This window comes from Triticum aestivum, chromosome 1A (assembly GCF_018294505.1).
Source record: "Triticum aestivum cultivar Chinese Spring chromosome 1A, IWGSC CS RefSeq v2.1, whole genome shotgun sequence".
Taxonomy (NCBI): Eukaryota; Viridiplantae; Streptophyta; class Magnoliopsida; order Poales; family Poaceae; genus Triticum; species Triticum aestivum.
In genome coordinates, this window is record NC_057794.1 from 348,479,864 (window position 1) to 348,551,952 (window position 72,089).

Genomic DNA, 72,089 nt, shown 5'->3' on the forward strand with positions numbered 1-72,089 from the left:
ATGGGGTATCATATTGATTCACTTGATATAGGTTTTGGCACTCAACTCATGGATTCCCGAGGTGACATTGGGGTAATCTATGCATAGGGTTGATGCACGTTCTTGTCTTTGTTTCTTCGGTAGAAATCTTGGGGCACTATTTCAAGTTCTTTGTGTTGGATTGAATATTATGAATCTGAATTTGCTTTGGTCTTATTTTAGTACGAACTCTTGGTTAGATCGATCGGAAAGAATAGCTTCATGTTATTTTAGTACGAACTCTAGGATAGATTGATCGAAAAGAATAGATTTGAGGTGGTTTCGTACCCTACAAACAATTCTGTCTTATGTTCTCCACTAGATAGGAACTTTGGAGTGATTCTTCGTTGCACGTTGAGGGATGGTTATATGATCCAATTATATTAGCATTATTGAGAGGTTGCACTAGTGAAAGTATGGACCCTAGGCCTCATTTTCAAGCATTGCAATACCTTTTTTGTGCCCGTTTACTATTTTCTACCTTGCTGTTTTTATTTATTCAGATTATAAAAATATATTTCTACCAACAATACTATACTTTTATCACCATCTCTTTGCCGAACTAGTGCACCTATACAATTTGCCATTGTATTGGGTGCGTCGGGGACACAAGAGATTTCTTGCATTTGCTTGCAGGTTGTTTGAGAGAGACCATCTTCATCCTACACCTCCCACGGATTGATAAACCTTAGGTCATCCACTTGAGGGAAAATTGATACTATCCTACAAAACTCTATGCTTGGAGGCCCAACTCGTGTCTACAAGAATAAAGTTGCGTAGTAGACATCACTTGTTCAGATCCTATACCAGGAATCCCACCATTGTCTGTAATTAGTTCATACTTGCAATTAAGACTATATTATCTTAGTTCTAGCCGATTATTTGTTGCTTGGAGGAACTCGATCTTGTTATTCAGGTTGATTTTATGCATACCACAAGATCATCGACCATCAGATATTGGTCTAGTAACGATTGTCGGTTTGTATCACTGGTTACAATATAGCTGCATCTTCAACGTCAAAGTCCACCAAATCAATATGTATCCCCACTCTCTCCCTTTCGGACACTCCACTCTCTTCGACACAAACAGTCTTTCGAACACGCATATGCTCCTCTCTTGTTAGGTATCGCTCCCCATCACACAAATATTCTCTCTATATCTATCTCTCGCAATAATACATGCATAGCCTAAATTCAAACCAAATAGAAAAATGAGCTCCAATTAGAAAAATCAAATCCACTCCCCAAAATAATATGAAAATAGGGTGAAATCATGCATACAAATATTTGTTGCATGCATGAATGTCAATGATATGGATGTACTACTCGCACATCCACACAGACTCATTTCACACAAATTACATTAAACCCTTTTGAAAATCTGGTGCACATGTGATGTTTGTTGTACTACTCCTACCAGCCTTCCTCCGACATGTTCCAACATATTGTGCTACTTGAGATTCTATCTTCCTCCTCAGACCATGTGAAACCACGAAATGGTACCCGGCCCACTGTTATTGTAGCTTGAAGCTCCCATACGGACACAACACCCATAGGAGCACGCAGCCGTTACCGAAGTGGATGACGCCGCGGCCTGGGAAGATGATAGAGTCTCTGACATTACCGAGGTGGAGCACACCCACGACGGCGGCAAGTAGTGTGTGCTGACTGGCCACATGGAGGACAGTGTGATCTAGCGGCTTGCCCTCGTCAGCCATGAGGGGTAGCTGTGCTCCAACAACACGCCCTGGTCAGTCCTGACGAGGTGCATCGCGTCATCGCCGCTGACAATCTGGACGAGCACGTTCTTAGCAGCATGCCTGCGAGCATCGCATCCTCGCCGCTCTCGCCCGCGAACATCGCATCGTCGCCGCTCCCGACGTGGACTAGCGCGTGCTCCGGTAGCACGCCTGTGAACATCGCATCCTCGCTACTCAGGGGCACGAGCGTGTGCTCCAACAGCACGGCCGCGAGCATGGCATGCTCACGGTTCATGAGGTGGTTGAGTGCGTTCTCCAGACAGTATCCCAGGAGTCGGGCCGCGGGCACCGCAACCTCGGCTATGAGGAGTATTGCACGGTACCCATCGCAGTTTACGAAAATCCCACAACTCCGCCACTCAGGAGAGCGACCTCCACTGGCCGCTCGAGGAGTCCCATGCCAATATGCGGGTGGCGGTGGATGTGCAAGATTATCCTTCGAGCTCTCCTCCTGCTACGAAGATGCCTCCACCGCCCTCGTCGTACGTCCTCTCCTCGGCTCCGACAGACCTTTGGAGTTTAGTTGTATGGAACATTAATATTTGGATTAATCACACCTCTACCAAAATGTGAAGGATCAAGACCAATGCAAAAAAACCTATGACTAACAGGCATGAATAGATGATGTGGCGGCATTGCATGCTGGAGAGTAACGCAAGTATATTGTAATTTATGGATTGCATGCATGAATAGCTTATGTGGCATGGTTGCATGCTAGGAAAGGCTAGAGAAAAATAAATTGATAATGTGTTTAGAGTGTACTCCACTAAATGGGAGCATGTAAATATCTTTAGAGTGCACTCGGCTCCACTTTTTTTCAAACGCTAAGGTCCACCGAACCTCGTGCCATGCTACAAAATGTTAGAAAAAATTATGCTCCAATGTTTTAAAAATCTATTATTATCTTGAAACCAGCCACACCCGTCCCTCACCTCATCAAAATAGCCCAAGGAATATTTCTTGAGTGAAGCATGTTTTTTTACTGATATATGTACATGAAAACTAGAGTGTTTATATTTCAAGTTTGGGAACAAGTATTATTCTACTACTTTGGATCCATTGCAACGCACGAGCCGACACATTGGTAGTAGTCTCTACTCTATAAAAGACTCAGTGTGTGATGATGGTGTGTCTGCCATCCGTCATTTCCAACCATCACATCTGCATCTAACGGTTGTGAGTTCAGTTGTAGCATTTTTGCAACAATACCCCATTTCTCTGCTCTAATTTGCAGAAAACCCCTTAGTATCTTGAAACCAACCACACATCCCTCCCTCACCTCATCAAAATAGCCCGAGGAATATTTTTTGAGTGAAACATAATATTTTTTAGTGATACATATACACCAAAACTAGAGTGTTTTTCTAAGTTTGTGAACATCTATTATTCTACTTTGGATCCGTTGCAAACGCACGAGCACATTGCTAGTATGTAACACCCCGATGTACTGATGCTACAGTAACCCCTGGGGTTAAGTTAATCATTTGTCTAAACAAATGTTTGATCATCATTGTCTCCTCTCTCTTTCTAATTCCAGTTGAATTCAATTTCAAATTATGTGTGAATTTCAAAAATGCTCAAACATGAAAACTAAAATGTTCATCATGTGGAAAACATTCTCCTGGTAATATTGGTGGTGAACCAACATTTTTGCAAAATGCCTAAGTGGCCTAAAATATCTAAAACAAATAATCTTTAAAAGGAAAAAAGAAAAAAAAGAAAAAGCAAGGAGAAAAAGAAGAAGAGGAAGCCCATGCCTCTCCTAGGCCTTGGGCCATCCGGACCAGCCGGCCCATCCAAGGCGGCCCACCTCCCCCGGTCGGTCTCTTCCTCCCCTGTTCAACCGACCAGGGGCATGGCCGAGCGCGCCCCTCCGTACCAGCTCGCCGGCGTTGAGGGGATAAGACCCCGACGCCTCGGGCTCCCCTCTCCCCTCCTCACTTGCCTCCCCGCCTCCTCGATCTCCGCCTCCACGCGCTCCTCCCCCTCTCTGTCTCGCTCGCCCGCCTCACCCGAGCGCCATCGCCGCCGTCCCACCTCACATCATCGCGGCGACCGCAACCCTTGTGCTCCTCCGACGTAACCAGCCACGCTCCGCTACATCGACTACGGCCACGAACGCGAGCCAACAAGCCCCACTGCCCGGATCTGTGCCTTCTTCTTCCTCCTTAGGTCACCGGCGATCTCCTTCAACTCCGGCCACCCCCTGCGCTTCTAGCCCTCAACTAGCCACCTTGTGCTCCTCGGTGAGCACCACCCGCTTCCCCTCTGTTTTCCCCCTTCATTCGCTGCTCGTGTTATGCCCCGCCGCCGTAGTCGTGGCTCACCGCCGCCCTGCTGCATCACCGTCGTGGCCACCGCTACCATGGCCCCCGTCCGAGCCCTCTGTCGTGCTCCTGGTGTTCCCAGGAGCCTGGTGAGCCCTTCCTCTCATCCTCTCGTGCCCCCTAGCCCATTCCGACGTGACCCCAAACGCCGCCGCCGCCCATGCTTGCCGTCGATGGTTATTCCGGCCGTCCCCGGGCGAGCCACCACCACCACCCGACAGAACGCCGTGCGCGTGTTCGAACGGTGCCAATCGCACGCGAAACGGCCGCCCCTAGCACGTTTCTGGCGAGGCCCGAGCGGCTCCGTCGTGTTCTAGCGTCGCTGGCGGCGAGACGCCGGCTGCCGCCGACGTGGCTGGGCGGGCCCCACCCCTGGCTCACTGCCAGTGGGCTTTAGGGGCCCCATTGACTGGGTTGACCAAGTCAACACGCTGACATGGCAGCACAGTGCCACTGACGAGCCGGGCCCACCACTTAAATAACTAATTAAAATGGTTTTATAATTAAAAGTAATTAGTTTAGCTAATCAGCCACTAACATGTGGGGCCTAGCAGCTAATTAACCTCAGTTTAGTTTAAAATAAGCTCTGTTAGGTAACAGAGGCTGGCAGGTGGGACCCACTGGTTAGGTTTGACCTGGTCAGCCGTCCTATTGACTGCTGACGTCACAGTGATGTCATGCTGACATAGTAATTCCTTTCTGTTAATAATAGTAAATCCAGAAAATACTTTAATCTTTGAAAATTCATAGAAATTAAATCGTAACTCGGATGAAAATGTTTTCTACATGAAAATTGCTCAGAAAAATCCAATGAATCCGAATACACGGTCATTTCATCTGTCACATGCTCCTAGCATGCTGAACATGGAACCGTCCCCTCTCTTTCGTTTGTCCGGAAAAAGCCAGACGCCGGGAAAACCCCTCCGGATGTTTTCCCTCTCCGTCTGCAACGTGTAGTACTGCGTTAGAGCACTCCTAGCGTAGCTTAATGCGTTGTCGTGCTTTCTGTTGCATTTGTATGCTTGCTATTTATTGTTTCTTCCTCCTCTTCTCTCCGGTAGACCCCGAGAACGATGCTGATGCCCTTGTGATCGACTATGTCGACGGCGACCCCTCCTTGCCAGAGTAATCAGGCAAGCAAACCCCCCTTGAGCATTCCGATATCGCCCATTTCTTTCCCTCTCATGCTTGCATTAGAACTGCTACTGCTTTATGTATGATCCTACTCTGATGCATGGCCTGTTTTTGTTACCTGCTTATTGTTACCTTACCTACTTATCCTAAACTGCTTAGTATAGGTTGGTTAGCGATCCATCAGCGACCCCCACCTTGTCCCAGTTGCCCCGCTTTATGTTCGATGACTCAATCAACGTCTAGGTCCCGACACCGCACATCACCCCCTAGTTGTACGACTCTACAGAGTTACCGTCGAGTGTCGAGGGTGGAACCTCTTACATCACTCCTGATGAGATCTCCGTAGTGTAGCTATACGGTCGAGGTCATCGAGGGTGATTTCCTCCTTAACCACTTCTGTTACGGCTCCATTGTGCAACCCCTCAAGTGTGAACCACGAGGGTGGATCCTCTTACGTTCACCTTTATGATAACATCGAGTGGAATTCACCGGGGGTGATTCCTTGGGATTTCCCCTTGGTGTTAGACACCCAGTTAGTATGATTACCATGACTTTACACTGAACCATGTTACTAAAGACGGGTCGGCCCCGAGGGGTACCCGCGCGAGCTTAATAGCGAGTGATGTGGAGTCGGGTTGACCTGGAAGGTGCCCGCGAGATACTTACGAGGCGTGGCCGGGCATTCTTAGCCCTTGCCGCAACTACTCGAGGCGGGGCGACGAGGTCACATCTTTCGTGAGTCTCTGCTCGTGACCGCACTACCAACAGTAATGGTTTGGATATTTGATCTGAGGGGCCTCTGGCCTGATAGCACTAACCATCACGTGGGCATAGTATGGGCGTTCTGCGTCGTATACATCAGCCAAAGCTTATTAGATGTCAGCGACTGAGTGGCGCGCGCCGGGTTGGACTGGTAACTAGGTCTGCTCACCGGCCGCGCACGCAACATGTAGGAGTTCCCGGGGTGATGGCCCAAGACCCCTGGGGGCATAGGTTTAGTCCGGCGTGCTGACCTCTCTATTAAGCCTAGGTCGGGTTGCAGTGTATTGTTTGGCCGAGGCCGGGCATGACCCAGGAAAGTGTGTCCGGCCGGAGTTAATCGAGCGTGGTGGGTAAGTTGGAGCACTCCTGCAGGGAAGAAAACATCTATCGATAGCCTGTCCTACGGTAACGGACACTTGGAGTTGTATCCCGATCGATACAACTAGAACTGTATACTTGAGATGAGACATGGTTATGAGAAATGGATAGTATGGCTCTGGGATTGCTTTCTCGCAGGGAGTCGAGAAAGGATCTCTGGCCGAGGTTGGTAACACTACTACTACTTAACATTATGTTGATCTGTACTCTTATATATGTTGCAAGATGCTTGAAGAGGATAGTCTTCGATAGGCTTGGCTTTCCCCTTCTCTTCTGGCATTCTGCAGTTTAGTCCACAGATACAACCCATTCGTTTGATACAGATGCATACTTAGTTTAGATCTGATGTAAGTCTGGCGAGTACTTTGGATGAGTACTCACGGTTGCTTTGCTACCTCTTTTCCCCCATACCCGATTGTTGCGACTAGATGATGGATCCCAGGAGCCAGACGACACCACTGATGATTACTACTACTCCGAGGGTGCCTACTACAATGTGACGGCCGCTGACGACTTGGAGTATTTAGGAGGCTCCTAGGTAGGAGGCCTTTCCTGTTCGATCGTTGTTGCTTTTGTGCTAGCCTTATTAAGGCAAACTTGTTTAACTTATGTGTGTACTCACATATTGTTGCTTCCGCTGACTCTCGTGCATTCGAGCTTATGTATTTGAGCCCTCGAGGCCCCTGGTTTGTAATATAAAGCTTGTATTATTTTAATTTGTGTCTAGAGTTGCCCGTGAGTCCTTGATCTTGATCGTACACATTTGTGTGTATGATTAGTGTATGATTGAATCGAGGGCATCACATAGTATTTTGATTTTGGCTCGAGTTCGTATAGCGGGAGTACCACAAGGCCTGGCGCGGGAGTTATATCTCCCTCTCAGGGCCCACAAGACTGAGCTTCAATGGCTTACTGCACCTATCTTTGAGTTAATGGCATGTGGACCCTATAGGTGGCTGGCCCACATGTCATTCTAACAAAAGCAGAGGGGCGGCGGGACCGAGAGGGGTGAGGCGCAGGTCAGGGGACGTGTGGTGTCATGGGTTCGAGCGGCATTGTGGGAATCGCGTGTGGCTGTGGTATAAACTTGATGGTCGTCGCAGTTCAGCTGGCGCACATGTCATGCACACATAGGCAGAGGGGCGGTAGGGCTGAGAGGGGTGAAGCGCACGTCTAGGGATGTGGTGCTGTGGGTTGGATTAGCATCATGGGAATCGTGTGTGGCAGTGGTAGAAATGTGATGGTCACCGTAGTTCAACTTCCATGGACAAGTTGTCATGTCTACTAACACCTGCATTGCATACCGATCACTACAAGGAGTAATAGAGAAAACTAGGCAGATAAATAGTTCATTACAGTTGATACATCTCCAAAGAGGAACGGATGATGCATTGATACATCTCCAACGTATCTATAATTTTTTATTGTTCCATGATGTTATATTATCAATCTTGGATGTCTTATAATCATTTTATAGTAATTTTATATCATTTTTTGGTACTAACCTATTGACATAGTGCCAAGTGCCAGTTGTTGTTTTTTGCATGTTTTTTACATCGTAGATAATCAATACCAAATGGAGTCCAGACGCACCGAAACTTTTTGTGGATTTTTTTGGACCCGAAAACAACCAATGTGCCGAAGAAGCACCCGGGGGCTGCTCCGAGGGGAGCACAACCCACGAGGGCACGCCCGGGGGCCCATGCGCGACCTGGTGGGTTGTGCCCACCTCGGGTGCCCCTGGACCGCCTCTTTACTCTATAAATACCCCAATATTCCAGAAACTCTAGGGGAGCCGACAAAAATCAATTCCAACCGCCGCAGAGTCCAGAACCACCAGATGCAATCTAGACACCATCACGAAGGGGTTCACCACTTCCATTGGTGCCTCTCCGATGATGCGTGAGTAGTTCTTTGTAGACCTTCGGGTCCGTAGTTAGTAGCTAGATGGCTTCCTCTCTCTCGTTTGATTCTCAATAAAATGATCTCTTGGAGATCGATATGATGTAACTCTTTTGCGGTGTGTTTGTTGGGATCCGATGAACTTTGAGTCTATGATCAGATCTATCTCTTTTTATCCATGAACATTATTTTCTTATAGCCTCGTATTTATTCTCTAATATTTGGGTTTTGTTTGGCCAACTTGATCTATTTATCTTGCAATGGGAAGAGGTGCTTTGTAGTGTGTTCGATCTTATGATGCTTGATCCCAGTGACAGAAGGGGAACCAACATGTATGTATCGTTGCTACTAAGGGTAAAACAATGGGGTCTATTTCGACATAAATAGATCTTGTCTACATCATGTCATTGTTCTTATTGGATTACTCTGTTTTCCATGAACTTAATACACTAGATGCATGCTGGATAGCGGTCGATGTGTGGAGTAATAGTAGTAGATGCAGGCAGGAGTCGATCTACTAATCTTAGACGTGATGCCTATGTAATAATCATTGCCTGGATATCGTCATGAGTATTTGAAGTTCTATCAATTACCCAACAATAATTTGTTCACCCACCATTTGCTATTTTTCTCGAGAGAAGCCACTAGTGAAACCTATGGCCCCCGAGTCTCTTCTTTATATTATTTGCCTTTGCGATCTATTTGCCTTTGCCTTTATTTTAAGATCTACTAAACCCAAAAATTCAAAAATACCTTGCTGCAATTTATTCTTATTTATTTTATTTGTCGTTCGATCTATCAATCTACTACAATTTATTCACGTCCGTTTGCCAATTTCGGGCGTTGTTACCTGAAAGGGATTGACAACCCCTTTAATACGTCGGGTTGTGAGTATTTGTTATTTGTATGCAGGTTCTATTAATGTATTGTTGCTTGGTTCTCCTACTGGTTCAATAATCTTGGTTTCATCACTGAGGGAAATGCCTACCGTCGTTGTGCTGCATCATCCCTTCCTCTTTGGGGAAATACTGACGTAGCTTCAAGCCGCTATCAAAAGCAATTTCTGGCATCGTTGCCGGGGAGGATAATCTACATATACCAGGTTCCTAATGACAAATATCATCTCCTTGCAATTTACATTATTTGCCATTTGTCTCACGTTTTCCTGTCCCCCACTTCACAAAAATTTGATGTTTTATTCGCCCTCTTTTTCATTCGCCGTTTTCTTGCCGGATCTGTTTTTGAGTGCAATCTTGTTGTGTAGTCATCATGGCTCAAGAGAACACCAAGTTGTGTGATTTGTCAAATACCAACAACAATGATTTTATTGGCACTCTGATTGCTCCCGCCACTAGTGCCGAATCTTGTGATATTAATACTCCTTTGCTGAATCTTTCTTGTTATGAAATATCAATTTTCTGGTACTCCTAATGAGGATGTCGTGTGCCATTTTAATACCTTCGTGGAATTATGCGATATGTAAAATAAAAAAGATGTGGACAATGATATTGTGAAGATGAAATTATTTCCTTTTTCTTTGTGTGATTCTACAAAAAATTGGTTTTCTGCTTTGCCTTGCAATAGTATCGATTCTTCGAATAAGTGCAAAGATGCTTTTATCACTAAGTATTTTCCTCCCGCAAAAATTATTTTCCTTAGAACCTAGATCATGAATTTCAATCAAATTGAACAGGAGCATGTTGCACAATCTTGGGAAAGGATGAAAAAGATGCTAAGGAATTGCCCAACTCATGGGTTAAATCTTTGCATGATCATACAAATTTTTTGTGCGGGATTGAATTTTGTTTCTCGTAATGTTTTAGATTCCACTGCGGGTGGTACTTTTATGGAAATTACTTTGGGTGAAGACAACAAATTTCTTGATAATATCATGGCGAATTATTCACAATGGCATACCGAAAGAGCTCCTACTAGTAAAAAAGTTAATTCGGTTGAAGAAATTTCTTCTTTGAATGAAAAAGTTGATGCTCTTATGAAATTGGTTGCTAGTAAAATTGCTCCTATTGATTTCAATGATATGCCTTTGTCTAATTTGATTGAGAAAAATAGTGATGCCGTAGATGTGAATTTTATCTTTTGAAATAATTTCAATAACAATGCTTATAGAGGTAATTTTAATCCTAGGCCTTTTCCTAGTAATTCCTCTAACAATTATGGTAATTTCTATGGAAATCCTTCTTATAATAATAATAGTAACACCTCTGATCTTGAGAATAATATTAAATAATTTATCTACACGCAAAAAGTTTTCAACACTACCATAGAAGAAAAGTTGAATAAGATTGATGATTTGTCTAGAAGTGTTGATAGAATTTCTCATGGTGTAGAAAATCTCAAGATGAAAATTTTTGTGCCTAAAGTTGAGGAATCAATTAAAGCTCTCTATGTTTCTATGGATAAAATTAAGAAAATAACCGCCATGCTTAGAGCTAAAAGAGAATTTTTAGAAAAAGTGTTTTCTAGTGATTACTTTTGTAAAACTGATGAATATCTTAAAATGATTGGTGTTTCTTATATTGATTCCTTGTTTAGTAAAGTTAAGATTGATGAAAAAGGGACTGGAGAAGAGTCAACTTTAGCTATAAGGCGTCCCGATAATTCAGAGGGTGGAAATCTAGTTGAGAAAATTGATAAAAGTGGGTTTGAAGAGGTCAAAACTTTTACTAGTGATGTGCCCACTCTTTTGGATTACAAAGACTTTAATTATGATAGTTGCTCTTTGATTGATTGTATTTCTTTGTTGCAATCCATGATAAATTCACCCCATGCTTATGAACAAAATAAAGCTTTTACTAAACATATTGTTGATGCTATTATGAAGGCTTTAGAAGAAAAAATGGAATTATAAGTTTCAATTCCTAGAAAATTGCATGGTGAATTGGACCCTACTATCAAAGTCAAGATTAAAAATTATGAGTGTTTTGCTTTGAGTGACTTGGGTGCTAGTGTTTCTACAATTCCGAAGTCTCTATGTGATGTGCTTGGTCTTACCGATATTGAAGAATGCTCTTTAAATTTGCACTTGGCGGATTCTACTATTAAAAAGCCTATGGAAAGAATTAATGATGTTCTTATTCTTGCAAATAGGAATTATGTGTCCACAGATTTTATTGTTCTTGATATTTATTGCAATCCGTCTTGTCCAATTATTCTTGGTAGACCGTTTTTACTTACTATCGGTGCCGTGATTGATATGAAAGAAGGAAATATTAAGTTCCAATTTCCTTTGAGGAAGGGTATGGAACACTTCCCTAGAACAAGAATTAGGCCACTATATGAATAAATCATGAGGGCATCTTATGGATCTCGAACCAAAGATGACAAAACCTAGATCCTTGCTTTATGCCTAGCTAAGGGTGTGAAACAATAGCGCTCGTTGAGAGGCAACCCAATGAATAATTTTTTTTGCTTTTTGCTTTCTGTTCTTGAGTGTTAGCACAATTATGCTACTGCTATGATTTGGCTTTTTATGTTTTCATTAGTGTTTGTTCCAAGTAAAGCCTTTAGGATCTTCTTGGGTGATAGTTGTTTGATCTTGCTGAAAAAATAGAAACTTTTACGCTCACAAAAATATTTTTAATTTTTAACCAGAGAGCTATAAAATACCCACTCCTTTTGTAGTATATTTATATAAAAATCCCCCAGGAAGTCCTAAATTGTCAGTGTTTTCGGAGTTACAGAAGTATTTGAAATATCTAGATTGCTACAGACTCTTCTGTTTTTGACAGAGTCTGTTTTCTTTGCGTTGTGTGCTTGTTTTAATGATTCTATGGTTTTCTTTGACGAGTTTTTGCCATAGAAAAGTTGGAATACAGTAGATATAATGCAAGAACAAAATATTAATTGGTTTCCAACAACACTTATAGTAGTGATTTGTTTTCTTATACTAATGGATCTCACGAAGGCTTTTGTTGAGTTTTGTGTGATTGACGTATTCAAGTTTTGGCTTATCTTACGATGGATGAAGGAATAAGGAGTAAGAAGAGCCTAAGCTTGGGGATGCACCGACATCCCAAGCTATTATCCAGAAGGTAGCAAGCAACTAATCTTGGGGATGCCCCGAGTGGCATCCCCTCTTTCTTCTAACGACCATCGGTATTTTACTCGAAGCTATATTTTTATTCATCACATACTATGTGCTTTGCTTGGAGTGTCTTGTATGATATGAGTCTTTGCTTGTTTTATTTTGTGTTTTTAGTCTTGATCCCTTTTTGAACACACCTATTTAAGAGAGCCAAAATTATGCCATGACTTGTTAGAATTGCTCTCTATGCTTCACTTAAATTTTGAAGAGCTATGGATTTCCTCTAGTGCTTCACTTATATCTTTTTGAGCATGGTGTGCTTTAGTATTTTTGAACAAATTCTCTCTTGATTCAATTATATTTATTTGAGAGTTAGTAAATTTTTTAAGAAATTCTATCTTGCTTCACTTAAATTATTTTGAGAGAAAGAAATATTATGATCATGATCTTCACTTATATTTGTTTGAGCTTCTCAAAAGTAACACATGAAAATTAGTTCCAAAGTGATAGATATCCAAGAAGGATATGATAAAAACTTTCATCAAGATCATTGGACAAAATAAACTTGATTCTTAGTAATAGTTTTGAGATATGATGATGTGATATGTGAGTCATCTTGATGAGTAATTATGCTTTAGTAAGAATATTGGTGCTAAGGTTTGTGATTCCCTATGCAAGCACGAAAGTTAATAATCATGAGATGAAATTATATCCTACTTGTGGTGCATTATTCGGTGTTATTTATGCTTAATGCTCGCTTATGAGATTATTCGTTTCTTGGTTGGTCGCTTCTCAATCTTTTGCTAGCCTTCATTTTGCACTATGTATGATCACTACTTGTGCATCCAAAATCCTTTAAACCAGTTTTGCCGTATGAGTCCACTATATCTACTTATATGTGGTATTCTTTTGCCGTTCTAAGCAAATTTGTATGTGCCATCTCTAGTATTCAAAATAAACTTCTCTTTTGTCTGCTTGTACCGCTCGCGAGGCGGTGAAGGGTGGGTAATATTTTCCATGCTAGATGTGTTATTTCTCACGATGAGTTTTTATTCACTTGTCATTACATGAGAGTAAGGCAAATGTTTTAGGGATGCCTAGTCCCGAAATGAAAAATGAATTTACTTTATGTTGTCAAATAATAAATTCCTTGGAAAGTGTTGGTATGGAAGGCACCCGTGGATACAGTTATCCATGGAAAGTGAAAGTATGGTGGAAAAGGGAATAAACTTTAATTTCTATATGGGAACCGCCTATGATATATCTAGCATGGAAAGTGTTGGGAACTCTAAGTCGTTTTCATTGGTGGGAAAGGCACGCCTCCCAAAATGTTTTTATCTCTCAATTTTCGCTTTGAGCTCTCGCACCTCTACAAATGCCTACTTCCCTCTGTGAAGGGCCATTCATTTACTTTACGCAATTTTTATTTTTGAAATTGAGTCTCCGTCTTCTCTTATAAATCACCAACTAGGGGGCACTATGATCGTACTTGAGCATTGGGTGTAGTTAATATGCGAGTGTGTTTCATGAATGGATCAATGATTGAGCATGATGGGCTACTGATAGCTTATTTTAGCATCGATATTTTGAAAGACATGGTTGCTTGTTGATATGCTTGCGTATCTAAGTTATCATGTCAAAACTAGACTATTGCTTTGAACAATATAAAAGTCCAAATGTCCATGCTATAAAGAAAAGAATATGAGATGACATGTTAGGCAACATTCCACATCAAAAATTCTATTTTTATCATTTACCTACTGGAGGACGAGCAGGAATTAAGCTTGGGGATGCTGATACATCTCCAACGTATCTATAATTCTTGATTGTTCCATGCTGTTATATTATCAACCTTGGATGTTTTATAATCATTTTATATCATTTTTTGGTACTAACCTATTGACATAGTGCCAAGCGTCAGTTGTTGTTTTTGCATGTTTTTTACATTACAGATAATCAATACCAAACGGAGTACAAACACAGCGAAACTTTTTGTGGATTTTTTTGGACCAGAAGACAACCACTGGGCAAAAGAAGCACCTGGGGGCTGCTCCGAGGGGAGAACAACCCACCTGGGCGCGCCTGGGGGGCCAGGCTCGCCCTGGTGGGTTGTGCCCACCTCGGGTGCCCCCAGACCGCCTCTTTACTCTATAAATACCCCAATATTCCAGAAACCCTAGGGGATTCGACGAAAATCAATTCCAACCGCCGCAGAGTCTAGAACCACCAGATCCAATCTAGACACCATCACGGAGGGGTTCACCACTTCCATTGGTGCCTCTCTGTAAGTGCATCTAGTGCCCCTTAGTGATTTTGGTGTATTGAAGACTTATAGGTTAAGGGACTAATGCATTTGTGAGTGTACACAGGTCTATAAGTCTATGAGGAGTTTGATATTTGCATAGAAAGTCGACCCCTAAAAATGAATGTCTTCAACTGAAGACTTTGGCTTTCTAAAGACTTTGAAAGTGAAGAAATTGGTGTGATCCTGAGGACTTGATATTCATGCGAGGAATATGAAGCGTGAAGACTTTCGTTTTCATAGTTTCGTTTTTCTCTTTCTGGAATCATAGGAAACACGTACTGTTAAAGGGGGTCGAGGCAAAACTAAGGAAAAGTTTCCAAGTGATGCTCATCTCAAAATCCTACACCTACCAATCCTTTCCAGTGAAGGCATTGGAAATCTCATACAGTTTAGTCAAATTTCTTTAGTGATAGAGACGAAGATCTTCTGGTCTCTGAGGAATTTGTTCTCATTGAGGAGTTAGGAATTCACCAGTGCAGATTGCCTACAAGTGAGGAACATGATAGCCCTGAGGAATTTGAACCTCAAATTTCTGACCGTTGTTGTGCTAGGCGCCAGCTATCCGAAAATATCTTACCCACCTAACGGTCATATCATTGAAGGGCATTTATGTCTTTTCATGTCGGGCTGCTCCCTAGGCTATAAATAGCCGCCCCCCCTACAACCACTAGCTAGTTGGCTGCTCCGTGAGAAACTGACACTTGTCATTGAGAGCATCACATCCTCTGAGGACTTTGAGCGAAAATCATCAAGTGAGGAAAAACCCAAAACCCCGAACCAAACACCTACAAGCCCAAAGTGATTGAGCATCACTGAAGAGATTGTTCCTGTGTGGAACCGACGCTTGTTACCTTTGAAGAATGTGCATATTCCAGAAGGTTAGGTGTCATGGTCTAGAGCACCCAAGAGGAAATTGTGGATCGCCGAGTGACCGAGTTTGTGAAGGTTTGGAAGTCACATGAAGACTTACCATGAGTGAATGGGCGAAGTCTGTGTGACTGAGGGGGTCCTGGATTAGGGGGTCTCCGGACAGCCGGACTATCTCCATTGGCCAGACTATTAGACTATGAAGATACAAGATTGAAGACTTCGTCTCGTGTCCGGATGGGACTCTACTTGGCATGGAAGGCAAGCTAGGAAATACGGATATGGATATCTCCTCCTTTGTAACCGACCTTGTGTAACCCTAACCCTCTCCGGTGTCTATATAAACCGAAGGGTTTTAGTCCGTAGCACAACAACCATAACATACAATCATACCATAGGCTAGCTTCTAGGGTTTAGCCTCTCTGATCTCGTGGTAGATCTACTCTTGTACTACCCATATCATCAATATCAATCAAGCAGGACGTAGGGTTTTACCTCCATCAAGAGGGCCCGAACCTGGGTAAAACATCGTGTCCCCTGCCTCCTGTTACCATCCGGCCTAGACACACAGTTCGGGACCCCCTACCCGAGATCCGCCGGTTTTGAAAAAGACATTGGTGCTTTCATTGAGAGTTCCTCTGTATCGTCGCCATTAGGCTTGATGGCTCCTACTATCATGGATAGCGATGCGGTCCAGGGTGAGACTTTTCTCCCCGGACTGATCTTCGTATTCGGCGGCTTTACACTGCGGGCTAATTCGCTTGGCCATCTGGAGCAGATTGAAAGCTACGCCCCTGGCCATCAGGTCAGATTTGGAAGTTTGAACTACACGGCCAACATCCACGGAGACTAGATCTTCGACGGATTCGAACCATAGCCGGGCGCGCCGCACTGTCATGATGGGTATGACCTAGCTCTGCCACCGAACAGTACGCCAGAGGCCGCGCCCGCATCAGCTCCGACCCATAGCTCGGAGCCAACTGCGCCAATCGAGGACGGGTGGTTAGACACCGCCTCAGGGGCTGCAGTCTCAGCGACGCTCGAGCTGAACACCAACCTAATCCTCTACGCAGCCCGTGACCCCAAGGTGCCGGACTCTTTTTCTGACTCTGAACCGCACGCGCCCCGGCCAATCGAATCCGATTGGGCGCCGATCATGGAATTTACCGCCGCGGATATCTTTCAGCACTCGCCGTTCGGTGACATTCCGAATTTACTAAGGTCTCTCTCTTTGTCAGGAGAGCCCTGGCCAGATTATGGCCAACAGGATTGGGATGCGGACGACGAAGAAATTTGACGCCCACCCACCACCCACTTAATAGCCACTGTCGATGACTCAATCGACATACTCGACTTCGACTCCGAATACATCGACGGTATGGACGACGATGCGGGAGGCGAAGAGGAACCACCGCCCACAAGGCACTGGACGTCCACCTCATCATATAACGTATACATGGTGGACACACCAAAAGAAGATGACGATGAGGAACAGAAGGACGCTTGTTCCCTCGAGAAGTAGTCAAAGCGGCGGCGCAAGCGCTGCCCCTAATCCCGCCTCGACAAAAATAATGATCATACAGACCCAGCGTTGGAGCAGGGCGAACCACTGCCGGACCACGGCAATACGGAGAATCAAACCGGACAAACCAATTCTGTCAAAGATGATAGTCCGGACGACATAACGCCGGACAAACACCCGAAGCAGCAGAATGCCCGCCAAAGGCTTGTTGCCACCACGAGGAGTATGAAAAAGCAGAAGCAAAGGCTCAAGGCTGCACAGGACACACTCCAAATCAGATGGAGTAAAGTACTCAACACAGCAGCGAAGTACGGTGGCAATCGCCCCACCAAGAGCTACCCAAAGCGGAAGTTGCTACCTGAATTCGATGAGGAGGCCTCAGACCCCCCACAACCAAAAATTAGAGCAACCATCTGGCCGGATAGACGACCTCACGGCCAACATAAAGCGGCAAGCAACGCCGCACATAAGCTAATACGCGGTCTATGCAAGGGCTCGCATCAAAAGGAGGGCGAAACCAGATCCATCTATGGACCACGCAAGCATGCTCCAGCATACGGTGCAACACAACAAACATCTGAACAACGCGGTACACCCAGATATCGGGGTGCCGCACACCCCTATGTTTCACCGATGAGGTGCTGGACCATGAATTTCCAGAGGGATTCAAACCCGTAAACATAGAGGCATACGATGGAACAACAGACCCTGGGGTCTGGAATGAGGACTATATCCTCCATATCCACATGGCTCGGGGAGATGATCTCCACGCCATTAAGTATTTACCCCTCAAACTTAAAGGGCCAGCTCGACACTGGCTTAAGAGCCTCCCCGAAAGCTCCATTGGAAGTTGGGAAGAGCTCGAAGACGCCTTTCGGGCAAATTTTCAAGGGACTTATGTCCGACCTCCGGACGTGGATGATTTGAGTCATATAACTCAACAGCCCAAGAGTTAGCCCGAAAGCTTTGGAACAGATTTCTTACTAAAAAGAACCAAATTGTCGACTGTCCGGATGCCGAAGCCTTGGCAGCGTTTAAGCATAGCGTCCGTGATGAATGGCTTGCCAGACACCTCGGCCAAGAAAAGCTGAGAACAATGGCAACATTAACAAGCCTCATGACCCGCTTTTGCGCAGGCGAGGATAGCTAGCAAGCCAGATGCAACACCAGTGACCCTAGTACATCCGAAGTTAGAGATGGAAATAGGAAATCACGGCGCAACAGCAATAACAAATGTCAGAATAAAGAAGACAACACGAAGAGCATGGCAGTAAACGCCGGATTCAAAAGCTCTCGGCCATGTCAGCAAAAGCCGCCCCCTAAAGGCGCCAGAGACGAACTGTCCAGCCTAAGCAAAATTCTGGACCAAATATGTCAGATCCATGGCACCCCTGGTAAACCCGCTAATCATACCCACAGAGAATGTTGGGTCTTCAAGCAGTCCGGCAAGCTCAATGCCATACACAAGGGGGAGGATACACCAAGAAAAGACGAGGATGAGCCTCTCAAGCAAGACACTGGGGAACAAAAGAAATTTCCACCAGAAGTCAAAACAGTAAACGTGTTACACGTGATCAAGGGAAGAAACAAAACGGCACTCCCAAAAAAATATGCCCAAGGGCCTATCATCGCGGAGTTCTGCCACTGGTCGTCTCAACCGATCACTTTCGACCATCGTGATTACTCAGCAAGTATCCGACGCGCAGGATGGGCTGCCCTGGTATTAGACCCAATAATTGACGGATACCACTTCACACGAGTCCTGATGGACGGTGGCAGCAGTCTAAACCTGATATACCAGGATACAATCCGCGAAATGGGGATAGACCCAACAAAAATTTGCCATAGCAATACTACCTTTAAAGGAGTAACACCAGGCCCAGGGGCTCATTGCACGGGCTCCCTGCTACTAAAGGTTATATTCGGATTCCCTGATAACTTCCGTAGCGAACATTTAACCTTCCACATCGCTCCGTTCCAAAGTGGCTATCAAGCACTACTCGGACGCGAAGCTTTTGCTCACTTTAATGCAATACCGCACTATGCTTCCCTCACACTCAAGATGCCCGGTCCACGTGGCATCATTATAGTGAACGGAAGTATTAAGCGACCTTTGCGCGCCGAAGAGAGTGCGGCTGCCTTGGCAGCCGCACACTTAAAACGGCCTCACCAACTAAAGCATTTAATAGGTCGTCAAGACCTCGGACACGGTTAGACGAGTCCAGTGCAGCTATATGTATTTCATACCGAATCAATGGTCACACCCCTATTACAAATACAAGGGGCTCAACGCGCGCAGACAAGTGGCAATTTTTACTCATCTTGAATTATACATGGTTTCTTTAAAAACTATCTTTTTGCGCGACAACTTTTTCACCTAAGTTCCTCTCTTTTACAGATGATCATCGTGCTACACACGTCCAGGATATGGCACAACGGAGACACAGGCACAGACGTGCAGCAGGGACCCGCTCCAAGGATTCTTTTTAGATTAAGACCCTGCGTAAACCTTTTTTACTGTCTCTTGTTGATACACATCCACCGAATTCTCAGCACAGTTGAGAAGGATGCTAACGTCTTGGCATGTGGCCGCGTCAGAATAATGCACGTACCTGGACACAAGGGGCTTCTTACAAAGGGCACTATTTAGGCCCGGTTTATACCATAAAGACCGAATACCTTAGGGAGTGTTCGGCGTTGCGAGTTTGGCCTTATATGCATCAGCTCCGAATCATTGTCTTTGGTCAAATGTTGGGTTTGCCCGGCTCCTGTGTTTTGGTGCCTTACGTTCCGCTTTATCGGCTAAGGTAGCACCAGGAGAACTACTGCGATTGTGCCCTGGTTCATCCGGACGAGCACCTCAGTAGAGAAAGCCGAAAACTGACTGTCATGATATAGCGTGAGACTGGTCAACCACTCGATGACCTATCGGAATGTTAGAATTCCTCCGCCTTAACGAAGGGCCGTTTTCCGGCCAGGCATGTACGCACCCCGCGATCGGGAGAGTGCGGAGCCACCAGGGGCTATCTAGTAGCCCCACTGTCAAACTCCTATGGCTAAGTGAAAGTGTTAAAGCATTATAGTCCGGTTGCCTCGTTCGCTACGCTATCACCTCCTTAATAGGACCAAGACGTTGGGTTAAGTGTGAACACGCGTTTTTCGCGAGCACCTCCGCATTATATGCGTGGGGGTTGAAGCCGACGGCTGCAATCTTTCAGGTTATACACATGTATACATAAACGGCCGCACAGGAGGCATCATACTACTTTCAGGCAAAAGTATAAACATAGCCTTATAAAACTTCATAAAAGCATTGTGTTTACAATGAGAATACATATCACTCAAACATAATATTCTTCGAGCACTGGGCCTCTATCAAACGAGCACCCTCGAGAACCTCCTCGAAATAATGCTCGGCAGCCACTCGGCCTATGGCCGAACCCTGCGCCGCAACAGTGGTAGCGTCCATCTCCGCCCAGTATGCTTTAACACGGGCAAGAGCCATCCGCGAGCCTTCTATGTACGCCGACCTCTTCATTGCATTAATGCACGGCACCGCACCAAGGAACTGCTGCACTAAGCTGAAATAGCTGTTCGGCTTTGGCTTTTCCGGCCATAGCTGATCCACAACAGACCTCATGGCGAGTCCGGACAACCTATTCAGTTCGGCCCATTCGGCTAGCTGGTCAGTCAATGAAAGCGGATGCTCTGGAACGTTGAATTGCGACCAGAACAGCTTGTCCACTTCATGATCTGTCTGACCTTGGAAGTACTTGGCCGCATCGGCAGCGCTCGCCGCCAAATCCATATACGCATCTGCGGAACTCCACGGCCGATCCAGAGGGGCATACCGTGGATCTCCGAACTTCCTCCGTAACATGAAGGGTTTCCCAGCCGCAATATCCCCGGCTTCCCGCAGCTCCTCCTTCTTCGCTCTCATAGCAGAACGGGTGTCTTTGTCCGCCGTCGTGGCCTTCTCAAGGTCCGTTGCCTTCGCTCGGTTTTCTTTTTCAAGGACCCGACAACGGTAGGCAGTATCTTTTAATTCTACGGCCATCTTGGCCATCTTCTCTTGGCTCTAGCAATGTGCGGCCTTCTCGGCTTTCAACTCTTCGGCCGCCTTCAAAGCAGCCACATTACTAATCCTCGCTTGTTCCTTGGCTCGGGCAAGTTCTGCCCGCAAGGTTTCCACGGTGGCAGCTCCATCTGCAGTCACAACATATTAAAGATACTGGCATCATGCTGCTCTTACTATGTGGCGTTCACCAGATAATAACACTTACCCTGTGCCTTGTCAAGCCTCTTGTTAACAAGGTCGATGTCGGCGTCTGCCGCATCCAGTTGCCGTTTTAATTTGGCAAACTCACTAGTCCGGCTAGCCACCGGAGCTTCCACCACCTGCACATAGGGGCAGTCTGGTTATTGCCTGGGAATATGATCCTCTGTTCGCCGCCGTTCTCGACGACAACCAGAGTCTCAGGGGCTACTATCTACACAGGGCACACCTAACATGTGCAGTACTATCACATATTATCTCACGTACCTCAAAGCCTGTCAGTAGACTCATAAAGGCTTCATGTAATCCGCTTTCGGCGGACGAAATTCTCTCCATCACCGTACCCATCAGCGTACGATGTTCTTCTGAGATGGCCGCTCGCCCCACTAACTCCCTCAGAACGTCTGACCGCACACCAGACGGTGCCGGACTCTTTTGTCTACTCTCTTCGGGAGCCGGACGCTGGGGACTTCGGGGGTCTATGGGATTATCTTCTGGACTCACCAGATCCGGAGAGGCCCTCCGTGACGACACTTTGGGGTCGCCCGCTTCTTGAGCAGAGGAGTCCGGGGGAGGCGTTTCGCTCTCCATCATCTCTGGAAGAAGATCCCCCGAAGACGAGCTCAGTTGAGAGGGGCTAAGGCCCGAACTGCAAGATATATGGGGTGGTTATTTTTTCAGAAAAAAGATAGCATACCTTTACTATTAAAGTATTTTGGATCACTTACGACTCGTTGGAGGGCTGATCCCCCCGCGGACTTGTGCGGCAAAAGCACCCCCTCGAGGCAGGACCCTCTGTGGGAGACTTCTTCTCCTGTTTGGAGGCTTCGGCTTCCGGATCCTCGGAAGCAGTCCTTTTCCTCCCCCGATTATCCTCCTTCATGGAGACGCTCATTCCCTCGGTTGGAACTGGCAGCGATGGGGGCCCGCGTCCGCCCGTATTATCCCCCCGTATCTTCCTTCGAGGGCTCCGGGCAAGGTGCGACCTCGAGCATCTTTTCCAATACCGGATTTTCCAAACCCTCAGGGAGGGGGGCCAAACACCGAATCATCTTCGCCTTGGTTAGCCAGTCCTGGTCAAAAAACAAACTCTAAGAAATAACTTCGTGACGAATAAAAGACAGTGTGTTCGGCCAGAGGATTTCTTACTTGTTCGGCGACACGGTTACTGCTTAGGCCCACGTCCTTGGTAATATCCGGACACTCTACTTGAGGTTTGAAGAATGACTTGTACATCCCCTCGTGCGTCAGGCCGAGGAAACTTTGAATGGCACGCGGTCCCTCTGGGTTGAACTCCCACACGAAGGGGCCGGCGTTTGCAAGGCTGGACTTGACAAACCAGCATAACTTGTATTACCACAACCAAATTAAAATCTCCCTCGAAGAGATCTCGGATGCGGCTTTGCAGTATAGGCACGTCCTTGACTGGACCCCAGCTCAGACCTCTGCTAATCCATGACATCAGTTGTGGTGGGGGCCTGAGCAGAAAGCGGGGGCAGCCGCCCACTTGGTACTTCTAGGATCCGTGACGTAAAACCACTCCCATTTCCATAATTCGGACACCTCTGGAAAGGAACCTTTCGGCCATGGAGCTCCTGCCATCTTGCCTATTGATGCACCTCTACACGCTGCACGTTGCCCCTCGATCATCTTCGGCTTTTCTTCAAAGGTCTTGAGCCATAGGCCGAAGTGAGGGGTAACGCAGAGGAAGGCCTCACACATGACAATAAATGTCGAGATGTGGAGAAAGGAGTCCGGAGCTAGATCATGGAAATCTAGCCTGTAATAGAACATAACACCCCTGACAAAGGGATCCAGAGTGAGGCCTAGACCTCGGAGGAAGTGGGAGACGAACACGACGTTCTCGTTGGGTTTGGGAGTAAGGATGATCTGCCCTCGAGCAGGCAGCCGATGCGAAACCTCGGCGGTCTGGTATCTGGCCTCCCTCAACTTCTTAATGTCCTCTTCCGTAACGGAGGAGGGCATCCATCGGCCTTGAAGGCTGGATCCGGACATGATTGAAGATCCGGAGCACCTAACCTGCGCTTTGGGTGTTAGAACTCGAGGCGGGGTAAGGGTTCGATTGAGCACGAGAGGGAAAAAGCAAAAACCTTGTCCCTTTATAAAGAGGGTGAATATCAAGCGTCCTCTCCGTGGCTGTTTAGGACTTACCTATAATCTAGGAGTCCTAGACACGGTTGGGTTACCCACGACCGCATTAATGAGAATCCTGTAATTGGGGGAACACAATCTCTGCTTCGACAAGACGTGTCAAGAAACCGCCTCGCGTTATGTGTGATGCTGGTTAAAAGAAACAGTTCGTGCTGCCAAAACAAGCCACCAAATTAGATCTGCGAAAATATTATTCTCTCTATGGTGGTATGTGGAACTTATTTTGCAGGGTCGGACACTATCCTCGTATTCAAATTCTTCTGTGATGTATTCGGAGAAGGAACCCGCCTTGCAATGCCGAAGACAATACTGCGCGCCGGACTCATCGTCATTGAAGCCTAGTTCAAGGGCTACTGAGGCTGTCCTGGATTAGGGGGTCTCCGGACAGCCGGACTATCTCCATTGGCCGGACTGTTAGACTATGAAGATACAAGCTTGAAGACTTCGTCTCGTGTCCGGATGGGACTCTACTTGGCATGGAAGGCAGGCTAGGAAATACGGATATGGATATCTCCTCCTTTGTAACCGACCTTGTGTAACCCTAACCCTCTCCGATGTCTATATAAACCGAAGGGTTTTAGTCCGTAGCACAACAACCATAACATACAATCATACCATAGGCTAGCTTCTAGGGTTTAGCCTCTCTGATCTCGTGGTAGATCTACTCTTGCACTACCCATATCATCAATATCAATCAAGCAGGACGTAGGGTTTTACCTCCATCAAGAGGGCCCAAACCTGGGTAAAACATCGTGTCCCCTGCCTCCTATTACCATCCGGCCTAGACACACAATTCGGGACCCCCTACCCGAGATCCGCCGGTTTTGACACCGACAGTGACCTTAGCTCAAGGAGAATACGATGAGGACTATGTGTCCTCAGGTTTAAATACCTAGCTGCTCCAACCAGTCATACGACTGTCACAGCTGTTGGAACTGGTCTACCAAATCACTGTCTTCACCGAGCTAACTGGTTCTATTTCCTCAACCCTTTCATTTCATCATTCTGTGTTATTGTACCTGGTCGTTACTGTTTGAAGACCTTGACTGAAGACTTTCTCAACTTCCTCAGTTTAGTTACTTTAGTCAGTTTGTCTTCAGCCTGCTTATCCCGAGTTTACGTTTCCTATACTCATTGCTTGTTTTTGTTTCATCATGTTGACTGTGCTACTGCTTCATTATGCTTACTTCTGAGTACTTATTCCGCTGCTAAGTAGTTCATTGCTTAGGAATTTCCTTACCCTGAAATTCTTCAGTGACGAATTTGTAAAAAATTCCTATTCACCCCCCTCTAGTCGATATAACGCACTTTCAATTGGTACCAGAGTAAGGTACTCCCTTGTTCTGTGTGATTTTGGTTTAACCGTCTGGAGTTTTAGTTATGTCGACCGTACGAATGAAGACATTGTCATGCCCCATATTTGATGGTCATGATTATCCCAATTGGAAGGCCATGATGAAGAAGTGCCTCATGTCGACTACAGGTATGATCAAGGTCTCTGCTGGGTGTTCTACCTTCGATGGAATGGACTACCCCTCCTGGAAGAACAAGATGTGCATGCATCTTGGGGCAATTGACAACGATCTGTGGTACGTTGTGGAAAATGGTGTTCCCTCTGTCACTCCTACCATCAACTCTGTTGATGTGAACAGATTCAAGCAACTCGACTCTCAAGCAAAGAACATCATATGTGGCCATGTGAGCAAAGGGCAATATGGCAAAGTGAGTGCTTTGGAGAGAGCGACGCTTATCTGCGATAGGCTGTCCAAGGTCAACGGAGGAGTCTCAACTCAGCGTGACTCTCGAGTTGACGTTCTTCGCAATCTCTTCAACCACTTCAAAAGACCCTACAATGAAAATGTCCAGCAAACCTTCGATCGCCTCACTCACATTTCAAATGAGCTTCAAGCACTGGGTGGCACTGACATCACCAACCATGAGGTGGTGAAGAAATTGTCGAGATCGCTTGATTCCTCATTTGACACTCTTGCACTGATGATACAAGAACGTGGAGACTACAAGTCACTTGATCCCGCTGATATCCTCGAGAGGCTAAACACTCATGAGTTCCAACTTGCTGAAAAGAGAGATCTCTATGGACCGAGCTATGGCAGATCACGTGCACTAAAGGCCAAGGCAGTCTCTAAATCTGAAGGTGAGGATTCTGGTAGCATCCTTGGTGATCCTGAACACTACAAAAAAAGACACATCCGTGACATTTTGGGCCGAACAAAAATTTTTCTGTCATACTTATGACACTTCTATGATGATAATTGTGACAAAACCCAGTATCATCATAGATGTGGTGGGGTCCTACTTCTATGACAAAAAATCATGACACAAAATGGGCATTTCGTCCTGGGTGGGCCGAAGACGTAGCTGCATGACATTCTTTGGGCCGTCCATGATGGAAAAAACCGTGGTAGAAGCGAGGGTGAGGAAAATATCGGGGTGTTCCTAGTTACGGTGGGTGATCGGGGCCGAGCGATGCGCATTTCTCTTGTACACGCACGCGTGTGGGTGCGAGGCATTGGGCTCTAACGGAACCCGAGCGATTGCACTGCAGGCTACGTGTTACTGAACCCGAGCGACCGATCAATGGCTGTTAACTGAACCCGATCGAGCGATTCCTTCGCTACTGCTGCTAACTGAAGCTGATGGATGTTGCCTCTAGATGAACAGTGATTGTTGCTGGGGGGGTGGATGAACAGTTCCCGGTGGGGGTGGACGAACAGGACCCCGTGGTGTTTCCTCTGGATGAACAGGACCCCGATCGATCAAGCCGGTTGGGGATGGATGAACAGGACCTCGTGGAGGGCTGGATGAACAGGACCACCCCATGGAGGGAAGGATGAACAGTAGACGGTGGAGGGATGGATGACCAGTAGCCCGTGGAGGGGTGGTTGAACAGGAGCCCGTGGAGAGGGCTGGTTGAACAGTATCCGGTGGAGTAGCGCGCGGTGGAGGCTGGATGAACAGGAGCTCGTGGATGAACAGCCGCAGGTGGAGGCTGGAGGAGGTCGACGGTGGATGAACAGTAGCCCGTGGAGGCTGGAGGGGGTCGACGGTGGAGATGAACAGTATCCTGTGGAGTCCCCTTTTTCGGTACGCCACACCCCTCCCGATGAACAAGACCACCGTTTCGACCGTAGCGCTCCAACACAAGTCCGTTTCCTCCGTTTTGCGGTACGCCACACCCCTGCCGATCAACAGGACCCCCGTTTCGACCATAGGAGGTCCGTTTCCTTCGTTTTGCGGTACGCCAGACCCCTCCCAATGAACAAGATCCCGTTTCGAACATGGACGGTTGAACACAAGGCCGTTTCCTCCATTCTGCGGTACGCCAGGCCTCGTTTCCATCGGTTGTTCCATCAAAGCCCTCCCGATGAACACGACGACGCATTCCGTTCCGACCTAGCGGGTTGGCTCCCCATGAACACGACGACGACGCAGTTTCTCCGTTCCGACCTAGCCATGTACACAAGCCCTGGCCGTACATATGCGCGAGTAGGCATTCGAGACCCTGCCCGTATGTACATACGTGGCCGTATTTTCTTTCTTGCACACTGGTCGCTGCACATACGTGTACATGCTACGTGCGCGCCTCTACTATGACACGTGCACGCCTCTACATTGACCAGTATGTACGTACACGTTCGCGGCCAGAATGACAACGCTACGTACGCTTCAACCAGGTGGGTCCCGACTGTCAGGCACTTTCTTGCGTGCGAAGATGTAGCTGGTGGGTCCCAGCAGTCAGGGGGCGAATCTTTCTTTTTGCCCGGACGCACTTCCTTGCGTGCGAAGATGTAGTTGGTGGGTCCCAGCAGTCAGGGGAAACATTTTTTTCACGAAATACGGTGGCCCGTCTGGTGGGTCCCCGCTGTTAGGTGGAGGAATAATTATTTTGCACGTAATAAGGAGGCACTTCCTTGCTGCGGCCGTGGACCCAGCTGTCAGCCTCTCCACGTACAGTCCACGTCCGATGGAAGCCGTTCCTTGACCACGTTGACCACGCCGCGCCGAGAGCACCAAGGCGGTGGACGACGGCGAGGCCTAGGAAGGGAACGACGCGGAGCCGGGGAAGACGCGGAAGTGGAAGCCCGCGTGGAGAGGAGTATGAGGGTTCACTGGTTCGGCTGCGGTGTGAGGCTGCCATCGCTGCAGGGCCTGGCCAGCGGTGGGAATAGTAGGGGGCGGTTAGGCCTCCGCGGTAGCACAGCCAGCCATGACAGGCAGGAGCATGCGGCACGACCGGCGCTGCTTTGGGCGGCTAGAGCAAGAAGACCAGAGGTTGAAGAAGCACTACGGCCGTTGGATGGACATCGTACGGTCACTGGTGATAGAATCATTCATATTGACTAAGTTGAAAAAGCACTCCGTCCCCGTCAACTTAGTAGGCCCACAAGTCAGCAACCCACCAAGGTGGGTCCTAACTAGCAGGGGGAGTATTCATTTTTTTGTGCGTAATAAGGAGGCACTTCCGGTGGGTCCGAGGTGACAACGGGGGGAATGTTTTTTTCACGAAATACGGTGGCCCGTCTGGTGGGTCCCAGCAGTCAGGTGGAAATGTTTTTTTCGCCAAATAGGGTGGCCCGTTTGGTGGGTCCCTGCTGTCAGGTGGAGGAAGAAATATTTTTCGCGTAATAAGGAGGCACTTCCTTGCGGCTGCCGTGGACCCATCTGTCAGCCTCTCCACGTACAGTACTCTTCCGATGGAAGTCATTCCTTGACCACGTTGACCATGCCGCACTGAGAGCACCAGGATGGTGGACAATGGCGAGGCCTAGGAAGGGGTCGACGCGGAGCTGGGGAAGACGCGCAAGTGGATGCCCACGCGTAGAGGAGTATGAGGGTTCACTGGTTCGCCGCGGTGTGAGGCTGCCATCGCCGCAGAATAGCAGGGGTTGTGGGTGAGTAGAGGGATGGCATGGCCAGCGGTGGGAGTAGTAGGGGGCGGTGAGGCCTCCTCCGCATCGCAGCCGCCCATGGGAGGCAGGAGCACGCGGCACGACCGGCGCTGGTTTGGGCGGCTCGAGCAAGAAGACCAGAGGTTGAAGAAGCACTATTGCCGTTGGATGAACATCATACGGTAACTAGAGCTAGAATCGTTCATATTGACTAAGTTGACAAAGCCCTCCATCCCCGTCAACTTGGTAAGCCCATAAGTCAGCCTCCCACGATGCTGGGTTCCAACTGGCAAGGGGAGTATTCATTTTTTTGTGCGTAATAAGGAGGCACTTCCTTGCGTGCGAAGATAGCTGGTGGGTCCGACCGTTCAGCGGGGGCACATTTTTAGCAAAATACAGAGGCCCTTCCGGTGGGTCCCAGATGTCAGGTGGAGGAATCAAAGACTTGAGAAGGCGTACAGAACAATCTAGTGTACCAGTAAAGAGACGTTGAGTTTTAGAAAGAGGAGAGACGTGCTCCTGTAGCTGGTTCGAATCCAAACCTAGACTATGACTATATATGGTGCTATGCTACTCTGCAAGTAATGAAAGTGACATATCCAACGTTCGCTTCTCCTCTTCTCTACTTACTCTGCCTAGCATCAGAAGCTCTGGCCGCAGCAACCATGTCCGCTGGCTGCTCGTCCACCTACTCTTCAGCAGGCAACAACCAAATATGCGCCAAGTCACCACCCGTACCATCGCTTGTGGGTCTCATCACACCCCCGCCGGCACACGCACCGTAGCCGGGTGCTCATCGCAACCCGCTGCCGTTGGTGTGGTGCCACTACTGCAAATCACGCAGAGTCATCCATCGCGTCTCAACCACAATCCTCAACCCTGGCCGAGTCTTCTACAAATGCCCGAATCATGGGGTAATAATATGTTTAAGTGTTGTTCTGCTGCTTTCAGTTGCTGATTTTTTAATAGATTGGTTGATGATCTTCCAATTTGATTCATGCAGAAAAGGGAAGATTCATGTGATTTGTATTTCTGCGAAGTTGCTGATGTGGGGGAGTGCAACTACGCTGATTATTTGGTTAGCCGAGGAATCCCAATACCAGCTGGTTGGGGTGTTGGACAAGTAACTGAAGGAACGGCAGAAGAGGAAGATGCAAAGCAGAAGGTTAAAGATGTAGTTCCTCTGATCATGGCCAAGCAACAGCGGTTGAACGGCCTTGACAGCAATGAGGAGATGAAAGAGCTTGTGGAGATAATGGGCAAAATCGATGTCCTCTGTAGGATGATTGTCTCTTTATTTGCAGTGTATGTAGCACTCGTGATGTATTCAGTGGCTATGACATGAGCACTTTGCTGAAACTAGTAATGAATGAAACCTGTGTAGCAGGCTGGGCATAGTATTGTGAACATCTAATGATTTCTATTAATGGAAATCAGGGGGTATCCCCTTTTGCTCATAAATAAATAAATAGTAGAGGACCTTTTGGTAATAAATAAATAAATTAGCAGAGGCCTTGTCGGGTCAGCTTTGTTCTCATTCGAAGACGTCGAGCAAATTGCAGTCCAACAGCAAACTATGTCATCAAATTCAAGTTTCACAGCCAAATATGAGTACAACTCAACAACAATGTCATCATGTTTTAGTCGTCATACAATGACCAAACACAAATCATCATACATAACAAGTGATGTTCTCACAGGAAAATACTAAACAACATGTTCATAAGGTATCAGTTGTCATAGCAAACACAATTTCACATAGTAGATAAAAATGTCTTCTAACAGGCAAATACAACAAAAGCAATGTAATCATCATCTGCAGCAACAGCGTCAACATCTTCGCCATGTGTATCAGCCTGAATTGTAATTCCCCACGGTGTCATCTTCTTCTTCGTCCTCAACGTCCTGAACGTTGGCTTCTTCTTGATCAACTCTTGTATGTCCACAACACGACAGGCAATCTTTTCGCCGGCGTCATTGACATGATGATTCTCAAAGATATTAGGAACATCTGTGTTATCTTGTACATCAGGAGCAGTGTAAGCATCATCTTGTTGTGAACTTCATTAAACGAATTCCTCTGCTCAAACCTTTGCAATACTCTCCAGTTATCGCTACGTGCAAATGTGTCTTCCAAGAAAAATATCTATGTTGCTTGATTTGCCAAAATAAAAGGCTCGTTGGTCTGGTACGCCGCCTTGACATTGATGGATTTGAAATAATCATCAACTCTGAGTTTTGCGATCCTGGAAAACAGGTTATACCAACGACAGCACAACAGAACCACACACTGATGATCCTCGAAACTAGAGATATACTGCAACTGAACAATGTCTGTTATGTTAGCATACATTTCTGTTGTATCTTTGCCATACGTATCCGTGCTCATGATGGCACTGTTTTGTGTCTTCCTGCCTTCGTCTCATGCAAGGGTGCTGTAGCGCACATCTCCAACAACGCAAGATTCACAATGTCTTACCCGTGTATCAGGACCCATTGCTAGTGAGTAAAGGGCATCATCAACTGCCTGCCTATCCTCCCACATCTTCTTAACCTATGGTTAGAAAATAGACAAGCTGATCATCTTATGTACTCAATATATTAAAAACTGACAGTGCAATTCAAAAGCTTACATGGCTCTTGAACCATTTCGCAAATCCTGCCATAACCAGTTTTTCAATGTTTCTTGAATTTTCTGGCACTAACTCCTTTTCGTAGATGCTGCACAACATAGTGATCGTGTCAAACATCTAAATATATAAGAATGTGCTGCAAGTTTAGTAGATTATGATGTATAAGCTGTAGTACTTAGCACTTACTTGATATAAGGTAGTATCTCAGGACTGTTATTCAACACATACCAAACCATTTTGTCCAAATCTTTAGGTTTGTCCTCTTGACGACTCTTCCCTGTAACTCGAAAAAAATAATCAAAAACATTGAGCCCGGGATTGTCTTCATCCACCTCTTTGCTAAGCTGATCAGCTGTTTCAATGTATTTTGAGCAGAATGTCAATGCTTCTGTAGCAATGTAGGCCTCTGCAATGGAACCCTCGGGTCTAGCTCTATTCCTAACATAGCCCTTGAAAGTTCCTAGCCGCCTTTCAATAGGGTACATCCAGCCATACTGTACTGGACCTCTAAGTAGTGCCTTGTCAGGTAGATGAACAGCCAAATGCACCATCACATCAAAGAAGGTTGGAGGATATATCTTCTCAAGGTCGCATAGGATAGTTGGTATCTTGTCTCTAAGACACTTCAAAGCATCTATCCTGATATTTCTACTGCAGAGTTCCCTAAAGAATTGTCCTAACTCTGCAACTGCTCTGTATAAGTCAGGGCGGCCCAATCCTCTAAGGATAACAGGTAAAACCCTTTGAAGTAGGACATGGCAGTCATGAGTTTTCAAGCCTTGTACCTTGTTTCCATCTGCACTGACTCTCCTTTCAGGGTTGCAAGCAAATCCATCTGGGAATCTCACACGTGACAGGACCTCACAGAATTGTTTTCTTTTTACCTTGTCCAAGACATACACAGCTGGTGCCATATCCCGTGGTTTACCTTCATCTTGCACCTGCAAATCCTGTCTGATACCCAGGTGTGTCAAATCAATCCTAGATTTTAAGGTATCTTTTGTCTTGCCTTCAATATTAAGAAGTGTGCCGATAATGCTGTCACATATATTTTTCTCGATGTGCATCACATCAAGATTAAGCCGCAGATCCAAATCTTTCCAATACTCCAAGTCCCACAAAGTGGACCTGCGGGTAAACAATAATCTCTCTTCTGCCCTGCCACGCTTCCTTTTCCCGCTACCATTATCAGGATGGTTTCCTGGTGTAATATGCCTGACCTTCTCTTATTCCTCTTGCAACTCATCGGTGGTGAGCCTCTTTGGCGCATCACGGTTTTCATGCTTTGCATTGAACATATGTCTTCGGTATTTTCTAGGATGCGGCTTGTCCTTTGCAAGGAAACGGCGGTGTCCAATGTAACAGATCTTGCTATGTATTGCGTATGGCAGCGAATTCCTGTCACAGCGAACACATGCATTGTAACCATGTTTCGTTCGCCCTGACATAGTGCCCAAAGCCGGATAATCATGGATGCACCAAATTATAATAGCACATAGAAAGAAATCAGCTGGTGGGCTGCTATATAGGTCTCGAGTGAGAACACCCCTCCATAGATGTTGAAGTTCCTCCACAAGAGGCTCCATGAACAAATCAAAATCCTTTCCAGGACTTTTTGGACCTGGGATGAGCAAGGCCATCATGTAGTTTGATTCTTTTGTGCAGACATTTGGAGGCATGTTGTAAGGGATAACAAGCACTGGCCACATGCTATATGTGGCACCATGGTGGCCAAATGGGCTAAATCCATCTAAAGCTAAGCCAAGTCTAATGTTTCTCGGGTCAGCAGCAAACTTTTCGTGCTTCTGATTGAAGGTTTTCCACTCACTACCATGTGATGGATGGCTCATTACATTCTGATCTCTGTACTCCTGGTTCCTAGAATGCCACAGTACATCCTCTCTTGTTTCAGCATCATGAAACAACCTCTGCAATCTTGGTGTAATTGGAAAATGTCTCAGAACATTATGAGGAATCCTCTTCATAGCATCGCCATCTTTCCATCTTGATGATTTGCATTTCGGGCATTCACTTAAGTTGGCATAATCCTTCCGGAACAGAAGACAATTATCAATGCAACATGGCTGTCACCCCAGGAAGTAAGCTATCATCAATTATCAATGCACATCATGGAACATCAATAAGCTATCTACTACTTCCGGAACAGAACACAATTATCAATGCACATCTGATTTCGGACCATCGTACTCAGCTCTGATAAAGTTCATAAAGTTTTCAACCCCCTCGACATATGCAGCGGAGAATCTTCGAGCAGAAGTTATTCAAGTCATGTCCATCTGTTAGACATACAAATTAGTTCTTCTACTAGATATTACAGGAAAAACATGTATGCTTTTTTTATGGAGTCCATTAGAAAATACCTAGGTCGATGTCTAAAGCTATGGCAAGATATTTGGATGAGCAGATCTAAGTAACGAAATATATGTAAAGCTAATTCAGCAAACAGATTTGAGTCCTAAATTATGGCAGGCTGTTTCAGCAGTCAATGAGGCTGAGCACACAGCCATCAAACTATCGAAGTCCATCGCAGCAACAAAGATCGAGTATAAAATGGTGTAGAGCTATTTCACCTAATAGATTGGCTACTAGACCATGGCAATCTACGTCACAATAAATATATCGCAGGATATTTTAGCAACTAATCGGCCTTGGCATGCCATCTCAGCTAAGCATATTGAGTGTAGAACAGGGCAAGGAAGCTTCTTAAGCAGAGCATATTGACTGTAAACTACTTCAGCAAACAATGAGATTAATAGCGTCTATCAGCTAACATTCAGCGCTACACCGACATGCACGGGGCCTCAATCTAGAATGCGCGTACTGTGGGAGAAGCTAGCCGCTATGGGTCTCCACACGAACGTCGCCAGCGGTGGCGGCGCTGATCGTCGTGCGCCTCCACAAGAACGTCGCCAGCGGTGGCGGTGCGGCTAGACGACGACGGTCTATGAGAGCGTACTGTGGGAGTGAGAGGATCGCCGTGCGTCCCCTTGATGAACCGCGACGCCAGCGTATCGGCGTGGCAGGGAGGGCGGCTTTGGCGGAGTGAATGGAGTGGAGGCGGACGGGGGGAGGGGGTTTTGGGGAATATTATTGGCTAGTTGGCCGAAGGGCGGTTATATCTAGATTTGGGGGGAATTTTTGGGTGGGGGGAGGATATTCGCGCGGTGGGCGGGGGGAGTTTGGTGCAGGGTCGATTTATCGAAGTGCAGTCCCATGTGTCAGTGAAGAGGCAAGCTGAAGCACGTTCCGTTTGCGTGAGCCGTGTGCAGGACCGAACGTGTGTGGGGTGCAATGCGACCACGACAGGGGTTCTATGAGTGTACCGCCTTTTTTTCCTTTTAAACTAGGTGCTTCGCCCCCTAAAAAAAACTTGTTGCTTCGCACGGTCCATCGATACTACTACTAGTAATCCGGTAATCCCGACTAAAACGGCGCGGCCGGGTCTTTTCTCGCGCGATATGCTGGGAGGTTGGCTTAGTTGGTTTTTTAAGACAAGTAATGCTACACCTACGTAGTCCCAGTTACGTAATTAACATAATGTGAAATGTGTGAGCTGTTGATTGTAGATTGGGGGGAGGGAGGGGCCCACCACCATGAAAATCAGGGGAGGAGAGAGAGGGCAATTGACGTTAACCCTTTCGTAGGTTCCCGTAGATGTAGAAAGATGTGAAATGCGTGCATGTGCATTTGCAGATAAGGCCTTCCCTCGTTCATTCTTTTCTCCCACAAGATCTTGATCTTCCGTGCAACGCACGGGCATCTTGCTAGTACTCCTACAATATACTATATTATTGTGAAAGTTCATATACACCGGCTGAGATTAATGCAAACACGGCAGATTTTCATTACATTTCGAACTTTTATAGGACAAAAAAATAAAATAAACCTGACCCGAAACCTATTCTACGGCGGCGACCGACGTCCTCCATCTGCGATCTCCATGTATGGGGGCGGGGTTCAAGACCCGTGAAGTGAAGGTGCGGTCTCCGACGAGGAAAAGTAGAACACAGGAAACGGACCGGCCAATTGGCACACCATGCCCTGCCGCCTCCCATGCCCTACTCATCCTCGGAGGAGTCCCCGACCACGGCGGTGCTGGACATTGGACGGCGGCAAGTAGGACGCGTGGCTGACGGTGCTCCCATCGTCGGACGCGAGAGTGGCCACCGCTTGTGCGGCGACTTGAGCGAGGGCGGTGACCTCGAGCTCCATCCCTGTACACAAGCTCTCTCGCAAAGCGTTCACGCTTGTGGTCATGGTGGGTGTGGTACCAGGTAGGAGGATGATGCACTATGGTGTGGAGGTTAGCTGGGCGTTGCCGCTTTAAGTAGCGCATTCTGGTGAGGCCAAGTGTCCTGGTAGGTCATTAAGTCACCAGAGTTGGTTCCTCGGGCACCGGGCCTCTTAACGACGGCATACGGACGAACGTCATGAATGCGGGTAGGTGGCGACGGCTGGGAACGCACGGCGCGACGGCGCGAGGGACGAGGGTTTTTTGTGTGCTAGGGTAGTCAGCAGTGGTCGTGGCAACATTGGAGATGCCCTTTGCTCACATGCGATCAACGCATGTCATTGAAAAAGGAAGACGACCCGGCATGGTCTCAGGTCCTGAGGATGCAGTTGGCCGCGCTACACCACTCCGCGGACGCGTCCCGATGCCCCGTGCATCCTCGGTGAGCCTGGTGTTGGGGTGTGTTTGGATTGTGGCCAAAGTGCATCTTACCAAAATTTTGGTCATGACCCAAAGGTTTGTCCTTATTTGGATGGTTGCCATTTTTTTGGCATGCCAATGAACTCTAGCCAACTCTAGTTCATTTTTCTTGCCGATGTCGGCCAAATCATGGGCAACCAAAACCTCAACCAAAATTTTGGCTACCCAATGCTTTGATGGGGCAACCTTGGGCACAAACCAAACATACTATTGGTCGTGCCACAACACTAAGGCCACCCTCGGCACACTGAAACCGACCGTGTCTAGCGATGATGAGAGTGTCGCTCACTGCGGTCGCCGTGTCCAGAGGCGGTGCTGGACTTGCGCCACATTGTTGGCCCCCACGACCCACATGAACAGTTTTTGGTGGCGAGGAGGTCATGGACCAGCTCCTCCATTGGACTAGTTTGCGCTACGTCGTCCCAACAGGTGTGCCCCACATGTTGGTTTCCCTGTTTTCCTGGCCATATTCGAGCGTCAGTGCTCTGCGTTGCGCATTAGGCCTTTCACTATGTAGGCCAATCGAGACAACTTATTGTTTATTTGAGCTTTTCAAGTATAATCATGTGGTGTTTGCTTATTTCTCATTCCTCTCCAACCCTCTTCTCCATCGATCATGTCGCCCTCCGGTCGAGTCCGTCCTCCCGCATGCCTCATTTGAACATTCCGCCGAGTATCATTCGCATGTGGGCCTAGACCAAGCTTGTATTTCCAATGTTTATTTGTAATTTATCCGACATGCATACTAACAAACGGTTCATTTGAAGTTTCACTTTGCCTCCACTACGTGTCGCTTCGCGTCTTAGTTTTGACATCCCATTCGGTTCATGCCCCAACACATGTTGACGAGATCGATTGATGTTCAGAGATCAATTGCGTGTCATGCAAGGAGATAAAGGTTTGGTCTGTTTCTATGATAGAAATGACCCGCAAGGGGCGGGGGGGGGGGGGGGGCTGTGGGGATCAGAGGGAGTATATTGTACGTTTAGAAGCGAAACGAATGTATTGTACCCACCCTAGTCCTCTTTCAATCGATCTCCGGACCCCAAGATGAAATCGAGAGACAATTAGTGGGGGCATGTGTGATACCTAAGGCGGATTCAAAATTTTGAACTGGTGATCATAGCATCCGCAAATCATATATAAATGGTATTCAATGTTCATTTCGTTTCTGAACGCACAATATACTCCCTCCTATCCTTTCTAGTTTACATATAAGTTTTATGTGTAGTCAAAGTATCTATACTTCGATAAAAAAAGTATCAACATTCAACAACACCCAATGAATATTGTTAGATTCATACGTACTCCTAGATTTTTACTCGAGATGGTTTCCAATTTGTTTTCAACCACGTGAATGTGCTTGTTTTCGCGCATGCTCTTCCTACTAGGATTTCGCCATGTATAGCCAGTCCAATAGTAACTTTTTTTAAGCTCCCTGTCCAATAGTACTAGTGGAGTACTGACAACATCTGTACTAGAGTATGCAGTGCTCATAGTTGTACTCCCTCCTTCCATTTAATAGGACCTATGTGGAGGAGAGAGATGTGAAAAAGTAAGGGGGAGTGAGCTCTCTTGCAAGAGCCTAGCTATATACGCATTCCTAGTTAAATACATACAATAAATATGAAGAAAGAGATGGAGAGGAGATGGAAAAAAATACTAATACAATAGCCAACCTTATAATTTTTTTTGCGGGAAATAGCCAACCTTATAGCCCACACTACTGTATGAGTGCTATAGATGACATGGGAGTTCCCTATAGCCATCGACTGGCTATATTATTAAACATGCTCTAATGCGTTTTTCAAAACTGCATTTGACTATTAACAAGATTAATAGTACATGAGATGTATAATGTGAAAATTATATCATTGGAAGCTCCTTTCACATACGTATCCCTGCCTTACCCTCCCTTTTGGTCACTTACTAGCGGACCCAATGCTTGCTAGGCACCACATGTCAGTTACTCAATGGGTTCGGCCACGTCAGGGGATCCTCATCCGTAGTATATTCCCTCTGTTTTTATTTACTCCGCATAAAATGACGCGTGCAGGGGAGGGGGAGGGACGTCGGTTTTCTTTCAACTACGGTCCCTCAAGCGAGTGAAAACGCAAGACGAAGCGCGTTCCATTCGGTGAGCGACGTGGAGGGTCCAGCGTGCCGGGCTGCAACGCGAACGCGACAAGAGCGATGTACAGTCAAAACTGATTGACCGGTCGTCACCGGAACCACTATTCACACCAGAACCTTCGCTGCTCGGCCTACGCCAACCACTGCCCTAAAACCACACCTAATCTCCAGCCCCTTCCCCCACCTTTCGATCCCCTAGCCCGCATCAAGCGTCCCCTAGTTTGTCGGAAAGCCATGGTGCGCCGCAAGATCACGTACTACAAGATGCTGACACCGGAGCTCCGCGCAAAAATCGCGGCGGCGGTCGGCGCCAGAGACCTCAGTTCCCAAGCTCGCTTTGCGGCGAGCCAATCCCCGACTTGTCTGGAGCCAAGCTACAAGGAGGAAGCCGATCCAATGTTCATGGCGGAGGTCACGGCGCAGAAGGACCCCGATGGGTATGAGACGATGGACGTCGACTTTGTGCCGGCGTCTGAGTCCCCCATGGTGCAGGCGGACCAGCGGTTCAACCTGGGGATACTAAAGGAGGACCAGGAGGCAAAGGCTCAACTCGACGGGGAGCGCGCGCATGCCGCTGCCATTGAGGCTCTCCTGTAGGCGGAACTGGATGTCGTGGATGTGAACCAGGCGGCGGAGGCTCAACTTGAGGCAGAGCGCGCGGATGCCGCTGCCATTGAGGCCCTCCTGCAGGCGGAACTGGACGTCCTGGACTTGAACTGGGCGGCAGAGGCTCAACTCGATGCGGAGCATGCGGATGCCGCTCTCATCGAGTCCCTCCTGCAGGCGGTACCAGGAGTCCTGGACTTGAACCAGGCGGCAGAGGCTCGACTCGGCGTGGAGCGCGCGGATGCTGCTGCCATCGAGGCCCTCCTGCAGGCGGAACCGGACGTCCTTGACTTGAACCGGGCGGTGCTCTCATCCGTGCAGAGCGCCCGCACGCTCCATGTGAACGAGTAGCTGGAGGCCGAGGACAACCATGGTGCGGAGACACACGTCGGCAGCTACGGCTGGTTCGCGCCAGCAGCCAAATTCGGCGAGGCCATCTCGTTCCACGAGCAGTGATAGTTTTTCTTTATGTTGTTGTTTTTATGGATCTTTTGTTGTGTAAAAACATATATTGTTATGCAAGTCGCCTGACTTGGGTCAGTCTACCAATTCAGGCGGTTGGATGAATATCCTACGTCTCCTAACCCTTCTTCCTCACCTCTTCTTCTTCCCCAACAGACCACCGCACGGGCCGTACAGATACTCCCCGACATGCAGTTGGATAAACATACTCTATGAACGAAAATTATGTGTTAGAGGTAGGATGGCTGAGTTTGGTTTGTTCACATGCGATAGCACGTGTCAGTGAGGGTGCGTTCCCTTGGTTGTGTTTGAGGCGTGCAGGAGCGATTGTGCATGCGAGGGTGCGGTGCGACCCCGGTGTGCAGGAGCGACCGTGTGAGGGTGCGGTACGACCGCGACAGCCGTGTGCAAGTGTACCTCGTTTTCATTTTGAAAACTTTAGGCAAGCTTGGCAAAAATATGTGGCAAAGTATGGCAATGCAAGGCCTAGACCCAAACAGGATAAGTACGTAGTACTACGTACTAGGAGTACTAGTGTTAAAAAAGAAAGGCAGGGTTTTCCTTTGAGGGATTAATCAATACAAATCCTCGTTTCACGTGTCAATTAATGCGGCTTTTTTCTCCAAAGTCCAAAGAGATAACCATCTCACTCCTCATCGCTTGATTAATGCAGCGCCATGCAAACCAACCTTCTCACTTCCGCATGCAGGGGATATTAATGTCCTTGGTTGCTAGTACGAGACAAACCCCATCAATTTTGCCTCGATTAGTGTTAGTGGCCTTTTGCAAAATGTAATTTTGATATACTGGCCTTGTGTACAAAAAATGGAGGTAGTAACTATATTTGACTTCCTTTCCCATTGCGGTGACATCGACGATATCTCGAACGTTGTGGTTTGGCGAAGTGCGTTCGACGGAGAACACCATTGAGGGAGACCACAGTAAGTCGTTCGCAAGTGCCGCCTGCAAGCCGAGACAACTGCCTTATTTGCATCCAGGAAGTCCGTTGAACCAAAGACGCATAAATGTACTAGTACTACTCGTACACAATAGCGTCGTTCGTCCGGCTTAGTGCGGTGAGATGGTTTCTCGAAGAAGACGATAGAGAAGCGGAGTCAGCGAAGAGTGAAATGATGGTTGCTTCGTCTGTGCTTTGCGATTTGACGCCTCACTGCTTTGTGATTTGTGATAGAAGGGACAGGGGAGTAGACTCTGTCCTCTATACTGTACATGCGTCCAAGCATGGGAGAAAGAGGAGAGACGTTGCATTTTTCTGTTCCTTCAATCAATCAATTAGGGAGCTTCGGTTCCATCCTTTTGGCTTTGGCAACACCATCCACAATGGTTCCCACGATGCCAAAAGCTATTTTCACATTTGGCTACACATTGTGGATGCTCTTAACCATACCACTTGGTTTTGCTCCTCTGTGCTATCTATACAAATCTCAATTATATTGATCTAAAAAATTATAGAATCAAGATTAGTAAAAAGGAGGTTTGTCGCGCGGATGGCGGGGGAGGTTTCTTATTTTTAGAGGATGTTGTCCTGGCGGTTTGCTAACATGCGGTCCCACATGTCAGTGCTTTACCAAGCCGACCCGCTTCCCACATGAGGCAGAAGCAACACGTGGTTAACTTGAAGAAGATGAGGGGGAAGCGGATTCAGCAACGAGCGAAATGATGTTGCTTCATCCCTCCAACTTCTTTTTTTAGCATTATTACTTCGCCCCTCCAACTAAACTGAGGGAAAGGTGCAGCTTTGTGATTTGACGCCTCATTGCTCATTACTACGCCGGCGCCATGACTGGGTGCCTCACCCCAACTGCTCTGCACTGTATTCCGGTATGGCACGTGGACCCGGTAGCTTGATGTCCCACATGTCGGCGAAAGGTACTAGAAGATTTATGAAAGCGAGCGCTCCACTCTTATGACGGAGGAGTACACGACATGGTGGCCCAGTGAACTGTCACTTGTACTGTATATAGTACTATAGTTTTGCTGTTTCACACCATCCATCGATACAAACTCGATTAAACTAGAAAGGGCGGGATTTTTCCCGTGCGGTATATGATACTGGCCATACATTTCAAAGGCAATTTTAATGTATGTAAACTGAATAATTAAGTAACAATATGATATCTGGTAAAACTAAAAACACATATGATTTATTGTGTTAGAGTGTAGTAGCAATGCTGTATTGCATAGTTGTTGGATGTAACATGCGAGAACGTGTAGAGATGTAGTTTTGGAGGGCCCAAAGAGAGAAGTGTAATACGTTCACCAAACTTCAAAATAAGCTGATTACGATCACTATATATGTTTTGCGGTGATTATACGGTCACTTGCTCACGGTTCAGCATCGGATTGCACTCTGTTGAACGGCCAAATAGTCTGCATGGCACCATGTTGACTAGTTAAATTGACCACGTTCCTTGTGGGTCCCACCTGTTAGTTCGCATAGGGAAAAGGTCAGATAAACACAAATTTACGCAGGCGCGACAAGACTCCACCCCGTGTGCGGGAATCACCTGGTTGTGTATGTGTCTGTTCGGGCCTGATGTGTGTGCATGCACGTGTAGGTTGAGCACTTGAGCGTGAGAGTGTGTGTTGGTTGTGTGGTGTACTCATGTGTGCATGCATGCGTGCGTGTGTGCGTGTGAGTGTTGCATGCGTGCGTGGTTGCGTGTGTACGTGTGAGTGTTGTATGCGTGCGTGGGTGCATGTGTTCGTGTGAGTGTTGCATGCATGCAGTTCGTGTGCATGCGTGCGTGTGTGTATAATCACCACACCAGCTCATGTGTGTTAAAACAGAGGCTTAACATACCAATACAAGGCCACCTTGTCCGATGTGCCCGTGGTCATGACTTTGAACCACCATCCAATATTTTTTTGTCGTTTGTTTTCATTCTTACTAGAAAGATGCCCGTGCGTTGCACGTAACATCAAGATGCATTTGTATGACTACTTTATCTTGTGAGAGAAAAGGATGAACGTGGGAAGGCCTTATTTGCAAATGTGGAGAGGTGTGTGGGTACCTTTTTACAAAATTGTCATAGTTTCTTTCCTCTCCGTCAAATATAAATCGGACAACCTATATTGTAGGATGGCATCATCACCAATTCTGTTTTTTATAAGAGTGTATTTTATCCCTAATCTTATAAAAAGCATAGTCGGTGATGATCGTGTGCCTGCCATCCTGCAATATAGGTCGTCCGATCTATATATGATGGATAGGAAGCAAACTATGGCAATTTTGCAAAAAGATACCCACACCCCTCTCCACACTTGCAAATAAGGACTTCCCTTGTTCATCCTTTTCTCCCACAAGATAAACTATTCATACAAATGCATCTTGATGTTCCATGCAACGCATGGGCATCTTGCTAGTATTTTATAGGAGGGTAGATGTAGAGTAGATACAAGCCGACAGGTGGGACCGATGGTAGTGAGATAATGTGATGCAACACTAGAGCACTACAAGAAATATGTCAACTAGTGACCTTCTCTTAGTGACCCCAGCTGAATTGGTCGTAAATCCATGGCCATTTCGCTTGGAAGGGCTCAAACTCTGAAATTTCCTTACACCAAATGGTCATAAAGCAGAAAAGAGTGGTCTATGATCTTATTTTTACTTGATTACGACCAATATAAATGGTCATGAGGTTGTGAACGTGGATGCATTGGTACTTATTGCTATGGCTAGGCGCCACCTCATCAGTTTTGCCTATGTGTCATGTCCATGTGTCAATTTTTGCCCTAGGTTGTGAAGCAACCTATATTTCTGTTATTCCCAAAATTCCCAAAAATTCTCATAAATTCTTTGGATCATATCTTCGTCAAATATGTAAAAAACCTTCCTCACCTAGTTCAAATATAATTCAACAATATTCATTTTCCTATTCTGTTAAGAATAACACTTTGTGAAGGAAGTGTTATTTATATATATTTGATTGACCTCAAACTTTTTGGGCACTCTTTCCTATCCAAATAATTGCCTCATGAAAAAATTCAGCTCCATTTGCCTAGTAAATGTCGGCAAATTTCCAAAGTTTTTGTTCAGCTATAAGCTTTGTGAAGGAAGTACCATTTTTATATATCCAAATGACATGAAATTTATACAGTTCCTTCATATGCCCAAATTATCATCCTCCTCCAAATTGCAACTCAGTCAAATCATCTATGTGAGCCCAGGTTCAATTTATATTTTATGGCCAGATTGGCACGTTGCAAAGCAAGTGTTATCTATACCCCTCCTATTACCCTCAAACTTTTTGGCCACTCTTCCATACCCAAATCATTGCCACATGATAATATTCAGCTCCATTTCCTGGTAATTTTTTCTCAAAAAATTTCCAAAGTTTCGATCTCGAGCGAAGCTTTGTGAAGTAAGTACTAGCTAGGCTTACCCAGATGATCTGAAAATTTACTAGGGCATGACCATACCTATGTAACCTACCTACACCAAATTTGAGCTCATTTCATTTATCCAATTTCTCTCGCTAATTTTCCCAAGTTTCTGTCCAGAGAAGAGCATTGTGAAGGAAGTACCACTTTGGCATGTCCAAATGGTATCAATTTTCTACAGTGCTTTCCTATGCCCAAATAACCATCCTCCACCAAATTTCAGCTAAATCCATTCATTAGTTTGAGCCCAGCTTCAACATCCATATTTCTACCCGATGTGGTACTTTGCAAAGCAAGTGCCATACAGACTCCTCCATTTGAGCTGAAAATTTGAAAGACAGTCTCCCTGGTAGATGATCATACTCAGCCAAAACTCATGCCCATTAGCCTTGTGAATTTCCCATACCGCTAATCAAACACTTTGCTGCTAATTCATGTTTGAGCATAGTTTGGACTCCTCATGAGATTCTTCTATTATTATTTTCTTTCTAGCATCTACCTGGGGAGTGCCCAACCTACTAGACATGCCTAGCCTGCCCATAACGCATGACAATGCCACGGTCACGCGGCGGGCATGCGAGTCTACGCGCTTTGGAGTTGGGGCCCTAGGCCACCATCCAAACATCGACGTATCACCACCAAACCATGTATTTCTGATTAAATAGATACTTATGTAATTAGAAATGATTTTTGGAAAAAATAAAGAGCAAACTATAAGACAGATGCAGTTCAAATTTGACCCGATTCCTACTAAATCGGCGGAAATTTGTCTTTTTCATGAGAGGTGGATAAAACTTTTGAAACCCAACCATTTTTTCAATTTCACATTAAATATGTCCTAGTATTTTACAAAATTGATTTGGTGCAAATTTGGAACAAATATATGGCAGGTCCTTCACAAAAAAACTCATTTGGGGCACTCGAAAAATGGAAATTGATTTTTCGTCCAAAGAAAATGAAAACTTCCTTAGGCAACATTGTTTGCCATTCCAATATGCACCCTTGTGCAGAATATGAGATCATTTGAACAAACTATGCCATGAATGTGGCCATAAGATTCAGCATTTGGGTTGAAAGCCATGAGTCTTCACACATAATAGCTCATTTCTGAGAACACTTTTTAAAAGAATTGCCGTATTACAAGTTTATTATTTTTCCTGGTAACTTGGTCACATATAATGACACAATGTGAAGGTTTTCCATTTTTCTGATTTTTTTTGAATTTTTTATGCTCGTTTCAAAATGCGGTCAAAACAGCGGGAATGATCGTTCCGAGCTAGTGGTTGAATCTTGGAATTTTTTGGCGTTTCTCTAATTAAATTGATACTTTTGTACCTAGAAATGATTTTTGTAAAAAATAAATAGCAAACTATGAGGCAGCCGCAATTCAAATTTGACCCGTTTCAAGCTGAATCGGTGGAAATTTGTCTTTTTCACCAGAGGTGGATCAAAACTTTTTATACCCAACCATTTGGCCAATTGTGCATTAAATATGGCCTAGTATTTTAGAATAATGATTTGGTCCAATTTTGCAACAAATATTTGGTAGGCCCTTCACAAAAAAACTGTTTTGAGCACTCGAAAAATGAAAATGAATTTTTCGTCCAAAGAAAATGAAAACTCCAATAGGAAACATTGTTTGGAATTCCAAGATGCACCCTTGTGCACAATATGAGATCATTTGAACAAACTATGCCATGAATGTGGCCATAAGATTGATCATTTCGCTTGAAAGCCATGAATCTTCACGCATGATAGCTCATTTTCCGAGAACACTTTTTTAAAATAATTGCCGTATTACAAGTTTATTATTTTTCCTGGAAACTTGGTCACATATAATGACACAATGCGAAGGTTTTCCAATTTTTTGAATTTTTTATGCCCGTTTCAAAATGCGGTCAAAATGATTTTTTGATGTTTCTGTGATTAAATAGATACTTATGTACCAAGAAATGATTTTTGGAAAAAATAAAGAGCAAACTATGAGGCAGCTGCAGTTCAAATTTGACCCGCTTCCAACTGAATCGACGGAAATTTGTCTTTTTCACGAGAGGTGGATCAAAACTTTTGACACCAAACCATTTGGTCAATTGTGAATTAAATATGTCCTATTGTTTTAGAAAAATGCGTTGGTCCAATTTTTACAACAATTATTTGGTAGGTCATTCACAAAAAAACATCACTTTGGGCACTCGGAAAATGGAAAATAATTTTTTCGTCCAAAGAAAATGAAAACTTATTCTTAGAAAATTAATTTGGGATAATTTTGCAACAAATGTTTGCTAGGTCCTTCACAAAAAAACTCATTTTGACACACTAGAATAATGAAAAATGAAATTTTCGTTCATAGAAATGAAACCTCCTTCCCAATATACACACATGTGCACAATATTGGATCATTTTTCACAAAATTTGGTCTTATTTTCCATCAAAGATTTCATATGCTCTTAGAAAAACCATTTTTACACTCAGGAAATAAAATTAATTCTCATTGGTGGAAAGGTGTGTGCCACGGATAGATGACATGGCACACATCCATCCATCCATCCATCTATCCACATCCATCCATCCCAGACCACGGTGCCCCCTCCTCCCCTTCTTCCTCCTATCACCCCAAACCCTAACTCCCTCTCCCATCGATCCCCCCATTCAGATCATGCCGCCGCCTCCCAGGCACGTCCTTCCTTTCGCCGCCGCCGCGTCCCATGTACCTCCTCCCTTCCGCCGCCGAGGCACTTCCTCCTTTCTGTCGCCCCCAGGCACTTCCTCCCTCCTACCGACCCCTATCGACCACGGCTCGCGTCAGTCTCACTGGAGAGAGAGGAGATGCCGCCTAGCAACCATGGCGTCGCGACTGGCTTGCTCGCCAGCGCGCGCATGCGTGCTTCGATGCGCGGCGCTTAGTCGAGCTGGCTGGACCGCGGCACGCGCGTGGCCTGCATAGGGTTTGCGGTGGCGGCGCTACACGCCGGTCGCGGGTTTCCGGCTACCAGGAAGGCGGCGGCGCCTATTCGAGTCGATCCTCAAGGTATCCCTTCCCTTCCCCGTTCTCTCTTCGATTCGATCCGATCTAGAAGCCGTGGATGAACACTGATCTGGGGTTTGCTCCTCTGCTCATAGGGTGACCAAGAGGTCCTGCCGAGCTCAAGCTCGTCCACGACGACCCACCACGTCAGGTAGCATCTCCCCCCTCTCATCTTCCTCTGCTCGCACTTGACCATGGCCCAACTAGCATATGCTTGTTTTAGTTAGATTTTCTCCGGTTCATTGCATCTATCTTTGGTTCATTGGTGCCATGCAATTGGCCTTGCACTGGTTTAGTGGTAACTTTTGGTTGTTTACATAAACGTGATGCATGGTTTTCACTAAGAAAAACTCTGGCTAGCCTTTTACCTGTGCGATCTTTCCAGTATCCGTGTGTCTGCCCATGTAATTAACCAGATAGTAGTTGTTTCATCGCTTCAAGTTCAGAGCCTGGGTGCTTTGTGCTCTTTTCTTTAAACAAAGAGTGGAAACTACTACACTAATAGTCTAGCACTACTTGCACCAAGATTCGGTGGTTTGATGTGGCCTATAAGCTAAACTACTCCAAGTGGGCAGTACCTATTTAATTAGATTAGCAGAAAATTCAGGCCCCTGAGATTTTGTTGCTCTTGTATAGTGTGAAATTCAGTAGATGAATCAGTAACAAACTCATCCAACATGAAGTTGGAATCAACACAGATGCTAGTGTTCTACAATCATATATAGGTCTTTGAACTCACAGACTGGAATATATATATGGGGTGTTTGTGATTGCTTGCATGACAAGAATGTTACTAGTACATTTGTCATCAGTAGCGCTTTCATCATTTTATAGTTTACCACATGTGTTAAATGACCAAAGTTCATGGTCGGTTCTCTAACTTGGAGGTGATGTCTAGGCAAAAACAACAGTAAGCTAGCTAGTAAGCTTGTTTTGCTACCGGATGATTGAATGTCATCTCAGTTTGTACCTCATCTAGCTCACCACCTCAAATTGCCACTGTTTGGTTAGTGTTTCCTTCTTGGTTGGCTAAACATATCCGTTTGTTTAATTAGGAGCATTAGATGCTCTCCATCGATGATTGCCTAATTTTATTCATGGTCTCCACAATATATTCATTTGATTGTATGCTACATCTCCACTTAAATACTCATAATGCTACTGTCCAGCCTTTGTTCAATTGGACTGACTATATATCTCTTGTTAAAATTGAGCTCTTGATCTTTTCTTTAAACCTGGGACATCATGCATATCTAGCTCTTCCTTTTCAGTTTAAACCTGAGACCTCTTTTGTTTTCAGTCACACTGCTGTTTTGCTATGCTTGATAAACCTGAGACTTCTTTCTATTGTAATATCGAAGTTGTTTGGTTCTAGCCTCAGCACTAGTACACTAATATTGAAGTTGTTCACTCTTTTACAGGAGCTTCGGGCCTAATTTTTTGGAGTGTGAAGCCATGAAGCCAAGTGCGAATCAGTGAAGCCCTACGTAGCAAAGAGTTTTTTGGTTCTGTAGTAGACTCTACTGTAATATTGTAACAGATTGTAAAAGACTAATGTAGTGTTATTTGATGAATTATATTTTTCCCGTACTATTTGAAATAGTGATTATGTATGTTAAAAAGATGTGAAATGGAAACATGACCAGCGGGACCAATTTATGTCCCACTTATGAATATAATCGAAGATATTTTGAAATTTTTGACATGTGGGGCCCATCTGACTAGTGGGACCATCTCGAAAATAAAATGATTGAAAAATAAAAAACCAATTGATGGTAAGAAGGCCACGGCCCAACAATAAAAGGCTGCAATATTGGGCTTGGCCCATGAACCCAACCAAAAATTGACAGAAAAAACTCAAATAGGCTGAATTGTTGGGCTCGGCCCATGTAAAACGCCTAATCGGACCAGGCTGATTCTTGTGCCACATCAGCTTGCCACGCTGGATACCTACGTGGCCTGAGGAGGTTGCTAGTGACCAAAAATTTGGTCATGGAACCAATGACCTTTTACATATCACAAAGAAGGTCACTAATTTCAGTTTACGACCGCCAGGTTTTGACCTTCTATTTTGGTCACAAATGAAAAACTATGACCTTTCAGCGGCCAATAGTGAGGGTCACAAGTTGACATATTTCTTGTAGTGGAGGTGCCACATGGAGCGTTTAACTGGTCAACTAGTCGTGTCTTGAGCAAATACAGAGTTGTACGGTGAGCCCGTGACGATATAATAACCACAAAATGTAAATGGTGACCGTAATGAGTGGATTCTAAAGTCCAATGTACGTATCGTGCTTTCGCTTCAAATACAATGATCGTCTCTGTATATATCGCGAGAGAAAGATGAAACATGCGTGAATGTGCTGGGGGCTTACTTTTAGAGGACCTGGAGATAGTTTGTGTGCGTACGTGAAAGGGGCGTAGAGGGGGGGTATGCGATGGAGAGGGAGATGCTCTTCTTTTCTCTTTATTATGACTAACTTTATATGTAGTATAAAAATATACAAATTCACGGTGCGGAATAAATATCATTGTGGGCACCATGCAATGCAAGCGTTCATACTCCTCCATATAACTTTGTAATGTTGTATATATGCAGAAATTCTAAAATATTTTTTTGGCCACACTTTATTCAAAAGGAATGTTGTATGCGAAATAAACGTGAAGAGAGGGCTTTTTATATCAATGGGGTACGTGATGTATCCTGTGTGATTGTGTAGTTGATGCATTTGGCGGGGCCTAGAGAGGTGTGTGTGTGTATTACGTATTCGAGAGAGGCATTGATAGAGGGGCCCATAGGGGGGGCGTGGGATAGATAGCACGAGAAATGAGAGTGGCCTAGAGAGAGATGAATATGACGTCACAACCGGAGATTCCCTTGAGTTTTTATATGCAAGGGGGGAGTGGATAGAGGCACCGAGAGAATATTATTTGTGTGTGTGGTGTCTGTGTTGGTATGTGTGGGTGTGAGAAGATAACGAGACGTGGGGGTAGAGGGTGTGTCACCGCGTGAGGTTCGGTGGGTCGAGGTGAGGCCCTTCGTTCTATTCCGTCCTGCGCCACATTGGTCGGCCCTTGACGCATTTAGGGAGACCCATGGATGACTAGTCGTACAAGATAAAGATAGCATAATTGTGAAGGACTCTATGTTCACTAACAAAGCCGGCTAGGATTTTTAACCCTAGGTTCTCGGACTTAGGTAACCCCTTTATCTCTGATATTACTATTCATCCAACCTAACTTTAAGGGGCATCCTACAGAATGCTCTGCTAGAATCATACTGGTCGATTAGGAAGAGAGGTGTGAGACAATGCGTGAGAGACAGGCCTAAAGATAATGTGCGTACAGGAGACACGTAGGCAGGTCTATGTATATAGAAAGGGTCGATGGGGATTGTGCGTGTGTATGCTTGCGAGAGGAAGAGTGCTTGTGATAAAGGTTAGGGAAAACAGTCATAAATGCTTACGAGAGGGAGGGAGGGTTATATCGAGAGCATGTGTGCGAGAAAGACACCTCGGGAGAGAGTGTGTGAGCATGTGTGAGAGACCACTGATGGAGAGTGAACCTACATGTACAAGACTACTGTACACATTGATTAAAGATATAAATTGTATCCAAATATTAGGATGGGATCATGATATTTGCAATTCACGTAAGGAACGGTCATTGATCCATCAGACATCTAGATTCTGTCGAATTTGAGCATGTCTATGCTATTATTCGACATAATTGATCCACATAGTTAGTATTTTGAACTCCAGACAATGCATTGCTTTAGCAATCGAATATAAACATGAGTATAGTTCATGTTGTGTGTGTAAAGCACATTATACATACGAAAGTTACACAATGAACATTATAAATAGCTACCTATGAACTAGCATGCATTTGAATTCAACTTAAGGTGGTTTAAAAAAATCGAATTCAACATGAAGTCCATTCAATTATTTGAATTTGATATCATTGCATATGTAAATCATACCTAAATTATGGGGGCACCAATCTTTGCTCTGATTTTGTACATAATAGCATATGTAGTTGTGTACAAAATAGATTCTAGTTTAGCTCCTCCATTCCAAAATAATCGTAGTTATAGGATTTTCAAGTGTCAAAATTTCAAAAAGAAGTGGATAATTTAATGAGTTTTCAAACTTACAAGGTCAAATTTAACATTGTCTATTTAGGTCAATCCTCAAAGTTCAAGAGTACTCTAAATGTGAATGCTTGTGTTTCAAAATTTCGAAAGAAGCGCCAAAAGAGCCTCTACTCGCCCGAAACTGCGTGAGACCAATGTTTGGTAGTACAAGGAAATTACTTTTCTAATAACTCCAACCCGTGAAACCTACCGGCCCGACGTCCAAAGGTCTAAACCGGGGTAGGTTTGTAGCTTCATCTAGACGCCATGCAACTGCCTCCGAAAAACATTCATACACAATGGCCGCCAAAAACACACATGCACGCGGCCAAAATCGCTCCCGCCCACTATTTGGGACACCTGGGATTACCATCCTACCCCCGACCCGCAGTAGGTCCGAAATTTAAGAGGGAGGAAAGTTTGTACTTTCCCCAAATTTCAAACAAGCGCGTCCCATCTTCTGTTCAAAAAAGCCAAAAACAAGCGCGTCCCATACCGAAACATGGTTCTCCCCTCCCCCCGCCCACCCTTCCGATTCCCCATTCGTCCTTAGTGGGCGCAAAAACTACCTCTCCACCAACCGTGAAACCCCGGCGTCCTCCATCCGCCACCCCATTCCACCCATCAACCGCCGCCCTCCTCCATCACGCCGGAGCCGATACCCCGACGTCGTCATCCACCACAACCTCAACCGCAACACCCTCCATGGCTAGTAGTTGAAGCCGAGGCCGAGCCGTCCTTACCCAAGCCAGTTCAACCACGCCGTCCTGCGCCTCATCGTTGCCGCTCCAACTTCGCCACCCTCCATCGCACCAGAGATGTTCCTGCTACGCCGTCCTTCACCACCTCGGATCTGCTTCCCCTCCGGCGACATACGGCCACGGCAACACAGTCAACAATTTGGCTATGGGTTCGTCCAAGCCTGCACCCTCCTCCAGAACATCGGTTTCCCCGGCAACAAGAAGAAGATCGGCGCGACATGTGGAGGCAACCACACCGGCAACCAAAAATGGTACTCCTGTTGGAAATATGCCCTAGAGGCAATAATAAAATTGTTATTATTATATTTCTTTGTTCATGATAATAGTCTTTTATTCATGCTATAACTGTATTATCCGGAAATCGTAATACACGTGTGAATACATAGACCACAATATGTCCCTAGTAAGCCTCTAGTTGACTAGCTCGTTGTGATCAACAGATAGTCATGGTTTCCTGGCTATGGACATTAGATGTCGTTGATAACGGGATCACATCATTAGGAGAATGATGTGATGGACAAGACCCAATCCTAAGCATAGCACAAAGGTCGGTTAGTTCGTTTGCTAGAGCTTTTCCAATGTCAAGTATCTCTTCCTTCGACCATGAGATCGTGTAACTCCTGGATACCGTAGGAATGCTTTGGGTGTATCAAACGTCACAACGTAACTGGGTGACTATAAAGGTGCACTACAGGTATCTCCGAAAGTGTCTATTGGGTTGACACGGATCGAGACTGGGATTTGTCACTCCGTATGACGGAGAGGTATCTCTGGGCCTACTCGGTAATGCATCATCATAATGAGCTCAAGGTGACCAAGGTGTTGGCCACGGGATCATGCATTATGGTACGAGTAAAGTGACTTGCCAGTAATGAGACTAAACAAGGTATTGGGATACCGACGATCGAGTCTCGGGCAAGTAACGTACCGATTGACAAAGGGAATTGTATACGGGGGTTGATCGAATCCTCGACATCGTGGTTCATCCGATGACTTCATCGAGGAGCATGTGGGAGCCAACATGGGTATCCAGATCCTGTTGTTGGTTATTGACCGGAGAGTCTCGGTCATGTCTGCATGTCTCCCGAACCCGTAGGGTCTACACACTTAAGGTTCGGTGACGCTAGGGTTATCAGGAAGACAAGTATGTGATTACCGAATGTTGTTCGGAGTCCCGGATGAGATCCCGGACGTCACGAGGAGTTCCGGAATGGTTCAGAGGTAAAGTTTTATATATGGGAAGTTGTTAAACGGGCACCGGAAAGTTTCGGGGTCATACCGGTATTGTACCGGGACCACCGGAAAGGTTCCGGGGGTCCACCGGGAGGGACCACCCCTCCCGGGGGGGCCACTTGGGCTGCGTAGGGATAGCAGCCAGCCCCTAGTGGGCTTGGTGCCCCCCCCTTGGGCCCATGCGCCTAGGGTTGGGGGGGAAACCCTAAAGGGGGCGCACCCCCCTTGCTTGGGGGGCAAGCCCCCCACCCCTTGGCCGCCGCCCCCCCTAGGGTTTTCCCTAGAGGGCCGGCACCCCTTGCCCCTTCCCCTATATATAGAGGGGTGAGGGGAGGGTTGCAATACACCATAACTCAAGGCGTAGCCCCTCCCCTCCCCAACACCTCTCCTCCTCCGTACGTGCTTGGCGAAGCCCTGTCGGAGTACTACTGCACCAACTACACCACGCCATCGTGCTGCCGTTGGAGCTGCCTTCCTCAACCTCTCCTTCCTCCTTGCTGGATCAAGACGGAGGAGACGTCTCCCGTCCCGTACGTGTGTTGAACGCGGAGGTGCTGTCCGTTCAGCACTTGGACATCGGTGATCCGAATCACGTTCGAGTACGACTCCATCATCACCATCCCCTTGACAAGCTTCCGCTCGTGATCTACAAGTGGTATGTAGATGCAAACTCTCTCCCTTGACTCGTTGCTTAGATGAACTCATAGATGGATCTTGGTGAAACCATAGGAAAAATTTTAATTTTCTGCAACGTTCCCCAACAGTGGCATCATGAGCTAGGTCTATGCGTAGTTCTCTTTGCACGAGTAGAACACAATTTTGTTGTGGGCGTGGATCTTGTCAACTTGCTTGCCTCTACTAGTCTTTTCTTGCTTCAGCGGTATTGTGGGATGAAGCGGCCCGGACCAACCTTACACGTACGCTTACGTGAGACCGGTTCCATCGATTAACATGCACTAGTTGCATAAGGTGGCTGGCGGGTGTCTGTCTCTCCCACTTTAGTTGGAGCGGATTCGATGAAAAGGGCCCTTATGAAGGGTAAATAGAAGTTGACAAAATCACGTTGTGGTTATTCGTAGGTAAGAAAACGTTCTTGCTAGAACCCAATTGCAGCCACGTAAAAGATGCAACAACAATTAGAGGACGTCTAACTTGTTTTTGCAGCGATTGATCATGTGATGTGATATGGCCAGAAGTTGTGATGAATGATGAATTGTGATGTATGAGATCATGTTCTAGGATTCACGACTTGCATGTCGATGAGTATGACAACCGGCAGGAGCCATAGGAGTTGTCTTTATTTTTGTATGACCTGTGTGTCATTGAAGAACGCCATGTAACTTACTTTACTTTATTGCTAAACACGTTAGTCATAGAAGTAGAAGTAGTCGTTGGCGTGACAACTTCATGAAGACACAATGATGGAGATCATGATGATGGAGATCATGGTGTCATGCCGGTGACAAGATGATCATGGAGCCCCGAAGATGGAGATCAAAGGAGCTATATGATATTGGCCATATCATGTCACTACTTTATATAATTGCATGTGATGTTTATTATGTTTTATGCATCTTGTTTACTTAGGACGACGGTAGTAAATAAGATGATCCCTTACAAAATTTCAAGAAGTGTTCTCCCCTAACTGTGCACCGTTGCTACAGTTCGTCGCTTCTAAGCACCACGTGATGATCGGGTGTGATGGATTCTTACGTTCACATACAATGGGTGTAAGACAGTTTTACACAGCGAAAACACTTAGGGTTAACTTGACGAGCCTAGCATGTGCAGACATGGCCTCGGAACACGGAGACCGAAAGGTCGAACACGAGTCGTATGGAAGATACGATCAACATGAAGATGTTCACCGACGATGACTAGTCCGTCTCACGTGATGATCGGACACGGGCTAGTCGACTCGGATCGTGTAACACTTAGATGACTAGAGGGATGTCTAATCTAAGTGGGAGTTCATAATTTGATTAGAACTTAATTATCATGAACTTAGTCTAAAACCTTTGCAAATATGTCTTGTAGATCCAATGGCCAACGCTCATGTCAACATGAACTTCAACGCGTTCCTAGAGAAAACCAAGCTGAAAGATGATGGCAGCAACTATACGGACTGGGTCCGGAACCTGAGGATCATCCTCATAGCTGCCAGGAAACAATATGTCCTAGAAGGACCGCTAGGTGACGCTCCCGTCCCAGAGAACCAAGACATTATGAATGCTTGGCAGTCTCGTGCTGATGATTACTCCCTCGTTCAGTGCGGCATGATTTATAGCTTAGAACCGGGGCTCCAAAAGCGTTTTGAGCATCACGGAGCATATGAGATGTTCGAAGAGCTGAAACTAGTTTTTCAAGCTCACGCCCAGGTCGAGAGATATGACATCTCTGACAAGTTCTATAGTTGTAAGATGGAGGAAAATAGTTCTGTCAGTTAGCACATACTCAAGATGTCTGGGTTGCACAACTGTATGACCCAGCTGAATATTGACCTCCCTGATGAGGCAGTCATTGACAGAATCCTTCAGTCGCTCCCACCAAGCTACAAGAGCTTTGTGATGAACTACAATATGCAGGGGATGGTAAAGACCATTCCTGAAGTATTTTCTATGCTGAAGTCAGCAGAGGTTGAAATCAAGAAAGAACATCAAGTGTTGATGGTCAATAAGACCACTAAGTTCAAGAAGGGCAAGGGTAAAAAGAACTTCAAGAAGGACGGCAAAGAGGTTGCCGCGCCCGGTAAGCCAGTTGCTGGGAAGAAGTCAAAGAATGGACCCAAGCCTGAGACTGGGTGCTTTTATTGCAAGGGGAAGGGTCACTGGAAGCGGAACTGCCCCAAATACTTAGCGGATAAGAAGGCCGGCAACACCAAAGGTATATTTGATATACATGTAATTGATGTGTACCTTACCAGTACTCGTAGTAACTCCTGGGTATTTGATACCGGTGCCGTTGCTCATATTTGTAACTCACAGCAGGAGCTGCGGAATAAACGGAGACTGGCGAAGGACGAGGTGACGATGCGCGTCGGGAATGGTTCCAGAGTCGATGTGATCGCCGTCGGCACGCTGCCTCTACATTTACCTACGGGATTAGTTTTGAACCTTAATAATTGTTATTTAGTGCCAAGTTTGAGCATGAACATTGTATCTGGATCTCGTTTAATACGAGATGGCTACTCATTTAAGTCTGAGAATAATGGTTGTTCGATTTATATGAGAGATATGTTTTATGGTCATGCTCCGATGGTCAATGGTTTATTCTTAATGAATCTCGAGCGTAATATTACACATGTTCATAGTGTAGATGCCAAAAGATGTAAAGTTGATAACGATAGTCCCACATACTTGTGGCACTGCCGCCTTGGTCACATTGGTGTGAAGCGCATGAAGAAGCTCCATGCTGATGGACTTTTAGAGTCTCTTGATTATGAATCATTTGACACATGCGAACCATGCCTCATGGGAAAAATGACCAAGACTCCGTTCTCCGGAACAATGGAGCGAGCAACCAACTTGTTGGAAATCATACATACCGATGTGTGCGGTCCAATGAGCGTTGAGGCTCGCGGAGGATATCGTTATGTTCTCACTCTCACTGATGACTTAAGTAGATATGGGTATGTCTACTTAATGAAACACAAGTCTGAGACCTTTGAAAAGTTCAAGGAATTTCAGAATGAGGTGGAGAATCAACGTGACCGAAAGATAAAGTTCCTACGATCAGATCGTGGAGGAGAATATTTAAGTCACGAATTTGGCACACACTTAAGGAAATGTGGAATCGTTTCACAACTCACGCCGCCTGGAACACCTCAGCGAAACGGTGTGTCCGAACGTCGTAATCGCACTCTATTGGATATGGTGCGGTCTATGATGTCTCTTACCGATTTACCGCTATCATTTTGGGGATACGCTCTAGAGACAGCTACATTCACTTTAAATAGGGCACCGTCTAAATCCGTTGAGACGACACCGTATGAATTATGGTTTGGGAAGAAACCTAAGCTGTCGTTTCTAAAAGTTTGGGGATGCGATGCTTATGTCAAGAAACTTCAACCTGAAAAGCTCGAACCCAAGTCGGAAAAATGCGTCTTCATAGGATACCCTAAGGAAACTGTAGGGTATACCTTCTACTTAAGATCCGAGGGCAAGATCTTTGTTGCCAAGAACGGATGCTTTCTGGAAAAAGAATTTCTCTCGAAAGAAGTAAGTGGGAGGAAAGTAGAACTCGATGAAGTACTACCTCTCGAACGGGAAAGTGGTGCAGCTCAGGAAAATGTTCCTGTGATGCCCACACCAACTGAAGAGGAAACCAATGATGATGATCAAGGTACTTCGGATCAAGTTGCTACTGAACTTCGTAGGTCCACAAGGACACGTTCCGCACCAGAGTGGTACGGCAACCCTGTCCTGGAAATCATGTTGTTAGACAACGGTGAACCTTCGAACTATGAAGAAGCGATGGCGGGCCCAGATTCCAACAAATGGCTAGAAGCCATGAAATCCGAGATAGAATCCATGTATGAAAACAAAGTATGGACTTTGACTGACTTGCCCGATGATCGGCGAGCGATAGAAAACAAATGGATCTTTAAGAAGAAGACGGACGCGGATGGTAATGTCACCATCTATAAAGCTCGACTTGTCGCTAAGGGTTATCGACAAGTTCAAGGGATTGACTACGACGAGACATTCTCTCCCGTAGCGAAGCTTAAGTCCGTCCGAATCATGTTAGCAATTGCCGCATACTATGATTATGAGATATGGCAGATGGACGTCAAAACGGCATTCCTTAACGGGCATCTTAAGGAAGAGCTGTATATGATGCAGCCGGAAGGTTTTGTCGATCCTAAGAACGCTAACAAAGTATGCAAGCTCCAGCGATCCATTTATGGGCTGGTGCAAGCATCTCGGAGTTGGAATATTCGCTTTGATGAGATGATCAAAGCGTTTGGGTTTATGCAGACTTATGGAGAAGCCTGCGTTTACAAGAAAGTGAGTGGGAGCTCTGTAGCATTTCTCATATTATATGTGGATGACATACTCTTGATGGGAAATAATATAGAATTTCTGGACAGCATTAAGGCCTACTTGAACAAATGTTTTTCAATGAAGGACCTTGGAGAAGCTGCTTATATATTAGGCATCAAGATCTATAGAGATAGATCGAGACGCCTCATAGGTCTTTCACAAAGCACATACCTTGATAAGATTTTGAAAAAGTTCAAAATGGATGAGTCCAAGAAAGGGTTCTTGCCTATGTTACAAGGTGTGAGATTGAGCTCAGCTCAGTCACCGACCACGGCAAAAGATAAAGAAGAGATGAGTGTCATCCCCTATGCTTCAGCCATAGGATCTATTATGTATGCCATGCTGTGTACCAGACCTGATGTAAACCTTGCCGTAAGTTTGGTAGCAAGATACCAGAGTAATCCCGGCAAGGAACACTGGACAGCGGTCAAGAATATCCTGAAGTACCTGAAAAGGACAAAGGACATGTTTCTCGTTTATGGAGGTGACGAAGAGCTCGTCGTAAAGGGTTACGTCGACGCTAGCTTCGACACAGATCTGGATGACTCTAAGTCACAAACCGGATACGTGTATATGTTGAATGGTGGAGCAGTAAGCTGGTGCAGCTGCAAGCAGAGCGTCGTGGCGGGATCTACATGTGAAGCGGAGTACATGGCAGCCTCGGAGGCAGCGCATGAAGCTATTTGGGTGAAGGAGTTCATCACCGACCTAGGAGTCATACCCAATGCGTCGGGGCCAATCAAACTCTTCTGTGACAACACTGGAGCTATTGCCCTTGCCAAGGAGCCCAGGTTTCACAAGAAGACCAGGCACATCAAGCGTCGTTTCAACTCCATCCGTGAAAATGTTCAAGATGGAGACATAGAAATTTGCAAAGTACATACGGATCTGAATGTCGCAGATCCGTTGACTAAACCTCTCTCGCGAGCAAAACATGATCAACACCAGAACTCTATGGGTGTTCGATTCATCACAATGTAACTAGATTAGTGACTCTAGTGCAAGTGGGAGACTGTTGGAAATATGCCCTAGAGGCAATAATAAAAGTGTTATTATTATATTTCTTTGTTCATGATAATAGTCTTTTATTCATGCTATAACTGTATTATCCGGAAATCGTAATACACGTGTGAATACATAGACCACAATATGTCCCTAGTAAGCCTCTAGTTGACTAGCTCGTTGTGATCAACAGATAGTCATGGTTTCCTGGCTATGGACATTGGATGTCGTTGATAACGGGATCACATCATTAGGAGAATGATGTGATGGACAAGACCCAATCCTAAGCATAGCACAAAGGTCGGTTAGTTCGTTTGCTAGAGCTTTTCCAATGTCAAGTATCTCTTCCTTCGACCATGAGATCGTGTAACTCCTGGATACCGTAGGAATGCTTTGGGTGTATCAAACGTCACAACGTAACTGGGTGACTATAAAGGTGCACTACAGGTATCTCCGAAAGTGTCTATTGGGTTGACACGGATCGAGACTGGGATTTGTCACTCCGTATGACGGAGAGGTATCTCTGGGCCCACTCGGTAATGCATCATCATAATGAGCTCAAGGTGACCAAGGTGTTGGCCACGGGATCATGCATTACGGTACGAGTAAAGTGACTTGCCAGTAACGAGACTGAACAAGGTATTGGGATACCGACGATCGAGTCTCGGGCAAGTAACGTACCGATTGACAAAGGGAATTGTATACGGGGTTTGATCGAATCCTCGACATCGTGGTTCATCCGATGACTTCATCGAGGAGCATGTGGGAGCCAACATGGGTATCCAGATCCCGCTGTTGGTTATTGACCGGAGAGTCTCGGTCATGTCTGCATGTCTCCCGAACCCGTAGGGTCTACACACTTAAGGTTCGGTGACGCTAGGGTTATCAGGAAGACAAGTATGTGATTACCGAATGTTGTTCGGAGTCCCGGATGAGATCCCGGACATCACGAGGAGTTCCGGAATGGTCCGGAGGTAAAGTTTTATATATGGGAAGTTGTTAAACGGGCACCGGAAAGTTTCGGGGTCATACCGGTATTGTACCGGGACCACCGGAAAGGTTCCGGGGGTCCACCGGGAGGGACCACCCCTCTCGGGGGGGGCCACTTGGGCTGCGTAGGGATAGCAGCCAGCCCCTAGTGGGCTTGGCGCCCCCCCCCTTGGGCCCATGCGCCTAGGGTTGGGGGGGAAACCCTAAAGGGGGCGCACCCCCCTTGCTTGGGGGGCAAGCCCCCCACCCCTTGGCCGCCGCCCCCCTAGGGTTTTCCCTAGAGGGCCGGCCCCCTTGCCCCTTCCCCTATATATAGAGGGGTGAGGGGAGGGCTGCAATACACCACAACTCAAGGCGCAGCCCCTCCCCTCCCCAACACCTCTCCTCCTCCGTACGTGCTTGGCGAAGCCCTGTCGGAGTACTGCTGCACCAACTACACCACGCTGTCGTGCTGCCGTTGGAGCTGCCTTCCTCAACCTCTCCTTCCTCCTTGCTGGATCAAGACGGAGGAGACGTCTCCCGTCCCGTACGTGTTTGAACGCGGAGGTGATGTCCGTTCAGCACTTGGACATCGGTGATCCGAATCACGTTCGAGTACGACTCCATCATCACCATCCCCTTGACAAGCTTCCGCTCGTGATCTACAAGTGGTATGTAGATGCAAACTCTCTCCCTTGACTCGTTGCTTAGATGAACTCATAGATGGATCTTGGTGAAACCGTAGGAAAATTTTTAATTTTCTGCAACGTTCCCCAACAACTCCTCTTCCCTTATTCGTGCAAATCTTACATGTCTGCTTGCACGGTATTCATCCCGCAGAAGACACTAGTTGACCGCCTCTTCTTGATACTAGATGTTCCTAGTAACTCGTGATGCACAAGGTTTCTCCTCATATACTATTTCACCTTAGCTAGAGGTCCATCGCCCCCTGAATTTCAATTCCTGGTCAGTTGATTCCCAATTAACGGAAGCATTCCCTAGCGTAACAAGCGCTAGTCCGCCTATTACGCCGGGGAAGCAGCGCCTCGGTGTTTATCTTAGGGGCATTTGGGGCCTAGAGCTACTGGCTCCCGATCCGGAGGTCGGCCGGGATTAAAGGGATGGCCTGGGGGCGCTGCCAAGCACGGCGGTGGTGTGACGTCGAGGGGAGGGTATGGCGGCGGAGGCAGGGGTCTGGGCCGATGGTCGCTGGCGGTTCGAGAAAGATCGTCAACAGTGACTGGCGGGAGGTAGACGAAGGCCATCTACCCATTCCATATAGATCGGACGGTTTATTAAAAAAAATCAACGGACCTATTTATTTTCAGTCGACTGTTATCTTGATATGACCACATGTGGTGGTGTGCTGGAGGAGTACCTACATTTCCTGTGCTCATATATTACAAAATCATATGGAGTAGAATCTAATTTTGTTTGCCATGCAATGTTGTAGAGCTATCATATGTCTCTTGTCATTTATTTTTCAGCCACCCACTATCTGCTACTTTTATAGTGCACTAGTTCTGCACACACTTCATCCATACTCTCACTATTGTGTTTTTATGCAAGGGTATTTTAGACTCTGCTGCTATGAGAGAAGCAAAAAAGAAAAGAGAGAAGTCGCTCGAGCGTCGTACGCGGATAGGCCAGACATGTTTCAGCCTTATAATAGGTGCAGTGTCAGCAGATGGAGACGGTAAATGTAGCTCTGGAGTTGATGACCTCGCTCTCAATGAACCACCATCCCAGGTGCTTGCTTTAACTTCGCGGTGTCATATGTGGTTGCATGTTCCATATGGTGTCTAGCTTGTATTCGAAAGGCCGAAGTTGGTCTTTATTAAGATAAGGAAAGATATTTTTTACATGAACCACCATCCCGGGAGAACCAGAAGACAAATAGCTAGTCAGGGCACTGGCCGAGCCAGTGACAAGCCCAGCAAAGAGAGGCATCACCTGGAAGCCAACAAAAAAACTGTGATGGTGGCGAAGCAGCCCGCCTCCCACCAGGCTCTCAGGTCCTAGATGATAATGCTCACCACTCCAGCCGGATGTCTAGCTTTGCATTGCTTCCAATTTGGTTAAATTACATCTGCTTAGCTTACACATTATACCTTTGAATATGACATGCCTTTCTGTCTTTGGTACATACTAGTACAGCTGTGTATTAACCATGTTCTTACATCAAACTAATGTTCTTGTGTATCCCTCATCAATCACTTATGATGAGGCAGTCAGGCAAGTGGATTACTCCTCATTTAAAGAATGCAGCGCCAGCCTCCCGACATGATTCTCAAGAAACAACAAGGCTAGATGAAGATAGTGAACGTATCTCTATAGTTGATTACCGCATTTCCCCTACACTAGCATCGCAGGTGCTTGCTCGAACTTGGCAGCGTGATATGTGGCTGCATGTTGCATATGGTGTCTAGATTGTAATTCTTCCAATCTGGTTAAACTGCATGTGCTATTCTGCTTAGCTTATAAATTATACCTGTTAATGTGACATGCCTTCCTGTATTTAGTACATAATACATCTATCTATTAAGCATGTCCTCACATAAAACTATTGTTTTTTTGTATCCCGCATAAATCAATATGACGAGACACCTTCAATATATGCAGTGTGATATTAGTTGCATCTTTGATATGAGTTATAGCATGCGCTGCTTCTAATTTGTTGAAATGACATTTATGATGGGACAGTTTTAACTTGGTAGATTCATATTGGTTGCATCTTTCACGTGGTTTCTAGCTTGCATTGCTTCTTCTTTGGTGAAATGGTTTCTGCTTAGTTTACACAAACAGTTGTGAATATGCCATGCCATCCTGTTTTTCATATTATTCCATCCTGGAACCATGTGTTTGCCTTACATCAAAGTAGTGATTGTCAGTATCATGCACGAATGAGTTCTGAAGAGTGAATTTTAATTCTTTTTCTTGTCTGTTTTACTTGACAATTCAAAATCAATAAAGCAGAAGGAAGTTAGCAAGGCAGTGGATGAAGGTGCTCCTTCCAAATGGAGGGCCTCTACAGATTCTACTCCTCCATTCCCCCAAGATGATTTCTAAGACAACACATGCGTAGACACTCAACATAGCTATGTTGGTGATGAGCACGTCTCCCCTAGTGCACCATCACAGGTGCTCCCTCTAAGTTGGCACTGTTATATGTGGTTGCATGTTATGTATGATTTATAGCTTGTATTGCTTCTAATTTTGTTGAATTTCATCTGCTTACTTTACACATTATACTTGTGACTAAGACACGTGTTCCTGTTTCTAGAACATACAATATCTGTCTATCACACCATGTTCTTACATCAAAGTACATTTGTTTTGAAGAACTAAATTGTTATTCATTTTTATTGTCGGCTTGACTTAACATGGCATAGAGAAAGACGAAGCAAGACAGAACGACAGGGAAAGGGAAGCGGAACAATCCTGCAGATTCTGCTGGTACTGATGGTGCAATAGAAGGTCAAAGTCCAGCGGAAAATTGTACCGACAGGGTATCCCGTGCTACACGAGCTGCAGAACAAGCCAAACAGAAACAAATAGCTGCCACCAAACAAGCAAAGACAACCCTAGTTGTTGCAACACATTCCACAGTACCACCCGCTGCATGATTTACTCGTTGGTCAACTCAGCTAGCAACACGTTCCCAAGCTCCCTTGCCACCTGACACTACTTCCGAAGCACTCTTGACACAAGATGAGTTGGCAAGATCAGATGAACTTTGTGAGCTTCAACAACAAGAAGGTAGTTGCTGGAGTCAAGTTATAGTTGCATGCTTCTTTATATGTAGTCTCATAGTTTGATGTACACTAACACTTCCTATATTTGTTGTTGGACTAGCACCTAGGCGCAAGAGGAAACAAACATCAGGGATAATGCTCGATAGGTTAACTAAATCTAGAGGAGGAATAATGGATATCCGTTTTGAGGTAGGTTTAAAAAGGCCACGTGATGCTACAGAGTCAGCCCAGTTAGTATCAGAGGCAGCGGTTGTTGTTAGGTGTCATGTACGTATCCTCCCAACATGGATTCAGTACAGGAATGACAAAGACGAAACCCAGTTCAACACCTTCCTCGACCATTTATCTGTAAGTATGGTTATGTATGGAAACTAGTAATATCGTCTTGCTCTGTCCAATACTTTCTAGGTTGCTGATAATGAGACTCCTATAAGTTTCAACATATGAGGTTCAAGTTGGATAGCCAAGATGATGCAACCAGACAAGCTTGCACCCATGTTTTCAAGTTTGCTCTGCGACAATATCGGTATAACTTGAGCAAAAACTCACTTTAAAGGCAAGGCTAATAGTGAACTTGCCCAAACATGTCCAGTGGAAAATATATCCGATGAAGACTTGAGAGGCCTCGTTAAACACTGGTCCGATCGGAAGTATCAGGTACATTATATATATGTGATCAGATTACATGTTGAAGTCCTATTTACGCATGTGCCACACAAATCTATCTTCTTGTAGGTGAACTATTCAAATAACAAGGCCAACCGTACGAAAGTGAAATTCCAACAGACGACAGGATCTCGTAGCTATACTGCACATTGCGAGGCTCTTGTAATTAGCTGTTGTTTAACTCTTTTCGCTATACCATATTATCAGATCTATATTTACTTGTTCCAAATGCAGAGGAAAGCCTGCAAGGACCAAAAAGTACCTGAAGCAAATGTTGTGGAAATCTTCAAGGACTGTCACACTAGCAAGAAGAAGGGCATGACTACACCAGTCAAAGCCGCTGTTGTAAGTCCTTAATCCTCATGCCTTTTAACTACTACTTACTCTGACTTGTGCCTTGAACTGCATGGCTTGCAGCCATTGTCTATTACTCTTTTCAATTTTATACACAATTGTCTTAGCGTATCATTGCACCTTACAAGGTTTAAAAGAGAGGAGTGATATTCCTTTGATCTTGACCTATAATCTAGTTCCGTGCTGGACTTGCCCACACAATGTTACAATTGCCTGTCTGTCTGTTCTCAGTTGTTTTGTGATATGAATGATGTCATACTATGCTTACCGTATTATAAACTTTGTCTTTTTATCCTTAGCCCTCAATACAATGTGAAGAAATAGACAATACATTAGCGATGGTACATGGTCATATGTTTGGAACCTGGTTTTATTATGTACTTTGCAATAAAATACAACTATTATTTTACTTGGGTTCACTAGAATAAGTTTTGTTTATAGAACAAAGCTATTTTGTTTGGTTTTGCTGCCTCCTTAATATCTTCTGTTTTGGTACTACTAATGTAAAACCACAAATTTTCAGCGAGCTATGGAAAAAATGGTGGAACTGCCACCTTCTGAAGGTGGCGAGGCAACTATAACCGCAATGTTAGCTCTTGCTACAGTGGGTCAGTACCTGTTCACTAACAGTGCCAAAAGCACGTTCCTACGTAATACTGGCTTGGTTGTTAAGGCAATCTCGTCCAAACTGCCTCATGATCAAGATATGCAAGCTCAAAACAATGTTGTATCTGCGCTCCAGACACAAGTCCATTCCCTAACAGAGACCCTTTGTGAAACAATGAGAGACATTGTTCGATGTTGTCAAGATATGCATGGTTTTGAAACCAGACTATCAGACATTTGCTATGTTGTTCAGGAGCCTAGGAGAACTGAAGGCGAAGGTTATGGTGCTCCATCAGACAATACATCATGAAAACGTAACAGTCAGGTCAAATGAACTAAGCTTCTGAACTTCTGGTGGTGCATTTATCTGCTAGACTGTTAACTTTTATGCCAACCTTCCTTTTGTTTTATAGTTGTAATTTGTTTTGGTGCAATACAAAATTTGTTCTTAAAGTGCAGCCACCGGCTGAAGAAAACAGCGAACCATTTTTGTATAGTGTAGGGTGTTCCCTATATTTGCACTGGTGGCGAACTTTGATGCCCACCGGCTGTAGTTAACATGGGCCTCCTATGGCCCGTAGAAACAATAGGCCTTCTAAGGGCCGTAGAAATAATGGGCCTTCTACGTGGCGTAGAAACAATGGGCCTTATACGGGCCGTAGACACAATGGGCCTTCATCATCAATGCGCCTTCTACGGGCCGTATGATCGGTTGGCCAAACATGGGCCAATAACAGACCACATTATGGCCGTAAATGGGCTAGAGTTGAAATCGTCCATTCATGGGCCGACCATAACGGGCCGTCGTTAATCGGCAGTATTTTGATGACGCTATGAAAACGTCCCAATGTATTAACGGGCCACGAACGGGCCGACTGTAACCACAAGTTGAATTTGGCCCACAAGAAATTTCCACCAGAAGTCAAAACAGTAAACGTGTTACACGCGATCAAGAGAAGAAACAAAACGGCACTCCCAAAAAGATATGCCCAAGGGCCTATCACCGCGGAGTTCTGCCACTCGTCGTCTCAACCGATCACTTTCAACCATCGTGATTACTCAGCAAGTATCCAGCATGCGGGATGGGCTGCCCTGGTATTAGACCCAATAATTGACGGATACCACTTCACACGAGTCCTGATGGATGGTGGCAGTAGTCTAAACCTGATATACCAGGATACAATCCGCGAAATGGGGATAGACCCAACAAAAATTTGCCATAGCAATACTACCTTTAAAGGAGTAACGCCAGGCCCAGGGGCTCATTGCACGGGCTCCCTGCTACTAAAGGTTATATTCGGCTTCCCCGATAACTTCCGTAGCGAACATTTAACCTTCCACATTGCTCCGTTCCAAAGTGGCTATCAAGCACTACTCGGACGCGAAGCTTTCGCTCGCTTTAATGCAATACTGCACTACACTTCCCTCACACTCAAGATGCCCGGCCCACGTGGCATCGTTATAGTGAACGGAAGTATTAAGTGATCTTTGCACGCCGAAGAGAGTGTGGCTGCCTTGGCAGCCGCACACTAAAAACGGCCTCAACAACTAAAGCATTTAATAGGTCGTCCAGACCTCGGACACGGTTAGACGAGTCCGGCGCAGCTATATGTAATTCATACCGGATCAATTGTCACACCCCTATTACAAATACAAGGGGCTCAATGCACGCAGACAAGTGGCAATTTTTACTCATCTTGAATTATACATGGTTTCTTTAAAAACTATCTTTTTGCACGACAAATTTTTCACCTAAGTTCCTCTCTTTTATAGATGATCATCGTGCTACACCCGTCCAGGATACAGCACAACGGAGACACAGGCGCAGACGTGCAGCAGGGATCCGCTCCAAGGATTATTTTTAGATTAAGACCCTGCGTAAACCTTTTTTACTGTCTATTGTTGATACACATCCACAAAATTCTCAGCACAGTTGAGAAGGATGCTGACGTCTTGGCATGTGGCCATGATAGAATAATGCACGTACCTGGACACAAGGGGCTCCTTACAAAGGGCACTATTTAGGCCCGGTTTATACCATAAAGACCGAATACCTTAGGGAGTGTTCGGCGTCGCGAGTTTGGCCTTATATGCATTAGCTCCGAATCATTGTCTTTGGTCAAATGTTGGGTTTTGCCGGCTCCTGTGTTTTGGTGCCTTACGTTCCGCTTTATCGGCTAAGGTAGCACCAAGAGAACTACTGCGATTGTGCCCTGGTTCATCCGGACGAGCACCTCAGTAGAGAAAGCCAAAAACTGACTGTCATGATATAGCGTGAGACTGGTCAACCACTCGATGACCTATCGGAATGTTAGAATTCCTCCGCCTTAACGAAGGGCCGTTTTCTGGCCAGGCATGTACGCACCCCGCGATCGGGAGAGTGTGGAGCCACCAGGGGCTATCTAGTAGCCCCATTGTCAAACTCCTATGGCTAAGTGTAAGTGTTAAAGCATTATAGTCCGTTTGCCTCGTTCGCTACGCTATCACCTCCATAATAGGACCTAGACGTTGGGTTAAGTGTGAACACGTGTTTTTCGCGACCACCTCCGCATTATATGCGTGGGGGTTGAAGCCGACGGCTGCAATCTTTCAGGTTATACACATGTATACATAAACGGCCGCACAGGAGGCATCATACTACTTTCAAGCAAAAGTATAAACATAGCCTTATAAAACTTCATAAAAGCATTGTGTTTACAATGAGAATACATATCACTCAAATATAATATCCTTCAAGCACTGGGCCTCTATCAAACGAGCACCCTCGAGAACCTCCTCAAAATAATGCTCGGCAGCCACTCGGCCTATGGCCGAACCCTGCGCCGCAACAGTGGTAGCGTCCATCTCCGCCCAGTATGCTTTAACACGGGCAAGGGCCATCCGCGAGCCTTCTATGCACGCCGACCTCTTCATCGCATTAATGCGCAGCACCACACCAAGGAACTGCTGCACTAAGCTGAAATAGTTGTTCGGCTTTGGCTTTTCCGGCCATAGCTGATCCACAACAGACCTCATGGCGAGTCTGGACAACCTATTCAGTTCGGCCCATTCGGCTAGCTGGTTAGTCAATGAAAGCGGACACTCTGGAACATTGAATTGCGACCAGAACAGCTTGTCCACTTCACGATCTGTCTGACCTGTGAAGTACTTGGCCGTATCGGCAGCGCTCGCCGCCAAATCCATATACGCATCTGCCAAACTCCACAGCCGATCCAGAGGGGCATACCGTGGATCTCCGAACTTCCTCCGTAACATGAAGGGTTTCCCAGCCGCAATATCCCCGGCTTCCCGCAGCTCCTCCTTCTTCACTCTCATAGCAGAATGGGTGTCTTTTTTTCCGCCGTCGTGGCCTTCTCAAGGTCCGTTCCCTTCGCTCGGTTTTCTTTTTCAAGGACCCGGAAACGGTCGACAGTGTCTTTTAATTCTATGGCCATCTTGGCCATCTTCTCTTGGCTCTCTCAATGTGCCATCTTCTCGGCCTTCAACTCTTCGGCCGCCTTCAAAGCAGCCGCATTACTAATCCTCGCTTGTTCCTTGGCTCGGGCAAGTTCTTCCCGCAAGGTTTCCACGATGGCAGCTCCATCTGCAGTCACAACATATTAAAGATACTGGCATCATGCTGCTCTTACTATGTGGCGTTCACCAGATAGTAACACTTACCATGTGCCTCGTCAAGCCTCTTGTTAACAAGCTCGATGTCGGCGTCTACCGCATCCAGTTGCCGTTTTAATTTGGCAAACTCACTAGTCCGTCTAGCCACCAGAGCTTCCACCACCGGCACATAGGGGCAGTCTAGTTATTTCCTGGGAATATGATCCTCTGTTCGTCGCCGTTCTTGATGACAACCAGAGTCTCAGGGGCTACTATCTACACAGGGCACACCTAACATGTGCAGTACTATCACATATTATCTCACGTACCTCAAAGCCTGTCAGTAGACTCATAAAGGCTTCATGTAATCTGCTTTCAGCGGACGAAATTCTCTCCATCACCGTACCCATCAGCGTACGGTGTTCTTCTGAGATGGCCGCTCGCCCCACCAACTCCCTCAGAACGTCCGACCACACACCAGATGGTGTCGGACTCTTTTGTCTGCTCTCTTCGGGAGCCGGACGCTGGGGACTTCGGGGGTCTATAGGATTATCTTCTGGCCTCACCGATCCGGAGAGGCCCTCCGTGACGACACTTCGGGGTCGCCCGCTTCTTGAGCGGAGGGGTCCAGGGGAGGCGTTTCGCTCTCCATCATCTCTGGAAGAAGATCCCCCGAAGACGAGCTCAGCTGAGAGGGGCTAAGGCCCGAACTGCAAGATATATGCGGTGGTTATTTTCTCAGAAAAAAGATAGCATACCTTTACTATTAAAGTATTTAGGATCACTTACGACTCTTTGGAGGGCTGATCCCCCCGCGGACTTTGTGCGGCAAAAGCACCCCCCGAGGCAGGACCCTCTGTGGGAGACTTCTTCTCCCGTTTGGAGACTTCGGCTTCCGGATCCTTGGAAGCAGTCCTTTTCCTCCCCTGGTTATCCTCCTTCATGGAGACGCTCATTCCCTTGGTTGGAATAGGCAGCGATGGGGGCCCGCGTCCGCCCGTATTATCCCCCCCCATATGTTCCTTCGAGGGCTCCGGGCAAGGTGCGACCTCGAGCATCTTTTCCAATACCGGATTTTCCGAACCCTCAGGGAGGGGGGCCAAACACTGAATCATCTTCGCCTTTGTTAGCCAGTCCTGGTCAAAAAGTGAACTCTCAGAAATAACTTTGTGACGAATAAAAGACAGTGTGTTCGGCCAGAGGATTTCTTACTTGTTCGACGACGCGATTACTGCTCACGCCCACGTCCTCGGTAATATCCAGACACTCTACTTGAGGTCCGAAGAATGACTTGTACATCTCCATGTGCGTCAGGCCTAGGAAACTTTGAATGGCACGCGGTCCCTCTGGGTTGAACTCCCACAAGCGAAGGGGCCGGCGTTTGCAAGGCTGGACTTGACGAACCAGCATAACTTGTGTTACCACAACCAAATTAAAATCTCCCTCGAAGAGATCTCAGATGCGGCTTTGCAGTATAGGCACGTCCTTGGCTGGACCCCAGCTCAGACCTCTGCTAATCCATGACATCAGTTGTGGTGGGGGGCCCGAGCGAAAAGCGGGGGCAGCCGCCCACTTGGCACTTCTGGGAGCCATGACGTAAAACCACTCCCGTTGCCATAATTTGGAAACCTCTGGAAAGGAACCTTTCGGCCATGGAGCTCCTGCCATCTTGCCTATTGATGCACCTCCGCACGCTGCATGTTGCCCCTCGATCATCTTCGGCTTTACTTCAAAGGTCTTGAGCCACAGGCCAAAGTGAGGGGTAACACGGAGGAAGGCCTCACACACGACAATAAATGTCGAGATGTGGAGAAAGGAGTCCAGAGCTAGATCGTGGAAATATAGCCCGTAATAGAACATCAAACCCCTGACGAAGGGATCCGGAGTGAGGCCTAGACCTCGGAGGAAGTGGAGACGAACACGATGTTCTCGTTGGGTTCGGGAGTAGGGACAATCTGCCCTCGAGCAGGCAGCCGATGCGAAACCTCAGTGGTCAGGTATCTGGCCTCCCTCAACTTCTTAATGTCCTCTTCCGTAACAGAGGAGGGCATCCATCGGCCTTGAAGGCTAGATCCGGACATGATTGAAGATCCGGAGCACCTAACCTGGGCTTTTGGGTGTTAGAACTCGAGGCGGGGGAAGGGTTGGATTGAGCACGACAGGGAAAAAGCGAAAGCCTTGTGCCTTTATAAAGAGGGTGAATATCAAGTGTCATCTCCATAGCCGTTTAGGACTTGCCTATAATCTAGGAGTCCTAGACACGGTTGGGTTACCCACGACCGCATTAATGAGAATCCCGTAATTGGGGGAACACGATCTCCGCTTCGACAAGATGTGTCAAGAAACCGCCTCGCGTTATGTGTGGAGCTGGTTAAAAGAAACGGTTTGAATAATCATAGACATAACGTCGTGCTGCCAAAACAAGCCAGCAAATTAGATCTGCGAAAATATTATTCTCTCTATGGTGGAATGTGGAACTTATTTTGCAGGGTGGGACACTATCCTCGTATTCAAATTCTTCTGTGATGTATTCGGAGAAGGAACCCGCCTTGTAATGCCGAAGACAATACTGCACGCTGGACTCATCGTCATTGAAGCCTAGTTCAGGGGCTACTGAGGGGGTCCTGGATTAGGGGGTCTTCGGACAACCGGACTATCTCCATTGGCCAGACTGTTAGACTATGAAGATACAAGATTGAAGACTTCGTCTCGTGTCCGGATGGGACTCTACTTGGCGTGGAAGGCAAGCTAGGAAATACGGATATGGATATCTCCTCCTTTGTAACCGACCTTGTGTAACCCTAACCCTCTCCGGTGTCTATATAAACCGAAGGGTTTTAGTCCGTAGGACAACAACCATAACATACAATCATACCATAGGCTAGCTTCTAGGGTTTAGCCTCTCTGATCTCGTGGTAGATCTACTCTTGTACTACCCATATCATCAATATCAATCAAGCAGGACGTAGGGTTTTACCTCCATCAATAGGGCCCGAACCTGGGTAAAACATCGTGTCCCTGCCTCCTGTTACCATCCGGCCTAGACGCACAGTTCGGGACCCCCTACCCGAGATCCTCCGGTTTTGACACCGACAATGGGCCTATTTTACCACGGGTCATTAATGGGCCGAGAGTAATAAAGGCCTCATATGGGCCGAATGACGTCATGGGCCATACATGGGCCAGAAGTTAAAATGGGCTGGAATTATAAAGGACGGCCCAGATGATGCTACTGGGCCTAATTCGGATAGGCCGTAAACGGTCCCTGGGTTAGCGGGCTTTAAATGGGCTATATGCGAACAAGCCGTTAACAGGCTTGCCGTGGGCCGGACCGCCCCCTTTTGACCAAGTCAAACGGGTCGGCCTTTTCATAAGAATGGGCCTCTGTTGGGCCATGCCATGTGTTGACGTATCATAAGCACTTTGGGTCCAATGAGTGGATGACATGTGTCCCAACGGTGAGTCGACACGTGTTTCCTCTAGCCAATAATGATTTCATGGGTTAACGGGTTATTGGATCCAAAACCGGACCCGATAGCTTAACGGCGTTCCATTACAGTGGATGCCACGTGTCAGTCACCCTTGACGAAAGCACTTCTGTG